The sequence below is a fragment of the Piliocolobus tephrosceles genome, chromosome 19 (genome assembly GCF_002776525.5).
Source record: "Piliocolobus tephrosceles isolate RC106 chromosome 19, ASM277652v3, whole genome shotgun sequence".
Lineage (NCBI taxonomy): Eukaryota > Metazoa > Chordata > Mammalia > Primates > Cercopithecidae > Piliocolobus > Piliocolobus tephrosceles.
Window position 1 is genome coordinate 36,795,739 of NC_045452.1, and position 69,744 is coordinate 36,865,482.

The following is a 69,744-nucleotide window of genomic DNA, read 5'->3' on the forward strand; positions in this document are numbered from 1 at the left end:
TCCTTACCTCACATTATATACAAAAATTAACTCAAAATGTGAACGCTAAAACTATAAAACTCCTTAAGAAAATGTAGAAAAAAAAATGTTTGCTATGTTGGAGTTTGCAAAGTTTTCTTAGGACATAAAATGAATAAACCAACAAAAGAAAAAATTGATGAACTGGACTTCGCCAAAGTTGAAAACTTCTGCTCTTTGAAAGACACCATAAAGAATATAATAAGGTCAACCACAGACTGGGAGAAAGTATCACTCTACATATACCTGACAAAGGACTTGTATCTAGAATATACAGAATATTTTATAGATACTTAAATAATAAGAAAACAAGCATCTAGTTTAAGAATGGGCAAAATATCGGAAAAGATACTTGCATAAAGAAGATATACACATAGACATGAAAAGATGCCCAACATCATTAGTCATCAGGGAAATGCAAATTAAAACCACAACGTGATTCCACAGCACACCCACCAGAAGACCTAAAATGGAAACTACCAGGTTTACACAGGCTGGGGAATAACAGGAGCTCTCACACAGTGCTGGTGGGAATGTGTAACTGTCTAACCACTTTGGAGGGTTTCTTATAAAGGTAAATATACATGAAAATGTGTGTCCACACAAAGACTGGTTTATGAATGTTCATGGCAGCTCTACGCATAATAGTTCCTTCTATTATTTTTTTGGCTTTATTGCACTGGCTTGGACCCCAAGTCAAATGGTGAACAGATGTGGTACTAGTGCACCTTCTTGTATAACTCTCCATCTCAGAGGACAAGGTCTCAATATTTCACCATTAAATGTGAGCGTATTATGATATTTATTTATTTGTATATTTTTATTTATTTATTTATTTTTGAGGTAGAGTCTCCCTCTGTCACCCAGGCTGGAGTGCAGTGGCATGATCTAGGCTCACTGCAACCTCTGCCTCCTGGGTTCAAGCAATTCTCCTGCCTCAGCCTCCCAAGTAGCTGGGACTACAGGTGTGCACCACCATGCCTGGCTAATTTTTATATATTTAGTAGAGATGGGGTTTCACTATGTTGGCCAGGCTGGAACTCCAGAACTCAGGTGATGCACCTGCCTCAGCCTCCCAAAGTGCTGGAATTACAGGTGTGAGCCACTGCACTCCACTTGATTTTTAAATAATATTCCTTTGGGGCTGGGCGTGGTGGCTCATACCTGTAATCCCAGCACTTTGGGAGGCCGAGGCAGGTGAATCATGAGGTCAGGAGATCGAGACCATCCTGGCTAACATGGTGAAACCCTGCCTCTACTAAAATTACAAAAAAATTAGCTGGGCGTGGTGGCAGGCACCTGTAGTCCCAGCTACTTGGGAGGCTGAGATAGGAGAATGGCATGAACCCAGGAGGCAGAGCTTGCAGTGAGCCGAGATTGTGCCACTGCACTCCACCCGGGTCAACAGAGCAAGACTGTGTCAAAATAAATAAATAAATAAATAAATAAATAAATAATATTCTTTCTACTGTACGTATTTAAGTGGTACAATGGGATATTTTGCTATATTCATAATAGTGAAATGAGCGCTGTCATCAAGCAAATTAACATATCTACCATCTTGCACTGTTACTTTTTTTACTTTTTTTTTTTTTTTCATTGTAACTGAAACCAAAATCTCCTCTGGGCAAATTTTCAGTATTCAATAAGATATTATATCTCTGGCTGTCAGCTGTACCTTCTGTCTCTGGACTTCTTCATCCTACACATCTGCAACTTTGCATCCTTTGGCCCACACCTCTCCATTTCCTGCCCCCACGCCCTCCCCTGAGAACCCCCACTTTATTCTGTACGTATTCAAGTTGTTTTTTTTTTTTTTTTTTTTTTAAAGATTCCACATATTAGTGAGATCATGCAGTATTTGTCTTTCTCTGGCTGGCTTGTTTCACTCAGCATCATGTCCTCACAGTTCATTATCCTTTTTCTATGAGGAATTCAAAAGATGAAATAATTCCACAATCAAATGATTTATCTTAAATTTGAAAGTCTGCAAATAGAGAAAGCTTGTGATCCAGAGGGAAAAAGCAGATTTGGGGGTGAAATATAGTCTCTGCTCAATTGTATTTTTCTCTTCTAAATAATAAACCCTGTTTTGAGCAATTGTGTTATGTTTATAACATATTAAAATGAAAAATGCTTCTACGCATTTCTCTTTAAAAAATCTTATTTGTGTAAGCCAGGAGATGCCCTATCTAGCTTAATGCTTCCGTCATAACTTGGAAAGTTCTCTTCCAAGAACATCGGGGAACAGTCTACCCGTTTCCTCCCTCACTTAACTGAAAAGAACGTGCCTGTAACTCAAGCCGTTTGCAAATCGTTACTAAAGCTTTGCAGGGCTCCCAGGAGACATCAGCGTAGGATAAGGCGCTCATGCCCTGAGACCAAGTCTGTTCATGGCTCTGGCTGCGTAACTATCACGTGCTGGGCCCCAAATAAGCTTATTTGTTTGCTTCCTCAAAATTTTAGTTTGAGCTCAATGGAATTGATTTGCAAGTAAACTTTCTGAGAAGATATTTTATAGCAAGGAAGACCAGCCACCCCTGTGAGGCAGCTCCCTGCTACCCCCTGGTGGGGAGCTGGCTTGACCTTGGACCGACATCTGAAGCACGTGTTAACACGCCCTCATCGTTGGTTATTGCATGTCTATTTGGTGTTATTTGTCCCCCCAGGGTTTATGATCAGCTCATCCACGCATACAGATCCTTTCATACACAGGAGTGAAAGTGCATTCCAGACTCTGTCCCCCCAGAGCTGTACTCCAGCGGGGAGCATCTCCTGTAACACGCAGGTAAAAGCAAGGAAAGAATGACATGTTAAATTTCCTGTCCTTGCCTTTGAGGGCAAACATTCGTTGTGGGACTGGAGAGAGTAGTCAGGAAAGAGTTCATGAAGGAGAAATGTGTGAGCTTGAAGGAGACCGCACATCACAGCCAAAAGGCACTGACATGTATGTGGGCAGGTCCTACTGGGAGGGAGAAAGGAAGACTGACTGAATCAAGGACTGCCTGGATGCATCTCTCAGGCCTTTGCCGTCAGCACATCCCGCCCTTTCTGCCTTCGAAATTAACCTCAGGCAGCCAGTCCTCAGTGTCGGCACCACTAGTGCCTGGTCCATGTCGTGGCCCTTGTGGCCCATGAGGTTCAGCCTCCTTGTGGCTGTCCTTATATCCCCCATCCTTACCCCACTCTATGCCCTGTCAATCAGGATTTGCCCCATCCAGATCCCCCAAGGGCTTTCCACATACCAAAGGCAAACCAGAGCCCTTCCCGTGCCCCTGGGCCCCGGGATCTGCCATCCGTCCCGCCGGTCTCACCTCCTGCTACTCCCTGTTCCCTGCTCTCTAGCTCACAGCCCCTCCTGGGGTTCCTCAAACACTCCAGTGTGGCCCCTTTTCCAGGCTTTGAAGTTGGTGGTCACTCTCCCTGGAGGAATTTCACGAGACTCACTTCGCTGGTCACCAAGGTCTCTACTAAAACATCTTCAAGGTCCCTGCTGAAACCTCGCTCTCCCTAGAGGCCGTCCTGTACCACTCTGCCTTCATCTCTCTCAGACCCTCCCCGGCTAATCTCTTCCTAGCACTTATCATCTGGGGCCACATGGGAGCGCTTTTTCTTGCTGGCTGCGCTGTGTCTAGAGTCTGGCTCATGGCAGATGCTTGCTAAATATTGGCTGAATAAATGCAAGGATTCGCGATTTGCCATCCACAATGGTAAATTCAGCCCTTTGAAGATGCTCTGAGCTCCCGTCCCCACAGCAGCAGTTAAACCCCTTTAAGCACTGCTGTGTGCAGAAGCCTCTCGGGATGCAGAGGCCCCTGAGGAAGGAAACATGACCAGTCTTTTGTGGAGCGCTGGCTGCGATGAGCATCTTCGGGCTCCCTGTCTTTTGTCTGCAGGGGCAGCTGCAGAATTGAACTTGGGGACTCAGTTACAGGGAGGGACAGAAACCCCCACCAAAGAGCGTGCCTGCCCTCTCGATGGCCGCACTGTCAGCACTGGGCAGAGCCCACCCCTTCTTTCAAGTAAAAGGAGCGTCTGTGTTCCAATCACCCTGTGATGCAAAGTTTCTGAAAAGGTTTACTCACCTTACTGACTAATTAAAAGGAAGCCACATTTTTCCCTCCCTGGTCTCTGCAGCCATACCACCAAGGGCTACTTGATAGGCGCTTGCAGCTTGGGTTACACAGATGCCCATGATAATGCCATTTGCTGTGATGATTGAGTCGACAAGGCTGAGTGACTTAGGGAAAACATTCCCCGATTGGACTAACCTGTTGGCGGCCTGCTTACCATCACACTTGTTTTTATAATGAAAAAGGAAATTATTTCTGCTTTTAATGATGGCAGCTCCAGAAATGGTGAGTAAAATGGATGTGGGGAGAGAAGATGTTTCTCAACGTTTCTCAATGTTGTAGAGCCTGCCAACCACAGCCTGTTTGGGAGGGGACGTTCTCACCCAGGTTCCATCTTTCAGAAGCCATTTTCCCACTTATTCTTACTCTGTTTATATGGATAAACTATGTAATTTGCTATATGCTGACAGTAAACAGAGGTATCAGCAAGAATGAAAGCCAAACAAATGGCCCAATATGAACTTCTTGTTTTTCTAAGATGGTCTTCCATGCTCTTCTTGCACTAGAAATGAAATAAACATTTTTGGCACAAAACTCTTGTTTAGATTTTACTATGACCTTGGGAAACACGGTTTGTTTCAAATGACTTTACTAGTTTCCTTTGGAATTTCAAACATTACAACAGGTAGTCACAAAGGGAATGAAAGCGTATGATCTGAGTATCTGTGTTGATGTGCCTGCTGGAGCCCCTGTGGATTTTAGCACTTGAAGGAAGCAGGTTCCCAGAGCAGCCATGCCTGATACCTGGGAGAGGGAACTGGAGTTTAATTGGGAACCATCTGCTATTTTTCTTCTTCCTCTGCCCTCTCAGAGTTACTGGGAATGACTTGGAAGTTACTGGGAAATTCCCAGAGTTACTGGGAATGACTTGGGAGAGACAAGACCAGACTCTCTGGTCTTTGGCGTTGTGATAGGTGGAATTCTTTCATAGGAAACACAGCCCCAGGGTTGTCTGGATGCAAGCCGTTGGTCCAAAGCCACTCCCCACTTTGCTATGTGGGGGAAGGACCGAACACTGGATGGCTTGGATACTTTCATTCTTAATTAGGTCATGCCCGTGTGAGCCAGGAAAGGTCTGTGTTTATGCGAAGCTAGTAATACTGTTGCCTACTATCTCTTCTGTGGTGCCATCTACATTTTTGGGACTCGGGAATTATGTGAGTACCGAAACTACTTATGCTTATGGTAGGTGTACACATGCACAGGGAAAGAATTGCGTTTATGTGGGACAGGTGAAAACAATTGCAGAAAAGCGATGGAAAGGGCTTTGAGAGTAATGTTTCTTCTGAAGAATAACGATATGGTAATTTCTGAATGGTGAGAGGGAATCTCTCTAAAGCAATCGATTTGAAGACTGCTTGGACAAACAGCGGGAAAGTCGTTGTTTTTGCAGAATTAAGTTCATACTTTTTTTTTTTTTTTTTTTGCTAATTCTAGAAGGTTTTCTGTTATCTGCTGTAGCTCAGACAAAAATGCATTCTCACCAGACGAGTGTTTTCGGTTAATCGATACTGAACGCGCTTCGTGTAGACTGTCGAATTTCAAAGATTTATCGTTTGACCAAGATGCGCCTGATGCTACAATTATAAATAGGGGAACAAATGCTTTCTGTTCCTCCTCGGCTAAGGAGATAGAGGTGGAGGTGGAGCCGGAGGTCAGAGGTCCTGAAATAGTCACCATGGGGGAAAATGATCCACCTGCCGCTGAAGCCCCCTTCTCATTCCGATCGCTTTTTGGCCTTGATGATTTGAAAATAAGTCCTGTTGCACCAGGTAAGTAGACCCAGGTGAGGACCCTGTGATTTCTGACCACACCCCCATGTAGATGACCAATGTGGCTGACTGTCCCTGTCGGGGAAATATCTCCCCAGCCATTCTGACACCCGTAGGCTGGACTTCCCTAGACCTGCGGAATCTCAGGGACAAGGGGTATTGGAGAGGGGATCTTTTGGTTAAGCCCCTTGCTCTCTCCCTGGAGATGGGTGTTTTCTTCCCTTGTTGGAGGTTTTCAGAGACTGGGGCTCCACAATTGCCCTGTCAATCTTGAAGGAGGTCAGATCCTGGCCAGGAAATCTCTGAGCCCTCCAGGAAGTCCTGAGAAGCAGGGGCCACCAGTCCTTCCGAAAACTCAGGATAAACTGGATGTCGCCAAAGATATTAGAGGCCTAGATTAAAATCCAGCAGCAGATGACAGAGTGACTCCTAAGAACTGAAGGAAAAAAGTTGGTTTTGTAAATAAGTCACAAATGCCTGGTAAAACAGTGGACTCTCTAGCAACCTATATGGCTAGGATCTTTTTGACCAGAGATGGTCAGGACTGGTCAAAGGGAGCTGTGGGGTTGCTGGTTCTGGAAGTTGGGGCTTGGACGCAGGCAGATTCCTGACCCATTGGTTCTGGGGAGGAACCACAGGAGCTCTGCCTGAAGTTCCAGAAAGCAGGAGTGGGGATGACCCTAATGATTTCTTTTAAACCACCTGGAAAATTGGTTTGGAGGAGGTTTGGAAAGGATGGGAAGTGGGAGAAGGGGTTTCAAGTAACTGAAAAGACACACTATTTAAAAATATGGCTCAAAATTAGCATAAGTGTCAATGAAAGAAAAAAGAATCCTGCAACCACCTGACCCCCAAAACTTACCTGGTTTTCACATCTGCAAAGTCTCTTCCTGCTTTTGCTCATATATGTGGTTTCATGCACAGTACAGATATAGGCAGGTGGGTTTTTTTCCATAAAAGGTTTTTATAAATTTTTTCTTATGGAATCACAATATTCCATCAAGTAGATATGCAATTTACATAGCCATTTGGTCATAGTTTGACCTATAGTTGTTCCTAATATTTTATAACATAAATAATATAAATATTAATAGCATTATAATATTCCTTTCTCTTATTTTTGATTATTTTGCTATGACTAAGTAGTGGGGAGGAACAAAAACTTTTCCTTGTAAATAGAACAATTTACACTAGAAGAACAATTGTAGAAAATTCTACAATTTTCATTAGAAGAACAATTTAGAAAATACAGTTCATCAAAAAGATTTTTAAAAATTACCCACAATGGCACCATTACTCAGAGATAATCCTATCAGCAATGTATTATTGAATTTCTTGCCTTTTTCTATCTATATATCTATATTTCCTCTTGGAAGTAACATGTACTATTTGTATGATTTTGAAGCTTTTTAAAAATTTTAACAATATCACCTTCACCTTTCTATGGCATTAAATAATTAAATATTTTCTAGATGTTGACAAACTATGGCTGATGGGTCAAATCTGGCCCACCCCTTGCTTTTGTAAATAAAGTTTTATTGGAACACAGACATACTCATTTGTTCACATACTGTCTGTGGCTGCTTTCATGCCATAACAACAGAGTGGGGTTGTTAGGACAGACCACATGGTCCATAAAGTTTAAGTACTATATTTAGTATCTGGTCCTTTACAGAAAAAGCTCACCACCCCTTTTCTCTATCATCTTGTCCTCTTATAGGTATTCCATTACATATGTACCTCATTTGTTATTTCATCCGTTCTTTTTTGTGACTAATTTGTTCTATTTCCTGTGCATCAATATTATAAGTGCCATTCTTCTAAGTGTCCTTGGGGGTCGATATTTGTGTATATCTATGGTGACATTTTGGGATAAATTCCTAGAAGTGGAACTGCTAGGTCAAAACTTTCATCTGTTTTTGAGCTTTCTGGTGTCTAAGTTTACACAGTTGGGAAGTTTACACGATTTCTACCCCTGTGACTGTAGGTGGGGGGCCATTTCCTTTCACTCCATGTGAATCATTGCGATGTTGGTACGTAGTTATGTCTAATTTACATTGTTCGTCGTTTTCATTTCTCAAGAAGTCGAAAGCTTTTTTTTTTTTTTTCTTGAGACGGAGTCTTGCTCTGTTGCCCAGGCTGGAGTGCAATGGCGTGATCTTGGCTCACTGCAACCTCCACCTCCCGGGTTCAAGCGATTCTCCTGCTTCAGCCTCCTGAGTAGCTGGGATTACAGGCACGTGCCACTGCACCCCGCTAATTTTTGTGTTTTTAGTAGAGGCAGGTTTCACCATGTTGGGCAGGCTGGTCAAGAAGTTGTTTTTCACACTTGTGTGCCACTTGCATTCCTTCTTTGGAGAAATACTGTGCATTTCGTTGTTTATTCCAGGCAATGCCCTCAAGGACCAAGTACAGAGGAGACGTGGGGCACCTGCAGTGCCCTCAGGGCAGCCTGGCAGAGAAGCAGAACAAACGGGAACTGATACAATGTTTCTATTAAATGTCCATCTTTGATTTGACAATTTGGGGTCATTTTCTAAATCTGACTTAGATACAGAGGAGGTGGAAGGCGAAGAGGTCATTCCTGGGGTTCCTGCAGATTTCTAAGTGTAAGACGACGGAGGGTAGGCATCCTCATAGAGGAGAATCGTTAGTGTGCAGGGGATTGAGGTGTGAGGGTGGAAGAGAGGATCCTTTCTGCCCGCTCACCACCACAGATGGGCTGTCCTGGAAGGACTTGGTCTCAGACCCTGAGTTAAAACCACCTTCATTATCATGATGTCATTCACTCATTCATCTAGCACATTTTTGTCAAGGACTGTGGTGTGTTCCCTGCTGTTCTAGGTATGGAGAATGCAGACTCAACAAACCACTGAGCTTGTCCAGGCCTGAAACACAGAGCTTGCCACGGTCTCTCGTCCTCCCTCACTCTGTGTTCCTCGCAGCCTCCGCATCTGCAACGTGCAGCTCCTATTTCCCTGCTCTTCCTCCATCTCCCGCTCACCCTCCCCTCTGCACACTCTTTTCTCCTCACATTCCATGTCTTTTCATCATTTTTGTCTTCAAATTCCCTTCTTTCTTAGGCAACCTCAGCTGATACTGATCATTTTATAATCACACTCCTTATTGCCAAAGGGTGAAGTTGTGAGTCTCCACGGACAGGCAGGGAAAGATCTTTTTAGCTCTTCCATGAGAGAGTTCTTGGCTCAACATGTCCAAGACTAGGAGAAGAGAGGCAGGTGCTAGTCTCATTCTGGACAATTGTATGCCTTGGGCAGGCTTCTCTCCCCTTTCTGGATTTCAATCTTCCTAATTTATAACAAAGACAACTTGGGCATTCACGTATTTTCAGGATTGATGAAGTAATTTATGTGTAGTGGCCTGCTCTCCCTAGGAGGGAAGAGTGCTAGTGGGAATTCTGCTGCTGCCCAGAGAGGCTTATACTTCTGTCCGGGCATCTGGACGCTCCTTAGATACTGTTTCCACCAGATTTCCCTGGTTCTGGAGGCAAGAATTGTAAAGGGTCTGAGATGTCACCCTACTTGCAAGCCAAAATTTAGCCTGCTACAGTTTCATGGGTGCTTTGGAAGACATGAGAGTCCTGGGTCAGAGACAAAGGACTCTGTTCCTCACAGTGCAGCAAGGGGCACAAGCATCCTGTTTGTGCTGACTGCCTTTGCCTTCTCAGTCCCACAGAGGCATGTGGAGCAGCCTACGTGTATGCTGCACGTGCAAGTGGTTTGCATTGCTGCTGCATATCCCAGAGTCAAGAGAATGCTCATCTTTATAATGGTCTGAAAGCAGACCTGTGGAAACTTTGCTCTGGAAGAAGACATTATATTTGTTAAACTGGACAGTAAATAAACCTGCCTCTTGCCCTGGTGGGAGACACTATCTGTTTCTTCCAAGGCTGTTTGCGCTACACACATCCTTGAAGAGATGATCTGGAATGAAAGCTGTCAGTGTCTGTGCACAGCAACTGTGGAGAATGGTGTATCAACAGCCTGTCCTCAGCTGGACATGGTGGCTCACGCCTGTAATCCCAGTACTTTGGAAGGCCGAGAGGGGAGAATCACCTGAGCCCAGGAGTTTGATATCAGTGTGGGCAACATAGTGAGATCCCCATCTCTATAAGAAAAAATTTAAACAAACAAACAAAAATCAACATCTTGTCCTTGCATCCCCTCTGGGAGATCCCAGCCCTACCTCTGCCTGCAAGCCCCCTGTGTCCTGATTTCCCCCTTTTTGTTTTTGTTTTTTGGAGATGGAGTTTCACTCTTGTTGCCCAGGCTGGAGTGCATTGGCGTGATCTCGGCTTACTGCAACCTCTGCCTCCTGGGTTCAAGCGATTCTCACGCCTCAGCCTCCTGAGTAGTTGGGATTACAGGTGCCCACCATCATGCCCAGCTAATTTTTGTATTTTTAGTAGAGATGGGGTTTCACCATGTTAGCCAGGCTGGTCTAAACTCACCTCAGGTGAACCACCTGCTTCAGCCTCCCAGACTGCTGGGATTACAGGAGTGAGCCACTGCACCCAGCTGTTTTCCCCCTTTTATAAGGACAACAGTCACTTTGGATTAGGGCCCACCCTAATGACCTCATTTTAACTAGATGACTTTGTAAAGACTCTCCAGTCCATCTCCAAATAAGATGCCATTCTGAGGTACTAAGAGTTAAGACCTCAACGTGTCTTTCTGGGGGATACTGTTCAACCCGTAGCACCATCCCCTCATCCCCCATGGAAGAACCGGGTCAGAGGTGGAGCAGGGAGGACTGAACTTCTAAAGAATGTGCCCCATGACTGGTGGCCCTTTCCCTAATTAAGGCACCTTTCTTTGGGCTCAGACTTCTCTGCAAAGAGGGGAGGGGGAAAGGATAGCTAATGTGTGAGTTCCATGCCACTCCAAGTCAAGCTCTGTGACTTTCTGTTCTTCCTCTTTCTGGTTTTCAGATGCAGATGCTGTTGCTGCACAGATCCTGTCACTGCTGCCATTGAAGTTTTTTCCAGTCATTGTCATTGGGATAATTGCATTGATATTAGCACTGGCCATTGGTCTGGGAAGTGAGTACAATTCATTATTTAATAGGATCTCAACTACCTAGCCAAGTAGTTAAACTTTCATGAGCACCCCCTCTCACCCCAGCATTTGCTGCTGCCCAGCCTTAATTACTGGAGGCAAACATCCTTTTGGTTTGCTGACTTGAAGTTTTATTTGCCCACATGAATGTAAAGCCAGTCTGGGGTGCAGCAAGGGCTGCTGGCCATGCTCATGCCTTTGTCACCAAGGAACCTGCCCGGTTAGGAGTGGCCAAAGGCAGCTGATGAAATAGAATCCCGCAGGTGGAAAGGAGGCACTGACCGGGGCAGCGGGGAGAAGACAAAGCGGCCCATTCAAGCAATGCAGGCACACCAGCTGCTTTTACAATAAGGTGCATGTGACTTTTGAGAAAGTGGGTCATTTGGACAGAGGGTCTCTAATAGGGAACAATTTTCCTTTCAAATACCTGAATCACAGGTCAGTTTAATTCGCCACCTGCCCCACTGTGTGGTCCACAGTTCATTCACTTTTTGCCCTCGGTAAGAGAAACCAGGAAGGCTCGAGCAGTTCTCAGTCAGGACTCCTTGCTCGGCCGGCTCAGCAGGTCGGCCCCCAGCCGTGCAGTTTCTCTCTTGACTTTGAGCCCTCCAGAGTCTCAATTCACCTCGCGTTGTGGTTCCCGGGCCAGGCCACTTAGCGAGACAAAGTGGGGCACAGCAGCCCCACCCCTTGGAATTCAAAACAGAAACTGGGCTGCAGGAAACAGGCTGCTGACAGGGATGCAGTTTCCACACAAGTTGCGTTATTCAAGGGCAGCTCCGTGGCGTGTGGCAGGTGGACAGTTGTTCGGGAGGCACGCTGAAAGAGCTGTTGGTGACTTCCTGCCTTCCTCCCTTTCCCAGTCCACTTCGACTGCTCGGGGAAGTACAGGTGTCGCTCATCCTTTAAGTGTATTGAGCTGACAGCTCGATGTGACGGAGTCTCAGATTGCAAAGACGGGGAGGACGAGTACCGCTGTGGTAAGGTCATGGCTTTTCCCCGGGGAAGTAGAAGAAGCAGGTGAAGCCAACCCTGACCCTTCCCATCTGTAAAATGGGTCCAAGTCATTGCCATTTTTAGGCCATGTCCTCAGATGGGATTGAACTGGCATTTGCCCAAAGACATGTTGGACTGGGGGCACGGAGGGCCTTCCATGGAGCTCTGCCTCACTTGGGGAGACCACAGAAGCAATGAGATGAGACCACTGAGAAGTCTCAGGGGTCCAGAGTCACTGCTCTGTGATGGGGAGGCTGCTGTGGACAAGAAGTGGGTCAGATTTCTCAGAGGAGGGGTTTGAGCTGACTGTGGAGAAACCCCTGCCTGCGGTCTCAGGGTTCCACCTGCCACTAATGAGCCTTTCTCTCTGCCCATCGGCCAGTCCGGGTGAGCGGTCAGAATGCCGTGCTCCAGGTGTTCACAGCTGCTTCGTGGAAGACCATGTGCTCCGATGACTGGAGGGGTCACTATGCAAATGTTGCCTGTGCCCAGCTGGGTTTCCCAAGGTAAGTTAAAGAGCATTTCCAACCCATGGGCAAAACACAGAGAGGATAACAATGAAGAAAGACAACTACTGTTTAGTTGGGCACTATTGGGTGCTTTCACGCCTCAGATTCCATCCTCGCAGCCACCTTAGGATGCCCGACATCATCCTCACTTCACAGGCAAGCAAACCAGGGCCAGAGAGGCTATGTGACTTGCTCAAGGCACATGGGAAATGGCATGTTTGGGGGTTCTCAGGGCCAGGCCAGGATCGGAGATGCACACATGCAATAAAAAGCTTCAAAGTGAAAAACAAAAAAAACAAAAACAAAACCAAAAAACCCTCCAGCTCATCAGCTTGCAGCTCCTAGAGTAGCTTCCTGGACACTTTCCTGCTTGGTCTTGGTGGTCACATCAGTGTCCTTGCATGCTTCCCTAAGAACCCCACAGAACCAACTGTTGAGTCAGAAATTTAGTGAAGACAAAATCATCCAAAACAGTTGTTTAGCAACATGTAGAACAAAGAACTGTAACAGCTGACTGTTCACTTTTTAGTGTTTGTGTTGTCTACATGATATTTTGCATTGGGGTGACACATTTTTGGCCCAAGCATGGGCCTCCTTCTCTTCCCTGGCCCCTTCCTTCTGACTTCCTGCAGCCGCTGTACTGCCACGGGTTCCCCTAGCAGCCTCCTTACTCCTCTTTGCTGTCAAGTCTCAGCGCTCAAAGCAAGCAGGCTGCATTCTGCTTTGCCCTCAAGTAGATGGGGTCATTAAAGCCACACTGCCCTGAGTTCTCCACAGTCTCAGTTTTCAAATTCCATGCATCATATTCTCAGCTCTCTTTCCCCAAAGCCGGTGGAAGCCAAAATGCTCTCCAGCCTCCAGCCCTGAGGTCTGCCTCCTTCTCCCTCCACATCAACTGAGATTCAGAAATGAGCTGCAATTCAAGTTCAATGAGAACAGCAAAAATCATCCACACTAACACCTTCAGGAATTATGTATTCCTCCTCAGAGACAAGGAGGAAGAGGTACACACACACACACACAGCACACAGCTGAGAGCTTCCTCATTGGGCATTTCTCTTCCCTGCAAAGGTCACGCCTGCTGCCTTGATTACATTTTCCTCAAAACTCAAAGTTGACTGAACTTTGTATTCTACGTACACATCCCATAGCATTTACAGTAAGCTGAAGAAATCCTGCTGATAAGCTGGTGCTTTCATCATGACAACACGCTACTGCACTATGTTTTGTTTATTTCACAAAGCAAGGAGAACATGGCTGTTTATTCACCATCTTCCATCTTGTGACTCTCCAAACATTTGATTCTTTTTTAAAAAGTTGCACCACTTTCTCCACCGTTCTCCAGAAGACCTGTGTCCTGGCACTGTAAACATGAGCTGGGCTCTGGTGTTCGTGGAATCACTTTCTTGTGTGTGTTCATCTCTTTCCAGTGGGGCCCCACGCTGGTCCTGGGCAGAGAAGAAGTGTCTCTCCTGTTCCTCCAACTCATTGTTCTTGGGGAACAACTCAGTGTCCCTGCTTGGGTGCCCCCCGACAATACTGCGCCTATTTCTGTGCTCACCTCCCCTCTGGACTTGCTTCAGGCCAAGCCAAGGGCACTTCCCTGGAATGTGCAAAGAGTGACCCATCCAGGGACATCAGGAGGTGGTCACTCACTGTGTGGCTGCAGCCCGGGGTGGGTGGACAGGGCCGTCAGGTGCAGGCCAGAAGCGGGGGTCATCCCAGAACACAGCAGGCCTGGAATGAATGCCTTGCCAGGGTAAGTGAACTCCATTCTCTTGGCAAAAGGAAGCCTTTGATGGGTCTGGGGGGACAAAATGACATCCCCCAGGTACAATCCCTGTAATACTGTGACTCGTACATAGGCTGAATGCTTCAAAGGGTAAATTTACCACATTGGGTCTGTGTTTCCGATGTGCTTGCAGCTATGTAAGTTCAGATAACCTCAGAGTGAGCTCACTGGAGGGGCAGTTCCAGGAGGAGTTTGTGTCCATCAATCACCTCTTGCCAGATGACAAGGTGACTGCGTTACACCACTCGGTGTATGTGAGGTAGGTGGTCAGGCGATGCTGTTGTCTGCATGGGTGTCGAGTCACCTGCTGGATTTGTGACACTGTTCTCAACTCCACAAGGACGTAAGAGGCATACGTGTGTTATCTCAGATGGAAGGTGGGAGTTGGCCACCTTGGTGAGACTGGTGGATTCACCAGACTGGGGATGTGAGAACCTGGCCCCAACTGGGCAAGTATGGCCCAACAAAGAAAGGGAAAGAAATAGAGTAGAAGGGAAACAGTGCTATGTGTGTGACCAAGGTACTGTCACATGACAGGTACTCTGGGTGTGTCTGGGGAATGAAAGCAGGCAAGAAAGAAGGGGGGTGGGGAGGAAAAGAGGAAGGGAGGGAGGGAGGGAAGAAGGAAGGAGGAATGAAGGAAGAAAGGGAGGAAGAGATGGAAGAAGGAAGGAAGGGAGGAAGGAAAGGAAGGAAGGAAGACAGGAAGGAAGGAAGGGAGGGAGGAAGGAAGGAAGGAGGGAGGGAGGGAAGAAAGGAAGGAAGGAAGGAAGGAAGGAAGGAAGGAAGGAAGGAAAAGAGGGAGGGTAAAAGGAAGAAAAACAGAAATTAAGATAGAAATTTATCCTTCTTTGTTTACTAAATATTTTAGCATTCATTCTTTAATCTACATGTTTTCCCCAACAACTCATGGGGAAGGTAAAACCAGGTGTCCTTAAATAACCATCAGGTAGCTGAAACCTACAGAGACCACCTGCCTTGCCCCAGGTTAGACGGTACACAGCAGATACAGCCAAGAGTTCCGAATCCAATTCCGTATTATCTTCCTGACACCTTGGCCCAAACCCTAAGATGCGCATTTTCTCCTCTGGGAATGACAGGCTTGTTGGTCTGTCCATCGGGGATGAATAAGGACCTGGGACCCACATGCAGTATGGAGGGACAGCTCATGTCTTGGGTGCTAAATCCACAGTCTGGTGACACTAGCTTTCTCTTGCATGATGAGCTGGGGCTCAAAAGGCAGAAAACATTACAAAGATTTTGGGATCCTTTTCCCTTCACTATAAGAAAAAGCACACACCCTGGTCTCCACCTGTGTGTGGGGTTGGGGGTAGGACTGTCAGTTTTGGGGCAATCATACTTTGTTGCTCTAGGGAAGGAGTCCTCTGCCAGGTGTGTGAACCCAGGCTACAAGGAGTCCTGGAGAGCTTGCCACGCTGTCCCCTGGGCACTCTTGTGTCCCCAGGGGTCAGGAGGTGGAGAACATTGAGCTGAATCACCACGCAATGACAGCGTGATATGTTGATAGAATATATCTCCTTATACATCCTTTATCGCTAGCTATCTAAAGCTTAGAAATACAGAACAGCCCGTTGCAGACACAATACTTCACTGTCAGTCAAGTGTTTTAGAATGAATTATGTGACCTCATCCTCATTTTTTTTTAACATAGACTAAAACTGTAATCTATATTCAAGAGAGGGGGAAATAGAATTTATTTTTCTGTTACCCTAAGATTAAGTTTTAAAGAGTGTTCCTTTCACAGACCTGGGGCATTTTTCATGGAGCCTACTTTTCCTCCACTTTAGGGAAGGATGTGCCTCTGGCCACGTGGTTACCTTGCAGTGCACAGGTAAGAGTTCTAGAAAGGCAGGGGTCCTGGGGAAGCAAGCATATGCTGAGTCCTATCTCCTTGCCCTCTGAGTCCTCTCTCCCATGGGGCTCTGTGTCCCTTCCTCCTGGGTGCCAGGTGGGAACTCTGTGTACCCCTACCTGCCAGACGAGGGGAGCAGTGTCATCCTCACCTGTTGGTCTCACCTGTCAGGTGGGGGAGGCAGCCAGAGCAACTCATTAGCAGCAGCCAGGACCAAGGCCCATGATGTCCCATTGCTCTGTAGAGCCTTGAGTCCCTGACTTAGTACCCACTTCCTCCTTACACGTGAACAGTGCTCACTCCAGGCCTCGGGCAGTATCCCTCATTCCTGGCAGAGGGGAGTGTTCACACCACAAGGGTGGGGTCTGGAGCAGTCAGGGAGGTACGTGCACCTGTGGCCTTGAGGAGAGGGCTGCAGAAGGTTCCTGCCTGCTCCTGACATTCCAGGGTGTTGTCATCACTGGGGGAACAGGATGGGGAGTGGCACTGCCAACGCTGGGCACTGACCAAGTAGGGCAGGTGCTTTTCCCACCACATCCCCCACAGCACCCAACATCCTCAGGTCTCCCCAAGAGCCTGACCACCTCCCCTGCTGAGCTTCCCCTTGCAGCACTTTTCTTACAGCTGCTGTGAGCTCTGGGAGGGTGGGGGGCAGTGAGGGTGGGGAGAGAGGAGCAGGTGCATGGTGGTGACACCATGTCCCCCAAAGAAGTCTGCAGGGTAGACCCACAAGCCTTTGTTCCCTTCCATAGCCTGTGGTCATAGAAGGGGCTACAGCTCACGCATCGTGGGTGGAAACATGTCCTCGCCTTCGCAGTGGCCCTGGCAGGCCAGCCTTCAGTTCCAGGGCTACCACCTGTGCGGGGGCTCTGTCATCACGCCCCTGTGGATCGTCACCGCTGCACACTGTGTTTACGAGTGAGTGCTACTGACCTTCTTCTCAGACCCCTGTTCACTTCTGGGTCATGTCGAGGCGGGGCTGCTTTGGGTGGTGAGAAGCAGGTCCAGAGGGAAGACAGAGAGACCAACCGCCAAGTAATGTCCAGTTGGAGAGGTGAGAGGTGCCTCCAGCCTCACTGTGAACCGTCGTCATCGGCTGGTGGTGACTGGTGACCTTGAGCTTGTTTTCAGGATTGTAGCTCCTATAGAAAGGACAGACAGGAGGAAGGAAGCTCTTGTGCTGGAGGAAACCCACAAAAATGAAAGGACCTAGACCTTCCTGTAGCTAATTCCAGTGGACCATGTTATGACAGAGACAGGGTGACATGGTGGTGAGGGAGGCTAGAGGGAATATGTTGGGGGCCAGGTATTGAGTCTCTTCTTCTTAAAATCTCAGGAGCTTAGAGTACAAGAAAACTGCAGAAAAGACTTCCAAACACAATGATTCTCCCTGATATTTTTACCCCCAATTTTGTTGCTGTTTGATGAAGAATGGGCCCTGATAGACTCCTTGCAGTGAGCAACGTTGAGTTCAGCCCCCAAATGCCAAGAAGACCTCAGAGGTGCTGAGAGTGAGGCCTGTCTGGGAAACACATGGGGTGTGGGTCTGTGTTTCTGCAGGGCATGAGAGTGCAGTTACATATACAGCATAAACAAGCAGGGTGATGGGACCACCTCTTGTCTGATAACCTCTCCCACCATCTTCCTAGGTTTTCAAGACACCTGAGGTCAATGAGTTCAGTGGTTGGACTTTTCCTGTGCTTCACCTCTTGCTCTTCTCATTTCAGCTTGTACCTCCCCAAGTCATGGACCATCCAGGTGGGTCTAGTTTCCCTGCTGGACAATCCAGCCCCATCCTACTTGGTGGAGAAGATTGTCTACCACAGCAAGTATAAGCCAAAGAGGCTGGGGAATGACATCGCCCTCATGAAGCTGACTGGGCCACTCACGTTCAATGGTATATCTGGGTCTCTATGTGGTTCTGTGACTCTTCCTTTGTTTCAAGAGGATTTGCAATTGCTCAATGAAGCAGTCTTATGATGGCTGCTTTATAATCCTTGTTAGATATTAATAATTCCAACTCCTGATTCATGTTGGTGTTGGCATCAGTTGATTATCTTTTCTCATTTAAAGTTGTGATGTTCCTAGTTCTTGCTATTTCATGTGATTTTCAGTTGTATCCTGGACAATGTGGCTATCACGTTTGCAGACTTGAGTCCTACATACCTTTTCAATGTTACCCTGTTTAAATGTAGTTTGTAGATCCTGGCCTACAGAATGAATGCACTGATGTCTCTGCCAGGTAGATTGGTGGGTTGTGGTTCCAACCATAACTTAATTTTAGAGCCTTCATGGGCTGTGTGCTTTGTCTGGTGCCACCTTCTCCCTGTTGTTGCTACCTGGAGGCAGGAAGACTTTCTTGAGGCCACACCACCTGGGGCCTCTAGGTGACGGAAGAGAGTCATCCATCTGTAGGGACAAAGAGCCCTTCCCTGTCCAGATGCCTACTGGGGATGCGTCGCCTCAGCCTGTGTCACCCACCTGCCTGTTTTCTCCAGGTAGAGGGGCCATCTCGGTTGAGAAACAGAACCTCCCAGGCTGGCCAGGTAGTGTGGTGGCATCCTCTCATTTCTTTACAGGCTGAAAGATGCTGGGCACCCTCAGCTCCCTGGAAGTACAGAAAAGTTCTCTCCCTACCAGCAGCTCCTAAATACCCTGTTTCTTTAAAAAGTCAAGCCCTGCCCTCTGGACATTATGAAAATGCCAGAAGAGACACACCTGATAAAACTTGCAAACATCTCGTAGATGCAAACAAAGTACTAGGAGACTACTCCCAAATAAATTAAAGCCCTTTCTCCTTCTCAAGAAAACAGGGAGAGCATAATAAATAGGTGAATTCCCTCTTATTGGAGCAGAATCCTGGCCTGAGACCAGCTGCAGGCTCTACTTGGCAGAGTCACTACTGCGTCCATCTCATGGATACGTAAACCCGAAAACAAATATTTCCAGAGAGGCAGGAAAATGGTTATGGTGGTGCCAGTTTGCCAACTATTATTAATGACACTGGTTATAGGAAATGAGGTGCCAGCACTTGTACTTTGACAAAAATTCGAGTGAGTTCTTTTATTCCTTCTCTACCTCTCCATTACTATGCTGCACAGAAAAGCTTGGGGGAACCTTAGGGTGTGTTCACGTGAAAGCCTGAGGTATGTGCAGAGCACTCTGGCTTTCGGGAAGGCCCACAGGACCCAGCTCTACACACAGGCAAACTTGTCGCCTCCAGATGTCCCAGGAACCGTAGCAATATTCATGGAGCCGTGTTCTATGAGCAACACATGTACTGTGATCTAGACCAGGAGTGGGCACATGCTGGCCTGAGGGCCAGGTCTGCCCCATCGTGTTTTGGTAAATAGACATTTTACTGGACACAGTCACACCTGTGTGGGTACCTATCGCCTGGGGCTGTCTTCATGCTCCAATGGCAGCCATAGAGACCGCACAGCCCACGAAGTCTAAAATACTGACACTTCAGCCCTTTCCACAAGAGGTGTGCTGACCCTGGTCTAGGCTTCCTCACCCTGCCACGGTGGAGGGCTGTTCTACAGTTTTAAGTGCTGTGGGAGTGGTGGATGGGGTAAGGGGCTCCTGCTGTGAGCTGATCGTTTTCAAGGAACCAAGGGCTTGACCTTCCCTTGTGAGATAGTTTGTGCTTCTCTGAGGCAGAAGCACAGATGAGATGGTTTTCTTGGATTCCTGCTTCAATTGAGTTGAGAACTACTGTTTCCTTTCAAACAGAGATGATCCAGCCTGTGTGCCTGCCCAACTCTGAAGAGAACTTCCCTGATGGAAAAGTGTGCTGGACATCAGGATGGGGGGCCACAGAGGATGGAGGTCAGTGGGCTGAAGCCAAGATTCTGAGCCCGGGAACCCAGAACCCAGAGGGCTGCGGAGGGGGCTCCCCCAATGTTCCAATGTGATGTTCCCATGGGCCGCCCAGATATGCCGGCCAGGGAGTGTATGTCAACTGCTCAGGACACAGTCAGCCGAGGAGCTGTGGGTCAGGAGTCACGGTTCCATTGTTATGGGGACAACATGACACTGCAGACCTTCTCAGGAGAGAGTTAGACCTTCTCAAACAGAGCAGATGTTTCCCTTCCCCTGCCCAGACCCCCCGCCTTGTTAACTGAGGACATACAGAGCCCACCTAGACAACACTCCCAGGCTTCATTCGGAACTCAAAGATTTGTGTTTGTGAAGACTCTTTGCCTTGTAGGACTTTGGAAGATGTGTTCTTTCATCCTACAAAGAGCAAGTGGAAGCAGCAGCAGATGAGACTGCTGTAATAATAAGGGAAGCAGGCGTGGCAGTAACCATAGTCCATGCAAGTGAAGCCTGGGCGCCTTTCCTTAGTGTGGGCACAGAGCTGGTCACAAGTCTTAAGTTTTTCCATCAATCACTTTCTTTGTTAGTAGGAAGAGGATTCATTTTCTGTGGCTGCTGTAACAAATTCTCACATTCTGGGTGGCTCAAAACGATGGAAATTGGCCAGGTGTGTTCGCTCACACCTGTAGTCCCAGCACTTTGGGAGGCCAAGTCTATAGGATCCCTTGAGGCCATTAGTTTGAGACCAGCCTGGGCAACATAGAGAGACGTCGTCTCTACAAAAAATACAGAAATTAGCCAGGCATGGTGGCATGCGCCTATAATCCCAGGACTTTGGGAGGCCAAGGCAGGAGGATTGCTTGAGCCCAGGAGTTTGAGACCAACCTGGGCAACATGGCAAGACCTATAAAAAATGGCAAGTCTCTATAAAAAATTAGCCTGGGCTGGGTGCAGTGGCTCATGCCTATAATCCCAGCACTTTGGGAGGCTGAGGCAAGTGGATCACTTGAGGTCAGGAGTTTGAGACCAGCCTGGCCAACATAGTGAAACCCTGTCTCTACTAAAAATACAAAAATTAGCCAGGCATGATGGCACATACCTGTAATCCCAGCTATTCATGAGACTGAGGCTGTAGAATCACTTGAACCCAGGAGGCAGAGGTTGCAGTGAGCCAAGATCACGCCATTCCATTCCAGTCTGGGTGATAGAGCAAGACTCCACCTCAAAACAAACAAACAAACAAACATTAGCCTGACACAGTGGTCCCAGCTACTCAGGAGGCTGGGATGGGATTGCTTGAGTCCAGGAATTCTAAGCTACAGTGAGCTGTGATCATGCCACCATACTCCATCCTGAGTGACAGAGTTAGACTTTGTGTTTAAAAAAACAAAAATTAAAAAACAACAACAGCAAATAAGGAAAATGTGGAGATTTATTTCCACACCCAATTGTGGTGTCTGTAGGGTGGTTTTCCTGGAGGCTCTGACCCGTTTCCTTGGGTTCTGGTGGCTGCAGCTACACTGGCGTTCCTATGCTTGTAGCTGGATCTCCAGCCTCAGAGTCCGTCCTCCTGTGGCTTTGCCCGCTGTGTCTCTGTATCTCAAACTTCCCTCTCCTGTGTCTTACAAGAACACCAAGTAGTTGGATTTAGGGTCCACCCTAAACGCAGGGAGATCTCATGTTGAGATTCTTACGTTAGTTACATCTGATTTGCTTTAATGCGACCCCCAGAGCAAATGCCAGAGAAAAGGCAAGTAGGCAAGGCAAAAAAAAACTTTATTTACAAGCCAATGTGAAGGAGGGAGCGAGGTTCACCACTCTCCGGCGGTGGAGGCCGACGAAGTCGCTCCGGCGCTCTCAGGCGAGGTTCCTAGGTCCGCACAGGAGCAGGGGGCCAAGGAAGTTCCCTCCAGCACTCTCGGACGAGGTTCCTAGGCCCCACGTACAAGCAGGAGCCCACGAAGTTCGCACTGCGCCCAGCCGGGAGGGGCTTTTATGTCCTGGGCCCGGGAGTGGGCGGGCAGTGGGCGGGACATAGCGGGTGGGGGGCGGGGGCGGTAGGCGTGGCTAGGCGGGTTCCGGGTTTTTCTCCGTCGGAGGTCGGGTTGCGCCTGCGCAGTCGACCCGTGTCTTTCCAGGGCGCGGGAAAGTTGACGGTGAAGAACCCGGAACTGCGCCATCTTGCCTCCGTTTGTCCAAACAACATCTGCAAAGACTCTATTCCAAATAAGGCTGGGCTCCATAGTGGCAGGCACGCATATTTTGGAGGGGCCCACAGTTCAGCCCAACACAGGAAGTTCAGTGTTTTCCTCTCAACACCGATTACTTGAGCCCCTCGCCCCACTGAAGGCACGCAGGGGCTGACCCGGATGCTTCGAGTCTGCGGGGCCTACCTATCCCCCCCGCCCGCGGGCAGTGCTGCTCAGCTGGCCAAGGGCACTCAGAGCTCTCTGTAGTTTCCAGCCCACCCATGTGGCCCAGGCCCAGCTCTGAGCCAGTGTGGCTGGTCCAGGGCCTTCCAGCTTCATCAGAACCAGCACCCCTGCTGTGTGGTGGGAGCTGGGAGACCAATCTTTGCTTCCCTTCCTCTCCTGGTGGGCTCTCATTCAGGACCACCCCGCCCACCAGAGTCATTCTAATGACACTGGGCTCTGAAGAGGAGGCTGTGCAACAGCTTCATCCTCCCAGGAGATTCTCCATCCCGCTGCAGATTTGCTTCTCGCTGTCAATCTGCTCTGTCCAGCACAAAAGGTCCAGCGAGCCCCTGTCCTGATGCGGCTTCAGCCCCAGTCTGGGCTGGAATCTTCTCCCATAATGCGTTGAGCGGTTTCACCAGGTTCCGGGCAGGAAGCTGAGTGTCTTGTGATACCATGTGTTCCTCAGAGCAGCCCCTCAGGGTCCTGTCATTGTGTGATTTTGTTGTCTCCATGAAATCTATGGAGTCTTTAAAACATCAAGATGACTGGGTCACATAAACCAGCTAGGCTGGAGGGGTCCATCGCTCGGTGTTGGGGGTGTGATTGGCCCACTGCAGGTGGATGGAGTCTCCTGTGACTGTTGCAACAAACGACCCCAAATTTGTGGCTTAAAATGACACAAAGGTATCATCTCATAGTTAGGAAGGTCACAGGTCCAAACTCAGTCTCAGGGCGCTGGTGATAAGTGTGGGCTGGACTGGCTTCTCCTGGAGGCCCTTGGGGAACCTGTCTCCTGCCTTTCCCAGCGTCTGTGCTGTGCCCGCACTGCTTGGCTCGTGCCCCTACTTGGTCTTCCAGGTCAGCAGTGCCGCATCTTCTAATCTCTCTCTGACTCTCTGACTCTGGTCCCTGCTCTGTCGTTACGGCTTCTCCTCCGGCTCCTCCAAAGACCCCTGTGACTTCGTTGGGTCCACCCTATTACTCACGATCATCTCCCCGCTCAAGGCCTGTCCCTCAATGCACCTGCGATGTCCCATTTGCCCTGTAAGGTGACACAGTCACAGCTTCTGGGGATTGGGGTGAGAATGTCTTTGGGGGTCATTTTTCTGCTGACCATCCCAGAGTTCACAAAGATGCTGAGTGACCTTCCTGAGCCTCAGTTTCCCTCCCATAACTTGGGGTGTTCTGATGGCTGATTGGGCTGGTGCCCTGGGGAGGTGCCTTGGCCACTGTTGCCCCCCGTCCTCCTCCACTTTGGACGTTTTAGGAGAGTCGGTGCCCCTGCCTTGAAGCAGAGTGACCCCTTGCAGCCACCTAACAGGTGGGCAAGCTCTGGGTGTGACACGCTTCAAGACAGTGGGAGTCTACTCGTCCCACCGACAGGGCCCTGTCCTTTTCTGCTGTTGCATCACACCAGGGAGCACCCCCCTCGTCCCTCGTTCCCTCGTCCCCCTGTCCCAGCACGCGCCCTCTGTGTTTGGAGCCAGACTTCCTTCTCACACGCCTCCCCTCACTTGCTTTGAAGCAGGTGATGCCTCCCCTGTACTGAACCACGCGGCCGTCCCTTTGATTTCCAACAAGATCTGCAACCACAGGGATGTGTACGGTGGCATCATCTCCCCCTCCATGCTCTGCGCGGGCTACCTGAAGGGCGGCGTGGACAGCTGCCAGGTACGGGGCCACAGCAGTGGGTGGTGCCGTGGCAGGGTGACCCAGCCCTTGGGACAGGCCGTTGCCAGCATTTCCCTGTGACAGAACAAAAAGTAAATTTACAGGGCGTGGAGAAGAAATTTGCTCAAGATATCACTCCTTTTCCTGGCTGCCAGGCCTATGTTTACCCAGTGATCTGGCTCTGCGTGGGTGCTGGGTGGTGGGAGGGGTGTCGTGCTGCTCCCCTCCAATTCTGACTTTGTGGGAGGCCACAGGGGAGGTAGGTGGCAGGGAACCAGTGAATCTGGCCCTCCAAAAGCTGCAGTGGGTGGGACTCCAGTTCTACCAGGTGGATCTCAGGTCACCTGAGGGCCCTGGCCAGGCGGACCCTCCCTCTCACCAGCTGCCCTTGAGCTTCAAAGGGTCAGGGTCTGCATTCTGGAAGGAACACACAGCTGGAGGCAGCACCCCAAAGGGGTCCAGGGACACCCTCTCTTGGGGATGCTGTGTCTGGAAGGGCTGGTGGGTTTTCTTCTGTAACCTGGGTGGTCCATTGTGACATCATGTAGGGGATCCCAACTCCACAGCAAACAGCCTCGCATGGCAGTCTGTCCCCAGAAAGCAACCTCGCATGGCAGTGCCTGTCCCCCAACCTTTGCTTCTCTCCTGTCACCCAGGGGGACAGCGGGGGACCCCTGGTGTGTCAAGAGAGGAGGCTGTGGAAGTTAGTGGGAGCGACCAGCTTTGGCATCGGCTGCGCTGAGGCGAACAAGCCCGGGGTGTACACCCGCGTCACCTCCTTCCTGGACTGGATCCATGAGCAGATGGAGGTGGGTGCAGCGCCCCCAGGCTCATATTGTCCCTGGTTTTTGACCCCTAGGGTTCATTAAATGCAACCCTGGCCTTGCCATAAAGAACCAGGGAGTGACCAAGTGGTTGTCAATTCAGCAGCAGTGATTTGGTGGCTCCAGGGTGTCAGACGCTTGTGCTGAAAACAGAGATCACAGCTAGTCCTGGGCAGCTCTGGGTGGGTACAGCCTGGCAGGCAGAGGATCTGGGGCTGGGAGGAAGATGGAGCCTCACGACATGGGAAAGGAGGAGGCAGTGAGGAGGAGCCCCTGCTGGGATAGGGATGGGTCAGGTGGGCCCCTGTGTGCCAGGAGCAGGGAGAAAATGGGAGGGGCGAGGGGCTGAGACAGTTGGAGAGAGGACCCTGCCCGACCCCTGAGGGGCTGAAACCTCGCTGGGAGCCAGGGATGTGAGGCAGCGTCTGCAGTCAGGAGGGGCTTGGAGAGCTCTGCATTGGTGGTGTAGGGGTGGGGGGTCCTGGAGGGTGAGGGGTGGAAGTGGGAGGGGCCTACAGGGGGGGCACCGAACAGCGAGGCTGGCTTGGCAGGACCCGGGCATGGAGGGGAACCCTGAGACGGTGGAGGAGGAAGAAGGCTTAGGGCTTCGCTGGGATCCTGGCAGGTGAACGCAGAGCCTGTCTCATGTGGGCGATGGGGAGACATTTGCTGACTTGATCTCAAAGTCTCTCACCCCACTCCTTGGGATGGTTTTAAACACAAGAGGTCCTCACTCAATACGGTTGATGGGATCTTGGAAACTGCAGCTTTAGGAGAAACAGCGTACACAGGCCCTCCAGCAACGTCCTTGCTTGCAACATAATTTTGTTATAAAGTTGATGAGAAAAAAATTGGTTTCATTATATATCATTTTGCTTAAAGTCGTAGTTTCCAATAACTAACAATGATGTCAAAGTGAGTATGGTTTTTTTTCCTAATTCAGGTGAAATTTATATAACATACAATTCACCATTTTAAAGTGAACAACCCTGTAGCATCAGCACATTCCCAGGGCTGTGCAGCCACCACCTCTGCCAGTTCCCAGCATTCTCATCTCCCAAAAGACACGTGGCACCCTAGAAGCACGCAGTTACTCCCCACCCCACTCTTCTCCCCAGCCTCTGGCACCCACCAGTCAGCTTTCTGTCTCCAAGGCTCAAGGACCTTTTTAAAAACCTTTCATTTGAAACAATTGACCAAGAAAGGATATCAAATGCTGAATGTGCCTCAGGCATTAATTCCCATTTTGCTCTCATTGATTTTGTGCTTTAAATGAGAAACTACAGAACAGTGCCCAAGGCAGAGGGCGAGGCCTGGGACTGAGACCTGGGCTGGTTTCACCTTCAGCACTGCTGCCCTGCAGCCCTGAGCACAGTCACAACCCTTGGGGCGTGGTGAGGGCTGTGCTCTGGCTTGGTAGAAAGTGCTTGCTCCTGTTCACCTTGCTGGGAGAGGCAGCCTGGCCTCGTGCTGGGCACTGAGTGGCCTGCAGTGCTCTTCAGTACAAAGCTCAGCTCAGCCTGCCTGCACTGTAGAAAGGACCAGGATGGACAGCTGAATGGGAGACCTCCTCACTGTTCAGGGTTCTGTGGGAGCCTGGCGCACAGGAGGGTCGTGTGTGCAGAGGGCAAAGGGCAGGAAAGGAGAAGCTGGTCCTCCGCACGGGTCTGCGGAGGCATTCACGGGACACGGATCCCCAGGGGCTGAGCACTGAGCTGGTGAGCCTAAAAGTCCCCCTTAAGACACTGAAGGCACAAGGCAGAGAAGCCCACTCCCAGGTCTTCCAACTGTCGTGGGCGAGCTGGAGAAAAACGTTCAAAATCAGCTTGGGGAGCCCGCTCACAACGGTGCCACGACGGGGCCGCCTCAGCCCCTCCCCAGTCAGCACCATCTTGGGCCACAGAGCCTGTGACCCTCCCTGTACTACAGTGGAGGCGACCTGCATGAGACCCCCAGCTAACAAGGGGCAGAGTGAGAGTCCCATCAGATTCCCGACGTGGCCCCAGCGCGACTGCACAGCGGAATCAACAGATCTCAAACTTAGGGGTGCAGCAGCCTCTCTCAGGCTGTTTGTTAAATGTGAAGATTGCAGGGCATTTCTCCAGAGTCTGATTGGGAAGTCTGGGGTGAAGACCCTGGTGGATTTGTTGCACGGGGGCTTCAGGGCACACTGAGAAGCCCTGGGAGGGTCTTGGAGGCAGTTTCCCCTATTGTGGTGAAGCTGTGGGAAGCTGTGGTGGAGGAGCTCGTCTGTGACGCTGGCTCCGGTGGTGCCTGGAGCCCCTGCTCCTTGCACAACGCCTTAGTCATCTGCTGCCTTCAACCCACCAGGGCATGTGTGAGATGCACGGCCTCAGACACACCCTTTCCCAAGTCCCTCTTCAGACATCCTAGGGGAGACTCAGAAGAGATTTCCTTTCCTGGGAGGCTTTCCAGCAGGCCCGCTGTGCGTTTCAGTTGTTCCGTCGTGAGGAATGTCAACGGGAGGGCCTTCCGAGGACTCAGTCTTTTGCGGGGAAGTGTCCCGTGTGCTAGTTGGTGGCATGCCCACGGCCTCATCTTCATTTTCATCCAGCACTTTTCTCCATCTAGTTGAGGGCTTAAAATAAAATTGTTCTGACTCAAACCAGAACTTAGGAACACAGTGCCGAGACCTAGAAGTTTCCTATGGAAGTGACGGGACGGTCACAGGGCGGAGATGGGACCTGCAGATGTTTTGCTGGTCGGAGCTTTTCCTGCCTGCCTCAGATCCGCTCAGAGCTGGCAGCCCCTGGGGGAGGCCAACCTTGTCTTCATCGTGGAGAACAGCCTCACAATTCCTGTAGGGCAAAATGCAGGTGCCTGTTCCGTCACCATGTTGGACGGATGGCTGGCAGTGCTAAAAACAATAACACCTTTGTTTTCATTTACAGAGAGACCTAAAAACCTGAAGAGGGAGGGGACAAACCTGAGTTCCTGCGGTGATGAAGACAGCCCAATCCTCCCCTGGCCTCCCGTGTGGGAACCTGCACATAAGCAAACACCCTCAGAGCTCTGCGTTCCGGCACCAGCAGCAGGCCCGAGAGAGGCGCCCTTCCATCGGATTCCAGCACAACCTTCCAGCTCCTTTTTTTTTTTTTTTTTTTTTTTTTTTTTGTGAGATGGAGTCTCGCTCTGTCGCCCAGGCTGGAGCGCAGTGGCGAAATCTCTGCTCACTGCAGCCTCTGCCTCCCGTGTTCGAGTGATTCTCTTGCCTCAGCTTTCCCAGTAGCTGGGACCACAGGCACCTGCCACCATGCCCAGTTAATTTTTGTATTTTTAGTAGAGATGGGGTTTCACCATGTTGGCCAGGCTGCTCTCGAACTCCTGACCTCAAATGATGTGCCTGCTTTAGCCTCCCACAGTGCGGGGATTACAGGCATGGGCCACCATGCCCAGCCTCGTGCTCCTTTCTGATCTTCACTAAGAACAAAAGAAGGAGCAACTCACAAGTGCGGCCTTTCCCACTGGTCCACTTGGTTTTCTCTCCAGGGGTCTTGCAAAATTCCTGATAAGATAAGCAGTTATGTGACCTCATGTGCAAAGCCACTAACAGCCGCTCAGTAAAGACGCACCGGCCCAGAACTGCACAGTTGCGGTCATTGCACGTTTTTATCCCTAGGGACCAGAACCAAACCCACCCTTTCACTTCCAAGACTTGTTTTCACACGCGGGGAAGTTAATCTATAAATGACTCGTTTAAGGCATATTTTCATGATTTCTTTGTAGCATTTGGTGCTTGATGTATTGTTGTCCTTTGATTCCAAATAATATGTTTTCTTCCCTCATTGTGTGGCGTGTCTGAGTGGACACTGACTGGTCATGTGAATCAAAGTCATCCACTGAATTCCAGAGGCTCCATTACCGTCATCTCTCCTGCGTGCACTGCGCATTTGGCATGCTTCTGTCGGAGCAGGTTGCTCAGCAGATTAGCATCAGCTCATGTCATACACAAAACTCAAAAGCAGAGCAAGGTCAGGCAAAGTAGTGGGTGTGAGCAGTGGCCGGAGGGAGTGAGTGGTGGCCAGAGGGTGCGAGGCCTGGATGGAGGGTCTGAGTGGTGGCAGTAGTGTGTGAGCAGTGGCCGGAAAATGTGAGCGGTGGCCAGAGGGAGTCCACGGTGGCCAGAGAGCGTAAGCGGTGACTGGATAGTATAAGCGGTGGCCCGACATGTGAGCCATGGCCGGAGGTTTTGAGTGGTGGCCAAAGGGTGTAAGCGGTGGCCGGAGGGAATGAGCTCTGGTTGGAAGGAGTGGGCAGTGGCAGGAGGGCGTGAGCCACAGACAGATGGTGTGAGGGGTGACAGGAGGGACTAACAGTAGTTTGAGGGAGTGAGCAGTGGCCAAAGGGTGTTAGCGGTGGCCAGAGGGTGTGAGTGGTGGCTGAAGGGTGTGGACTGTGGCCAGAGGGAGTGAGCACTGATCAGAAGATGTGGGACCTGGCCAGAGGGTTTGAGTGGTGGCCGGAGGGTGTGAGTGGTCGTTGGAGGGAGTGGGCCCTGACTGGAGGGAGTGAGCGGTGACCAGAGGGTGTGATCGGAGGCCGGAAGGAGTTGGCGGTGGCTGGAGGGTGTGAGCAGTGTCTGGAGGGAGTGGATGGTGTCCAGAGGGTGTGCGCAGTGGCTACAGGGAGTCGGCCTTAGTCACAGGGAGTGAGTGGTGGCTGGAGGGTGTGAGCAGTGACCCAAGGGTCACAGGAGTTGCTGAGGTCTGCTGTTCCCTTCACATGTGTCACGGCCATTTACCAATCACTCTCTTCACCAGGAGCTGCTGGTGCAAGGACGCAGCCCCCCACCTTCAACCCTCCTGCTCCTAATCCTCCCTCTTTAGCACCTGGGACTGGTCCAGCAGAGGCCAGGGCACCTCTAGGCAGGGATGTTGTGTAGGAGCTGGCCAAGCCTTTAAGTTATATTTTCTACAGTATTATTGGTTCCCAATGCAGTATTAAAGTTGTGTACTCAGTTCCTGGAGGCCACAGAGGAAGAGGCGGGGAAAGGGAAGGGACAGGAGTGGGGGACGGAGCCCAGGACCAGAGTGCTGCTGGCCTATCGAGCTCACTCTCGGAGGAAACCCAAGAACGTCCTAGACCTGGCTGCCAGGAAGGGCTCCGGGGAGGGCAGCCAGTCCCACTCCTCCACAGACCTGGAAACTTCCAGATCAGGTGCTATTTCCAGACCCCTAGGCAGCTGTCTCCTAGGCCTGTGGCCTGGGTGCCTCATCTCACCTCCCTCCTGCTGTCAGAGCTCCCTGGAGGAAGAAGGACTGGGGAACTTGGGGGTCTACTTCCTGCCAGACCAGAGCTACTCACAGCAGCCATACCTGGGGGTTCTGTAGTGAGAGTTGGCCTGAAAGCTAAAGCAGGAAATAGGCTCGATGGCTAGGCGGGCCTCAGGGACCACGGTCAAGTGTTTAGAGTCTGCAACCCACTCCAGCCCCAGCAGACAGGTCTTTTATCTCACTAGGAGTCAACCCTTCAGCTGGGCGATGCTAAGAACAGTTCTGCAGCCCAGGGGCTTCCGGAAGGCTCAGGCAAGAACTCCTGAGTCCTTTGGATCCGGGAGAGGCTGTGACACCCCAGGGACAGGAGACTTAGGGCTGAGTATTCGGTTTAATCACCTCCGAGTAGCGTTCCCACGTCCCCAGCAGAGGAGACCATCACTAGCCACAGAAAAACTACCCAGGAAAAGGATTTTTTAAGTTATTTTTGGTTTGTGAAGTCATGAGAACTATGATTTCACAAACATTCTTACTGGACTAATAATACCTTTTGTAACTGAAAATTTTGTGGAGATAATAGCAGAGTCACACACAGTCGTAACACAGAGGGGGCCCTTGTAAACGGTGCCCCACTTCCCTAATGATAATATTTTGCAAAACCATAGTTCAAGGTCACAAGTGGGATATTGACATTGATGTAGGCAATTCAACTTACTCAAATTTCTCCAGTTACCTGTGTGTGTGTGTGTGTCTGTGTGTGTGTATCTAGCTCTAAGATATTATGACCTGTACAGGTTCAAGTATCCACCGCCACAGGGAAGATACAGAGTAATTCCATCATCAAAAGGACCCTTCCTATTGTTCTTTATAAAACTACACCCAATTCCCTCGTGAGTGTTCCACCCCTGTCTCTAACCCCAGGCAACCACTAATCAGTTCTCCATTTCTACAATGTTGTCATTTCAAAAGTGTTACGGAAATGGAATCATCCAGTATGGAACCGTTTGGAATTGACTTTTTGGCTCAGACTAATTCCCTAGACAGTCATCCAAGTTGTTTGGAGTATCAGTACTTTGTTCTTTTTTTTATTACTGAGTAGTATTCCATAGTGTGGCTATGCTATGGTTAGATAACCATTCACCTATTGAAAAACAGCTGCACAGATCCCAGTTATTGGCTGTTACAATTAAGACTGTTACGAAGGTTTGTGTTCAGGTTTTTGCATTTGTGTACAAGTCTTCACTTCTGTTGAGTAAAAGCTCAGGTGCAATTACTGGGGGATTTAATAGCTGCATACTTCGATTTTTAAGAAACTGGGTCAGGGACGGTGGCTCACGCCTGTAATCCCAGCACTTTGGGAGGCTGAGGTGGCAGGCAGATCACAAGGTCCAGAGATCGAGACCATCCTGGCCAACATGGTGAAATCCCATCTCTACTCAAAATACCAAAAAAATTAGCCAGCACGGTGGTGCGCACCTGTAGCCCCCGCTACTTGGGAGGCTGAAGCAGGAGGATTGCTTGAACCCAGGAGGCGGAGGTTGTAGTGAGCCAAGATAGTGCCACTGCACTCCAGCCTGGTGACAAAGCAAGATTCCGTCTAAAAAGAAGAAAAGAAAAGAAAGAAGGAAGGAAGGAAGGAAGGAAGGGAGAGAGAGAAAGAGAGAGAGAGAGAAAGAAAGAAACTGCCACACTCTTTTCCAGAGTGGCGCCACCATTTTACATTTCCACCAGCAACACAGGAGGGATATGGTTTTCCAAACCCTCACCAGCATCTGGTGTTGCCACTGTGTTTATTTACCACTCTGATCAGTATCTCATTATGCTTTTAATTTGGATTCCCTGATGGCAAATGATGTTTTCTGCCAGCTGTATATCCTCTTTGGTAAGATGTCTGCTCATGTCTTTGGCCCATATTTTCATTGGATTGCAAAGGTCCTGAGTTTTGAAAGTTTTTATACGTTCTAGATACAACTCCTTTGCCAAATATGTAGTTTGTAAATATTTTCTCCCAGTCATCTGTGGCTTAACTCTTTATCCTCTTCTCATGGGCTTTCACAGAGCAAGAGTTTTGCTTTCAATGAGATCTAATTTATCAATTTTTCCTTTTAAGTATCATGTTCATGGTGTCAAGTGGAAGAAGCTTTTGCTCAGTTTGAGGTCCCAAAGATGTTTTTCTGAAAGTTTTATGGTTTTATGCTTTACACTTTATGATGTATTTTGAGTTTTGTACAAGGTTTATTTAGATCAAGTTTCATTCCCCCCATTGCCCCCATGGAGGTCCAATTGCTCTTGCACCGTTTGTTGAAAAGCCTCTATTTCTTCCATTGAATCACTTTTACACCGTTGCCAAAATCTGCTGGGCATATCTGTGTGGGGCTATTTCAGCATTCTCTGGTCTGTTCTATTGATCTCTGTGTCTATCCTGCTGCTACTACCACACTACTTTGGTTTCTACAGCTCTATAGTAAACTTTCATATCATGTAGAGTGATCCCTTCCGTTTGCTTCTTACTGTTTTAGCTATTACAAGGAGTGTGTCTTTCCTTGAAAATTCTAAAATAAGCTTATCTATGTTCGCCAAAAAGCCTATTGGGGTTTTGATAGGAATTGCATTAAACCTATAAATCAATCTGGGGAGAAATGACGTCTTTGCTACATTGTCTTCCAATCCATAAACATGGTATGCCTCTCCATTTGTCATTTAGTTTCCTTTGTCAGAATGTTGTCATTTCCAGCATATAGATCCTGTACATGTTTTGTGAAGTGTATACCTACATATTCAATTTTTTGAGTGACTGTAAATGGCATTTGTGATTTTAATGTCAGTGTCTTCACATTCACTGATAGTATATAAAAATGTGGTTGGTTTTTATGTGCTGACATTGTGTGCCATGATCTTGCTGAGCTCTCCTATTTCTGAAAGTTTTGTTTTCATTTTGTTCCACAGACTCCTTGAGATTTTGTGCATAGGGGATTATGCCATTTGCAAAGAGCTAATTTTATTTCTTCCCTTTCCATCTGTATCATTTTTGTCTTTTGTTTTTCTTGCCTTATTCCAGTGACTAGAACATCTAGGACTATGTTAAATACAAATGAACATCCTTCCCTCATTCCCAATCTTAGGGGCAACTCCTTCTGTGGAAAAATGAAAAGAGATGAAGGGTGGACTTGCAAAGGAGTTTTCTAAACATTTCATCCCCTTGATAAAGTAGGAATTTAAAAACAGAAAGTAATGGACAGAGGAGTGCACTTCACACATTCTCTGCCATGTGCATTAAAGACGAGTCTGTCACAGGGAGCCTGGCTACGTTCAGCTCTGAGCTTGAGAGAACACAGTCACCCCTTCCTCTCATGCTGAAGCAAGTATGTGAGGATACAAAAGAGGGAGAGCAGCTTGATAGAGAGATGCTTGGATCTCCCCCAACATATACTTAAAAATGAAGTCACGTATTTAACACGCCTGGTGACATCCTGGAGGACTGCTGAGCAGCGCTGACTGCGGCCACACAATGCGTGGGCCCTTGTTACCAAGGGCAACAGCCTGTGTGTTGCAGAGTGCCTCAGTGGTTCTCTAGTGGTGAGGATGGTCCAAGAGTGAGGCAGTGCCACCCTAGAACATGAGCAGTGAACCCGGGGTGGGAACAGGAACCCCAGGAGTCCAGGCCTTGCCCCCTGGGTGATCATGCAGCTCAGGCATTTTCCTTAAGCCCCCTCTTTTCCAGAGTCCTCCCTCGTAACTTCTCTTAGCTAAATCTTAGGGTTGTTAGGATGATGAAACAAGATTGTTGTTGGGAGGGACCATTGCGGCCCTATGCTTTTGCATTAACTTCCAGCAGCAAGTCGAATGATAAAAGTGGTATGAATGTCTTCGGTGTCTCCTGCAGATGTGAAGTTTGTACAGAGGCGGAAGACTGGTGGCCCCCTCAGACAGGCAGCCCGGGCCACACCTGTTGTCAGGGCCTCTGTCCTCCAAAGGCACAGCACAGCAGGGACACAGAGACTCGGATAAGGACACAACCGACGAGATACGATATGCCCAGACGGCACAATCCCCCATGCATCTCCCACCGATGGATGATGGACATTCGGTCAGGGTGCCTGGGCTTCAGAGCAAGTAATTGATAAAGGGAAGACATGGTTACAAGGTATAAAAATAGAAATAAAGTGTAATGAGTGTCTTTAGAGGTGATCAAATCCTGGGCCTTTGTCCAGCAAACGGAAGTCTTCCTCTTGGTCAATCTTGATGGATCACTAAACCAATGGACACTCTGGCCTCTTCTTCATCGGGTCTTTATCTCTGGGACTCATGGAGTATCATGGTGGGAACAGGCCTTGGAAGCAGTACCAGGGACGAGCCACCACCATCCTTGGGACCTTCTCCGTACAGATCATTTGTAGTTCTTGACCTTTCCTCAGTAGAAGCAGGAACTGTTCATCATCAGTCCAAACCAGACAGAAAATCCTCACACCTGGACTAAAAACTTCACCACATGTCTATGTCTTGGCTAGGTAGGGGTTGACCACCACCAGGGGCCATATTCACAGGGTTGAGGCCAGGGTGGTGGGCAGATGGCCAGAGGGAATACTTGGGTCATGGGAGGAGGAGTTAATCTGTCTTAATCTGTCACTCAGGCTGGAGTGCAGTGGTGTGATCTTGATTTGCTGCAACCTCCGCCTCCCAGGTTCAACTGATTCTCCTGACTTAACCTCGGGAGTAGCTGGGATTACAGGCACCTGCCACCATGCCAGCTAATTTTTGTATTTTTTGTAGAGACGGGATTTCACCATGTTGGCCAGGCTGGTCTTGAACTCCTGACCTTAAGTGATCTGCCTGCCTCGGCCTGCAAAAGTGTTGGGATTACAGGCGTCAGCCACTGCGCCAGGCCTACAATTTCATTACTAAAACAATTCCACTGTAAAAGGGAAAGGAACAGAAAAGAAAGAATTAGCTTAGATACATAAGTAAAAATGTGCATGCAGTTCCTTGGCTTAGGATGCTGAATGGTTGCCAGTTACTGCCGTCTGTGCGAACCCAAGCAGGAGCCCCTTTAGATGGGGCCCATTTCCCCCATGAAGGACCTCGGGTGCTTTGCTCACATGCAAATTTGCCGCGGACATGTCTAACCGGATGAAATTCATGAGAAAAGATGCAGTTTGAAGGCCCAGATCCCTTGGGGGCAGAAGGAAAGAGGGATGAAGTGGCCTCGTATTTCCCTGCTCGTCTTGTTCAGACACAGACTTGGAGACTTGGATTCCAAAATAGTTGAAAACTGCTCACAGGCCCATTTCAATCTGAGACCAGAGCAGATGGAATGGACTTCATGAGCTCCTTCCCTTCCCCCTGCAAGGTCACGGTGGCCACCCTGTGAGCCACTCTTGTCACGGCCGAGCCTTTCCCGGCCATCTCTCACTATGAATCACTTCTGCAGTGAGTGCAGTATTTACTCTGGTGGGAGGGCCTCTCAGATATGGGTAGGACCTGGATCAAGGTCAGGTTGGAGGAGACTCCCACAGGATAAGAGGGACTTTCTGAATCTCGGATCCCTCAGCCAAGATAACCTTACCACATGCCCTCTCTTCTATCAGCAAATCCTTCCATGTGGCTTGACCGTGCCTGGAAACACCTTTGCTACAAATCAGTGGAGATTATTGTCTCAGAGGATCCCAGAACCTCCTTAGGCAAACGTTACCTAACGTTCTTTAAGCAAACAGAGCCTGCCCTATAAAATCCGGGGCTCAGACGGCACCCCATCCCTGACTCGGGGTCGCCTTTGGAGCAGAGAGAAGGCAATGGCCCCCATGCAGAACAAGGTGATCTGCGTCCTGGTCCTGGTGTCCATGCTGGCCCTTGGCACCCTGGCCCAGACCCAGACAGGTAAGGCGTGCTTCTCCCTGCTCTGTGGGGCCATAGCCAGCTCGGGCAGCCTCTGCCGGGAGCCACTGTTTTACATACATATTTTTGAGCACCTGTTTTGTACCAGGTGCTGTTCTAGGTCCTTAAAAGTATATCCAATGTTACAGGATCGGCAAAAGCAGAGGGAGAATAACTAACATAGGGTGGCAGGGCCCCAGGAGGCCTTTGAGATGTGCGATGAGGAGGGTGCTGCCCTTGGTCGGGGCTGTTTTCCCATGTTGGGAAGACTTTACAATCCTCCCAAGTGTCATGTTTCAAAGAGGAAGTGTTGGTGCGGAGTCTCAGAATAGTGCTTCCAAGTGTTCATGCCAACATTTCCCCCGGGGCAGACCCTCCCAAGGCCCATCCAGATAGGCCCAAATGCCCGTCTCAGTGGTGGCCAACTGGGAGACCCTCTCCCACAGGCCCAAATGCCCATCCCAGTGATGGCCAACTGGGAGACCCTCTCCCACAGGCCCAAATGCCCATCTCAGTGGTGGGCAACTGGGAGACCCTCTCCCACAGGTTCCTGGGCTCCCCTGGGATCCATGCTCTGGGAGTCAAAGCCATCTATCCCGTGAATGCGTGGCTGGCAACCCCTGTTCCCTGGTGTTGTCAAGTGGATCGGTTGCCCTGGCTCCTTCTAGGGAGTGGAGGAAGAGCCCACTCTTGCTTCCTCGGGAAGTGTTTGCATCTCAACTCCTTTACCTGCAGAATGGATCAATGGTCTGCCCTAGGGCTGTCAGGAAATGTGGCGTGGCAGTGTCTGGGACTTGCACTTTGCCAGCTGCAGGGAGATGAGTAAGTTATTTGCTGTTGTTAGGTACAGTTTCAAGGTGGGGGCAGGAGAAAGGGTTTTCCACGTTTCCAAAGCAAGGCTTTCCAGAGAGGCCTGAAGAGGGGGGCGCCTAGTGGTGCTATCCATGCCTCTACTGCCCTCCAGCCACCTCTTGATCGCTGCTGTGGGGTACAGGGCCTGAGGGGTGGGCTTGAGCAGCATAGAAGAGAAGCCAGCAGTGGGCGGGAGTGGGAAGCCCCCAAGCCCATGGCAGGGAGCGGGGGAGCTTTGGAACCCGAGAGAGGAGGTGGCCTCGGTGTACAGAATGAACTGGGTGGATCCCCATGCTGGCCACCCCCAGGCCCATCTGCCTCCGCCCTTGCTCCCACCCAGCCCCCAGCCCTGCCCCCTGTGCTGTGGGATCACAGAGGCCGCGGCTAACTCCCCTCCCCCCGCCTCACACACCCTCCGGCTCAAGGCTCAGAGCTTCCTTGTGGGTCACTCAGGTCCATGATCCTGTTACAACAGAAATCTAGAAAATTGTGATTACAATTCAGCGCATTCGGGTGTGGAAACCATTTCCATTTATTTCCGTCATCCGACAAAGCGGGTGGAGCATCCGACAGCATCTGCTGGAGGCAGAGCGCAGGGGCTGGAAATCCTTCCTGCGGAGGAAACTCCCCCACCCCCCAGGATGATGATCCTCCCTCACCACAGGGCCTCTCTTGACCCCCACAATACCCTGGGGGTGGGCGATGGTCACCTTCACTTCGTGATGGATCCAGACCCCAGGAGGGCAACGTTCCCATGGAAGCTGCTGGGCAGTGGGAGGTGAACCCGGATCCTTCCCAGCAAGCCAGGAACACTTTCTCCAAAGAGAGCTCGAGGCCGTCCCCGGTAGCAAAGCAGACAAGAGAGCAGCCCCTCCTGGCCTCCCCTGGGGCACCCTCACCTGAGCCAGTGTGGCCAGCGGAGCTCCTCCCCTGTTATGCCCCAAGACAGGGACAGGGACACAGACAGGGACAGGGTCAGGGAGGGTCCTCTAGGCTCCTCTTTCCCCCCCTGCTGCAGGCTGTCAACCGCCAGATCCTAATAGGTTGCCTTCTTAGACCTTTGATTCTGCGGAGCTCTGAGTCTGAAGCTCTTGTGTTAGAACGTCTTGTATAAGATCCTGTGGCAGCCCCCAGCCAGCTCCATCTGTCCACGTGTCTTCCCCCTCTAGCCCCTTTCCTCACTGCCCTGCTTCAAGCTGTTTCACAGCTCACAGCCCTCTGTCGGCTCCTCCTAGACCACCCCACCCCGTCGTCGTCTCACCTTACCTGCAATGGCCTTCCACCTCCCGAGCACATCTGGGTCTCTGGAATGGCCTTTGCCCGTGTGACTCCATCTTCCCCTGGTGAATCTCCTCCGGCAGGGAGCCCCCCTGCTTTGTTCAGCCTGCTTGTCATCGGCCCCTCCTCGGAGCGCCCCCTACCCCCGTGGTTACCCTGGGCACCCTGGGATGACAGCCTTGCGTTGTCTCACACATTTTCTTGCCTTTCTCCTCCATCAGATCCTCAGACTGTTTTGTTTTGTTTTGTTTTGTTTTTGAGACGGAGTCTTGGTCTGTCACTCAGGCTGGAGTGCAATGGCGCGATCTTGGCTCACTACAACCTCTGCCCCCTGGGTTCAAGTGATTCTCCTGCCTCAGCCTCCCAAGTAGCTGGGATTACAGATGTGTGCCATGACGCCCGGGTAATTTTTTGTATTTTTAGTAGAGATGGGGCTTCATCATGTTGGTCAGGCTGGTCTTGAACTCTTGACCTCAAGTGATCCACCTCCCTCGGCCTCCCAAAGTGCTGGGATTACAGGCGTGAGCCTGGCCCAGATCCTTAGACTCTTAATGACGACTTCTCTGGTTTTAATTTCTGGGTCCCTCTCACCTGGCACAGTGCCTGGCTTTTGCCATGCTTGCTCCCAATTCTCATGCACACAGATGGTGCTCAGTAAATATTTATATATTGAGTAAAATTTAATAATTTGTTGAAATTCAAAAGTGAATAAATAAGTTACCTAGAAAGATGCGAAGTCCACAAACCCGGGGCACCTTGCATTTTCCTTGAGCGTAATGTTTGCACGTCAGGATGTGAGGACCACATCTCCCTCTCGTGTCCAGAGGGTTTTATATCTGCCTCACCGGATGGTCGCTGATGTCATTGGAGAAGGAAGCTGGATGGGTGTGTGCACAATAACATCAAGGAATTCAGCCCACAACTTACTTTGCTTCTCACTTGTGCACTTCTAGAGGAATGTGAAGTGGCCCCTGAAGAAAGAGAGAACTGTGGTTTTCCTGGCATCACGGCCACCGAGTGTACAAGTAGGGACTGCTGTTTCAATGACAGCGTTCGTGGGTTCCCCTGGTGCTTCCATCCTAAAGCCATTGAAGTTCCTCCAGAAGGTACGACCTTTTTATACCATGGGATCTGAAGATTTAGAATTAGTTAGAAAAGCCACATAAGACTGCAGAGGCTCTTATCGGCATCACCAGCTGTGCCTTTCCCCAGAGTCATGGCCGCAGGTGGTGGTGCAATGCGGTAGCCTGAGTCAGGCTGCATTCAGGTCTGGGAATAGAAAGGCAGGGCTGAGGGGCTTGGAAAGAAACCTGATTTTTCCCCGGCTTCTCTTCACATCTCCAACCAAAAGCCTGTGAAGAGCCACTGTTGGTAATGGTTTCCAGCTTGCCTAGGATAGAGGGGGAAGGCATGACAAAATTTGAAGACAGTTCATGTATTCTTTTCTTCTTTTTTTTTTTTTTTTTTTGAGATGGAGTCTCGCTCTGTTGCCCTTGAGCTGGAGTGCAATGGCGGGATCTCGGCTCACTACAGCCTCCGCCTCCTGAGTTCAACCTCAGCTTTCTTTCTTTCTTTCTTTTTTTTTTTTTTTTTTGAGACGGAGTCTTGCTCTGTCGCCCAGGCTAGAGTGCAGTGGCCGGATCTCAGCTCACTGCAAGCTGCGCTTCCCGAGTTTACGCCATTCTCCTGCCTCAGCCTCCCAAGTAGCTGGGACTACAGGCGCCCGCCACCTCGCCCAGCTAGTTTTTTGTATTTTTTAGTAGAGACGGGGTTTCGCCAGGTTAGCCAGGACAACCTCAGCTTTCTAGTAGCTGAGATTACAGGCATATGCCACTGTGCCCAGCTAACTTTTTTTGTATCTTTAGTAGAGACGGGGTTTCACCATTTTGGCCAGGCTGGTCTTGAACTCTTGACCTCAGGTGATCTACCTGCCTCAGCCTCCCAAAGAGCTGGGGTTACAGGCGTGAGCCACCGTGCCCAGCTGACAGTTCATGTTTTCTAATGAATGTGCCTGTTAATAGTTTAAAGTAAAAACTCTGTAATTGCTTAAATGTGAAAGAAAATATTTATCCTCACTAAAGCATCTCTTCCCCCCTCTCCCTCACCCCTGTAGAGGAGTGTTAATTTTAGACACTTCTGCGCGGCTCTGCCTGCATCCTGACACGGTACCATCCCCAGCATGCTGGTTAGTCCCAGAGCTTGGCCGCCACCTCCACCGGACACCTCAGACACACTTCTGCAGCTGTCGGCTCACAACACAGATTGACTGCTCTGACTTTGACTACTCAAAATTGGCCTAAAAATTAAAAGAGATCAATGTTAATCTGTGCTTTTCATTCTTGTAAAGAATATGAATGATTTTCCTTTCTTGAAAGTGAAGCACAGCCTTTCACCCTGGGCTTTCTCTGTGGGTTCTGAGTCTTCTGGGCTTCCTGAACTGGGATATGAGTGGGCAGCTGACTGCAGAAAGCAGGGACAGTGGGGTGTGCAGCAGGTGCCCGGCTCAGCGCTCAGTGCTGATGCCCAAGGACCAGACCTCAGGCTCCTTCTACGAAACCACAGAGTCCCCCAGAAGCAAGTCCAAGCCGCACTCTTGTCCAGTCGTAAAACTGGACACCAACTCCCCTCGCATTTCTTAACTACTCACCGTGGATACCCCCGCGACCAAGTGATACAAGTTACCTTTCCATGTATTTGCTTTCCCAAATAGAAACTGGCGTAGGAGATGAAACCCATAGCAGAGTGTCTGAAAGCACGTGTAATAAAAATTGCAGAGGGTGGCATGGGCTGACCCCTCCAGGAAAACCCCTCCCCAACCTGACATCTGAATGAACTAGAAAATAGAACAGCAGGGGAGGGATACAGAAGCCAAAATGTCACTTTCTTCCCACTGGCCCCTCTGTACCTTGGCAAGGATTGGGAGAGGGTGTCCCCCCGACCTAGTCATCCTTGCTCCAGGGGCCTCGACTCAGCAAGCCCCAAGCCAACTGCACCCTGGGTTCCTACTCCTCCCACCTGTCCCTCCATCTGGTGCTCTTGTGCTGGGCATACGTTGCACAATTATACTGGGGATGGGGTCCCAGGAGCTCTGGGAAACTCCTGCTCTCTGCAGCCAGCTGGTTCCAGGGAGGAAGAGGGAGGTGCAGAATTGAGTGGGGCCAGCTCTTTCCACATTAACCAGTCTGGTAAATCATTCCCAAACCCTTGGCCACTAGGATCAGCAGGTAAAGAGGCCCAAGAGGCCAGGAGACACCCACCATGAAGAAGCATCAGGAACGGGAAGGCCTGTGCCCCCGGCACACAGCAGCACACACATGAGCCGTAACAATACATGTTGTCACATATGTGTCAGGGGGCCACAGACACCTTCTCTTACCTCTCAGATGTGCAAGGAAGTTTTAGCTTCTCTTTTCCATCTATGGTATGTCTGATCTTACACTTTGTCTGCTAATTACAGGCAAAAACAAGCTAACTATTTAGTCCAATTCCTCTTAAAATTCAGTTTGTCATAATAATTTGCACAGCTTCTGTCAGTCACAGTCTTTGGGGATGCATTGCTCATTCTCTTACCTCGCTCCACCCCATCTTGCTCTCTCTACCCCTGGGTGGGGTGAAGGAGCCCCTGGGTCTGCCCATGCCCCTTGGATTCCTGCTGGCCCACTGTGGAGCAGCGGCTGGGGGTTCTCAGAGCGCAGCTGGTGTGTGGCCTGTCCCTTCTCCCCACGGTTCCCCAGTGCCCGAAAGGTGGGCTTTCCCCACGACACCTCGTAGCCGACAGTTTCCTGGCTGTCCACCATCCATTCCTTCCCTTCTTTCTTACCCGATTTGTACTCTACAAAGGAAAGGGGAAAAACAGTTCACTTTTCTAGCCCCTCTTTTAGCCAGAAATGGCCATGCAATTCTATGTGGCCCATGAGACGTAGGGGGCATCTACTTGAATGTGGGACAGGCTTCTCCCTTGATGATTGAAGAGCGCCCTCTGGCTTCCTGGGCCAGCCCCTGCAACCTGCCTTTGGGTATTGCGGAAGGTAGGTGTGATGTAGTGTTGCAGTCAGCCATTCTGTGATAATGAGGTAAGGCCCAAGCGCTAGAGCCTTAATAACCCTGAGTTGCTGATTTGAGCCCCTCAACCACCTCCAGACATCATGTTAAATAAACCTAAGTGTGCTTATAGGTTAAATCACTGCCAGTTTGGTTTCCTGTTACATTTCAGTATATTACCAAGGCCCATATCTTCCCTCTACCATAGAGCAGCGAGCCTATGGCCCAGCCACGATGACCAGGAACAACTGCTCTCACCAAGGACTGCAGGTAGAGCCAGTTAACAAGGTGAGTCACTGCCTTCCTGTGGTTTCCCTGGGCATCCACCCAGTGGAGCCTGGGCAACAGGGCAAAACTCTGTTTCTACTAAAAATAAAAAAACTGGCTGAGTATGTGGTGCACGCCTGTAGTCCCAGTTACTAGGGAGGCTGAAGTGGAAGGATTTCTTGAGCCCAGGAGGTGCAGGCTGCAGTGAGCTGAGATTGTGCTACTGCACACCAGCCTGGGTGACAGAGTGAGACACTGTCTCAAAAAAAAAGAAAAAAGAAAAAGAAAAAGAAAAAGGAAAGAGGCGCCCTTCCACTCAGATCTGCTCAATGGAGTTACATGTCAGTTTACACTTCTCTTGTAAGCTGCTCCTTGGCTTGCAAGCAGCATCCTTGTGCTGCGTCTTCCCATGCTTGTCTTTCTGTGTGTCTAGAGTCTGCGTGTCCAAATGTCCCCTTCCCATAAGGACACCAGTCAGGTTGGATTAGGGCCCACCCTAACAACCCCATTGTAATTTGATAAAAGAAAACCTTGACCAGACATGGTGGCTCACTCATGTAATCCCAGCACTTTGGGAGTCTGAGGCGGGCAGATCACCCGAGGTCAGGAGTTCGAGACCAGCCTGTCCAACGTGGAAAAACCCCGTCTACTAAAAATACAAAATTACCCGGGCGTGGTGGCACATTCCTGTAATCCCAGCTACTCCAGAGACTGAGGCAGAAGAATTGCTGGAACCCGGGAGGCAGAGGTTGCCATGAGCCAAGATTGTGCCACTGCACTCCAGCCTGGGCAACAAGCATGAAACTCCGTCTCAAAAAAAAAAAAAAAAAAAAGAAAAGAAGAAAAAAAAAGAAAAACTTCAGCTGAATTAAATTTAAAGAAGTTTAACTAAGCAACGAACCATTCACGAATCGGGCAGTAGGCTCAGACTCCAGCACGGTCACGTGGTGGAAGCAGATTTATGGACAGAGACAGGAAAGTGACACACAGAAAACGGATGTGAGGCAAGGAAACAGCCGGACTGCTTACAGCTCCGCCTTTGCCTCACTTGAACTAAGTACGGACAGTTGGCTACATTTGATTGGTCAGAACTCGATGACTGGCACAAGTGTAGGCTACGGTCATTTTATGCCTCCACCCGTTACAGTCCACTATGTACAGAGAAACCTTTAGGTCAAAGTTAAAATATGTAAGGGGGCAACTTTAGGCTAAACTTGATTTCACAATTTTAATCACCTCTTTAAAGGTGATTAAAGACCCCTTCTCCAGATATGATCCCATTCTGAGGTGCTGGGGGTTCTGGCTTCCACATAGAAGAACACAGTTGGGCCGTAACAGTGGTATTTGTTACCTGCAACCAAGGAGCCCTGGCCAATGCACATAATTAGAGTGCCGTCACCATTGTTCACCACTGTTCACCACTGTGTGAGGCGAGGCAATTCTGCTGTGGGTGACAAGAAAACAAAGTGGATTTTGGGAAACTGGAGGTGTGTCAGACGCATATGGAGGCACACACTCGTAAGGAAAGTTCAAGGTGGATAGTGAGGGAGTGGTCCCCCATGAGAAATGCTATGTGATGAGAAGGATGGAACCAACAAGAACGTCATTAGGGAGAGAAAAGGACAAGAAGGCCTCATCACAGGGAACCGATGGTGCACTCCAGGCTGACAACTCCTACAGCCCTGAACCAGCATCTCACGGTGACGACCCTGTGCACTTGGCCCTGGAAATACGCAGTAAACATGGGCTGCTCTGAGGATCATGCGGGGCTGCAGCCGGGCTCAGGAACCCTCACCCAGAACCTCTTAGACGAAGCAAGAGCATGTGTTAGCCCCAGGCTCCCTCCACCTCCTGGTCCCCAGCTGAGATCTCCATTACCATGACCCTGGTGGGGAAGGTGGAGAGAGGGAGAGGACGCACGACTGCCTCGTGGCCAGAATTCAGGCGTGCGGTCCTTCTACCCTCCCACACCTCTATGAGGTGTTCACCTCCTCTTTCCCTCATTTTCCACTACGTGCTGTCAATTGATTTAATAAACAGCAGGTTTCACACCTTAATTTGGTCTGCGCACCCCTTTGTTCTGCCACTGGCCATGTACTCGGAGACCACAATTGCTTCTAGATAATTTCCCACACAACAGGGTTCTGTTCAGGGCATGTATTGAACTAAAGGTCAGACCAGGAACTAATTCTCGAAGCCAAGCTGTAGCTTAAGTTCATATTTGTAGGGTCATCAGGAAAGACATTGTTAAGAAAACTCCCTCACCTTTCTTTGCAAGTAGAGGGAGGGGTGGTTTGTTGCAATATTTTATTTTTATGAGTCTGATAAGAAACATCAGCTCATAAGAAAGAAACACATGCCTGGCAAATCCCAGTCCTAATAACGTACCAGAAGGAAGGGATGCCCATTAGGCTCCCTGACTTAAAGGTCCAAGCAGACAGAAGACACCAGTTGGTAACACAAGAATAAATAGTATTATTTTTAAAGGATTTCTCACTTGTTCTTTTCAGCTCTTAACAGTGCCCTGAGCTGGACATTTTTGAGGTAGCAAACAGACTAACTTAGACCAAACCACTCATGCCCACACATGCCCACACATGCACATGCTACAAGGGGACTCAGTGAAGCTAAAGGCAAGTATTGGAAGGATTTTCTACATTTCATCTGATCTAGTCTATCAGTGTTGAGAAGTGGGAAGGGCTGAGCTTATTTATTTATTATATCTTATGGGCAAGCTAACAGGTGAGTCTGCCACAGTTTCCTGTTTGCAGAAGACAGGAAATTTCTGGTTCAAAGATAAATGACTTTATTACTCATGCTACAGCAAGCAGTATGAAGAAAGGTTACTTGTGTTGGTTCTGTTTGCCTCCAAGTCCCCCAAGGGACTGGGACCGGGAATGCGCTCAGATGGGTGCCTGCACACACAGTGGGTTGCCTTGTGGGAGAGAAGCCTTGGATTTAGGGATCCAAGTGTTTTATAAGGGACAGTGAGCTCGCCTGCTCTTTGCTCCAGAGGGAGACACCTTATCCACTTTCCAAGATTGTTTGTGACCCAAACATCCTTGGAGAGATAGTCTGGAAGAAAGAACTGTTTTCATTGCCTCCTATGCATTTCGTTGGTGAGGGGGGATTTCACCCTAGGACGACGGGATGGCTGAACACGCCACCCCAACACCGCATAGGTGAGAACAATGGCAGTTTGTGAGTCCCATATCCTTACAGCCCAGGGGCTGAGGACATTGTGCCATGTGGGACCATACAGTGGTGGCATTCAGGAGCAGAGAGAATAAGCAAAGGCTGTGGGAAGCAGGCTTTGTAGTATCAAGAGGGTGTGGTGGCCAGTGGCTCCCACAGGAGGATGCAATTGGCTTGTTTAAATAATTCTGTGGGCTGGCAGAAAACTGAACTCTGCTGCTCACAGATAAGCAAGCACAGTGCCTAATCCCTTGATAGGGAGGGCTGTTTGGCTAGGGGACCTTACCCATGGGAGTAGAGATGGGAGGGGTACTTCCGGTGAGGCTGCTTGAGGCCCTCTCTGTTTCACCAAATGTCAAGGCAGCACTTAATGTTGTGACTTAAGTTTAGGTCTTACGCCATAAGGTTAGTTAGTTTCTTACTCACAGGATGTGCAGAAATGCGAGAAATTTATAGAGAATTGTCTCCCAACAACCAGTATACTAAATATCTTATTTTCAGGACAAGATTATAGAGGGAGGAGAAAGGATTAAGACTCATTTCTGTAACATTTCATTAAGAAAAATAGAATGCAAATATTTCCCTCCATTATTATTTTAAAATTTGATTTTTAGACAGCTTAAGACTACAATATAGGGGTATGTGGATATTTGTTTTCTTTTTTGGGAGTCTTGGTCCATCACCCAGGCTGGAGTGCAGTGATACTATCTCGGCTCACTGCAACCTCTCTGCCTCCTGAGTTCAAGTGATTCTTCTGCTTCAGCCTCCTAAGTAGCTGGGATTGCAAGCATGAGCTACGATGCCTGGCTAATTATTGTATTTTTAGTAGACACAAAATTTCACCATGTTGGCCAGGCTGTTCCTGACCTCAGGTGATCTGCCTACCTAGGCCTCTCTAAGTGCTGGGATTATAAGTGTGAGCTACCGCACCCGGCCTGGATTTTTTAAAGGACTACACAGTAAATATTGTAGGTTTTGGGGGCCTTACAGTCTTTGTCACAATGAATCAACTCTGCATTGTAGCTAGAGTAGCCATAGATAATACGTAAATGAATGGACTTAGCTATATTTCAATAGAGCTGTATTTAAAAAACAGGCAATTAGACCAAGAGCCATCATTGTCCAACCCCTACTGTCATCTACCATTTTATTTTGACATGTGATAACCTAAATGGTTAGAATACTTTTCAGGTTTAAGGCTGGTCAGATCATGTCTTGTCTGAGCATGGTCTTAACTAAACAACCCATTCAGATACTAAAGAGACATTTACAAGTAATTTACATCTCAGTAAAGTCTTCTCAAAAAAGTGCAAAGAGGGCGGGGTGCGGTGGCTCATGCCTATAATTCCAGCACTTTGGGAGGCCGAGACAGGCAGATCACGAGGTCAGATTGAGACCATCCTGGCTAACATGGTGAAACCCCGTCTCTACTAAAAAATACAAAAAAATTAGCCGGGCGAGGTGGTGGGTGCCTGCAGTCCCAGCTACTCCGGAGGCTGAGGCAGGAGAATGGCGTGAACCCGGGAGGTGGAGCTTGCAGTGAGCCGAGATTGCGCCACCGCACTCCAGCCTGGGCGACAGAGAAAGAAACCCCCCCCCAAAAAAAAAAAAAAAAAAAAAAGTGCAAAGAGTAATTACCTTGCACAGCACATTAAAAATGTGCTAAAATTTATGTCCCTCCAATTGTATCTCCCAAATATAATAAGACATTTCTAATTTCATTCTTCCCCAGACTCAGTATTAACACTCTCATCAGTACTGGTTTATCTGTTTATGTCTTCTATTAGCTTTGGTCAAGTTCTTTATGATGTAGATAAATTTAGTCCTGGGCTCTAAAAAATTCTACTCTTCACCCACTATATTCATCAGCACAACACAACTCTGGAATCCTGGGATGCTGGGAAGAGAAATTGAATGTGTAAGTCACTCAGCCTTGCCCTTCGACACTCAGAAACATTCAGCATGTAAATATTAGTAATAAAATACTCTCCCCCCATAATAGTATAAAGATGAGATATTAGCACACTTGGATTTTAGGAGATGCGTTGGAGAGCGTATGATAAGTTTTCACTGCACCTCCCCTTTACAGACAAGGAAACTGATTAAGAGAAGAGGCTTGCCTCATTTACTTGCATACATTCATGTTGTCCATGCCCAGATATTATTTTATGAATTTCAAAAGGTAATTTGAGTGACGGGCAACGCTAGGTGGCAAATTTCTATCTCCCAGACTCCTGGGATGTCAGTTACCTGTTTCTCCACTGACTCCCTCTCATTCAGTCTACCATGTGCCACAGCTAGGATGGCTTCGGACATGCACAGGAATGAGGCATGGGCTTGACTCTGGATCTTTCCTCCATTTGCTTGCTGTGTTGTTTGGGCAAACGATTTTGCCTATGTGATGATAAAATGGGGGTGATCATTTTAACCCTGCTTTGGATTGATGTAAGGATTAAAAAGATATAGCAACAAGTAAAATTCTTAGAATAATGCCTGGCACATGTAAACCTGTAGTAAGCATTAGTTTTTCTCTTTGGTGCAATTAGTAAAGGACCCAGAGAAGCAAAAAATTCACTTACAGTATGGGTGTGGCTAAGTGTTATGATTCACATAGATAAAGGGCGCTGTGGAGAACTGGGTGAAGAGTACCTGTCTTTACTCTGGAGGAAATAAAGGGAGGCTTCAAGGAGGAAGTGACTCCTGAGTTAAGAGCTGAGGGAAAGATGAGTGTTAGCAAGGCAAAGGGCAGGGGAAGGGTGCTGTGGAGGTGGAGAGCACACATGAGCCAAGGCTCCAAGATAAGAGTGTGTTTAGAGAAATGCAGACTCGTGTGTGATGACGCAGGGCTTAGCAATAAAAGGAGGTGGCGGCACATGTGGAGTCCAGTTCGTTCATGAAGGGTCTTGCTTTTCATACTCAGGAGTTTGGTCTTTACCCTACAGGCCGTGAGGAGCCAGAGAGTGACAGAGAAGTGACACAGATTTTTATTATATAAAAATTAAGCAGGGCCGGGCATGGTGGCTCACGCCTGTAATCCCAGCACTTTGGGAGGCTGAGACGGGCAGATCACGAGGTCAGGAGATCGAGACCACCCTGGCTAACACGGTGAAACTCCATCTCTACTTAAAAAAAAAATACAAAAAATTAGCCGGGTGCAGTGGTGGGCGCCTGTAGTCCCAGCTACTCGGGAGGCTGAGGCAGGAGAATGGTGTGGACCCGGGAGGCGGAGCTTGCAGTGAGCCGAGATTGCACCACTGCACTCCAGCCTGGGCGACAAAGCGAGACTCTGTCTCAAAAAAAAAAAATTAAGCAAGATTTTTTTTTTCCTGGACAGGGACACCACCATTTTCATTTTAGAGTCTAGTTAGGAGACAGTTGTAGTGAACCAAGTGAGAAATCCTGCAGACTGGACAGGATTGTAAACTCGAATGCTGACAGAGGCCAAGCAGGGGCCATAGCTGAACAAATTCAGCCAGGTGGGAACTGGCTGGAGCAACCTGGAGAATTCATGTCCTGTGTTAAGGGATGCCTGTAACTTCAGCCTAAAGCACTTCTTAATTTTCTTTAAAGTTCCTTGAAGAGCAGATTTGCAAGTGAGAGCTTCTCTAAACTTTTGTTCACCCGAAAAATTGTTTTGAAAGCATATATTCAGAGTGTAGAACTTTTCCCTAGCACTTACACATGTTATCCCACTGTCTTCTGGTTTGCATTATCAGATAAAAAGAAATACTTGATCAAGAATGCGTATTGAGTAAATAGTACTGTGTTATCAAGTCATTATTGTTATTACGTTCTCCTCCATGCCGTATGTCTTTGTCTTAGCCCATTTTCTGTTGCTAAGTTGAAACTGGTGATTTATAAGAAATGAACTTCATCTCTTACAGTTCTGGAGACTGGGATGTCCAAGGTTGAGGGGCTGCGTCTCTTGAGCGCCTTCTTGCTGGTGGGGACTCTCAGACGTGTCCCAAGGCAGCCTAGGGCATTCCATGGAGAGGGCAAGGGTGTGTCAACGTGCTAGCTCAGGTCTCTCTTCTTACAAAGCCACCAGGTCCCCTTCCACGATAACCCATGAGCCCATCATCCCATGAATCCATTCATTCATGAGTGGATTAATTCATTCATGAGAGCAGAGGTCTCAGGATTCAATCACCTCTTAAAAGCCCCACCTCTCAATACAGCCACACTGGGGATTAAGTTTTGACATTAGTTTGGAGGGACATTCAAACCCTAGAAGTCTTTTTCTCCAGCTGCTTTAAGAATTTTTTAAATCACGGGATTTTCAACAGTCGAATCATGCTGTGCCTTGATGTAATTTTTTTTTTTTTGTATTTATTTTCCTTGAAATTCTTTGAGCCTCTAAGATTTGTAGGTTTATATTTTTCAACTTCAGAAAAATCTAATGAATATTTACTCAATACTCATTCTTGATCAAGTATTTCTTTAAAATATTTTTTTTCTCTCCTCTCCTACTGGTACATCAATTACATGTATGTCAGACTGCTTGACACTGTCTCATGGTCATTGGAATCCTGTTTATTTGTTTAGTCCTTTTTCACTTTATGCTCTAGTTTGCATAGTTTATCTTGCACTGGCTTCATTCAAGTAAACTGACCATTCCTCTGCAGTATCTAAGAGTATCTAATCTAAAACCCACACAGTGTATTTTTCATTTCAGATGTTGTATTTTTTATTTCTAAAATTTGTACCTGCTTAATTTTTAGTTTCCATCTATCGAGATTTCTTTTCGTTCCTTTATTATATTACGTTCTTCTTTCAATCTGAACATTTTATGCCATGTCTAAGTCTGTTTTTGTTCACAGATTTTTCTAATGGGTGTGGGCCATGTTTCCCAGTTCTCTCCACACATCTAGTAAACTTCTGATTTTCTGTTAGACATTAGGGATGTTACGTTGTGTATTTAGGTTTCACTGTCTTCATTAGTAAAGTGTTGGGAGCTTTGCTCTCTCAGGTAGTGTCATCAGTTGAATTATTCCTCCCAAATTCATATATGAAGCCTTAAATTCCATTACCTAAGAATGTGACTACATTTGGAGACAGTGTCTTAAAAGGGATAATCAAGTTAAAATGAGGCTCTTAGGGTGGGCCCTGGTTCAATCTGACTGGTGTCCTTATAAGATGAGAGACACCAGGGATGTGCGTGCACAGAGGAAAGACCATGTGAGATATGGGAAAACACAGCCATCTGCAAGCAGAAAGAGGCCTCAGTAGAAACCAGATGTGCTGACACCCTATCTTGGACTTCTGGGCACCCGAATTGTGAGAAAGTACATTTCTGTTGGTTAAGTCACGCAATCTGTAGTATTTTGTTATAGCAACCTGAGTGAACCAACACAAGCAGTGAATTTAGTTGGAGGTTAACTTGATTCTTGCAAGACTCGTTTTAAAGTTTTGTTCAAATGGGTTTAGAGTAGCTTTCCTCTAGAAAGATCAGGCTTCCTTTTACGGCATGGCCTTTACTGAATGTTTGAAGTGGTCAACACCTCTGGCTGCTCAGAGTTCAGATGCTTTCTGGCCCCAGGAACCCTGCACTAGTCATTCAGTTCAGCCTCCCCAGTGACTGTTCTGTCCCCAGGAGCTGTTTAGCCTGGCCTTGTGGGCATGAACAGCACAGTATTTGAAGAAAAGCTTAAAGGACCCCCATTTATATTTCTGGAGCTCCCTTCTCTTACCCTGATAACCCGCCTGCCTCAGAAGCTTCTAGTTCCGGCCTCTGTGTCCTCAGCCCAGTGGAACTGCGGTACTATTCGGGTTCCCCTCCCTGTGATGTAGTCTGGAGAGTGTCTCCAGGAAACCAAGGCAGCCGTGGGACTCCCCCTATTGTTTCCCTTCTCTCAGGGATCGCTGTCTGGCCCTGCCTGCTGCTCAGCAACTGCAGTTGAGCAGTTACTCATGTAGTTTTAGAGTTCAGCCTCATGGTGGGAGGCTAGCCTCGTAGCCATGACTCCATAGTCAAAAGCGGAGGTCCACATGGGTGATATTTGAGGTGGTTCCCATTTGTTGACTTTCTATGTGAAATGATGGACAGTATCATCCCCAAAGTGTGCAGAATGGAAGTGAGCAGGGGTGGAGAAGGATAGACAGAAAGGAGGGTGCCAGCCCTGAGTGCCTGGATGGTGCTGAGATCGTGCATTGAGAGTGACAACAATCCAAGGCAAGTGTCGGCCATGCTGGGCAGATAGCGTAGGCACAGAGACAGTGCGACACAGCAGTGAGGAAGACGGTGGGTGAAGACAGCACCATGGAAATCAGGCTGGAGAAGCAAGAAGGAAGGACAGACAGGAGGGGGCTCACGCGGAGGTAGGGGATTGGAGGGCTTCAGGATTGAGACAAAGGTGTGGTGGCAGGGAGAATGTTAGGAGATTAGGACATCCTGGGCAGAAAGGACATTTGCATACCGTCTTTCAGAGGTAGAGCTCAAGTTCTGAGTGTGGTCACAGGAGGGCGGCAGGAGTGGCAGAAGTGGAGTAGAGATGGAAGTTCCTAGAGGTGAGGAAAAATAAAATCTGAGCGACTGAATTTGGATGAAACGTCCACCGCCATGTTGAAGATGTCTGGGATGTGACCAAGTCTTAGCGTGACAAGGAACACGATGAACTCACTGCTGAATTTCTTAACAAAAGGGACAGGCTGCACCAAGGTTGGTAGATGACAGCAAGGCAGGGACTCCGGACATGGTGCCCTTCCCAGCCTGCATCTCCAAGGAGGATGGTTTTTGCATGAGGGTGAAGACTTGGGGCTCAAAGTCAATGTCCAGCCCCCCCGTCTGAGCCCATGTGATGGGGAGGTGGCCAAGTACAGTTGTGCAGGTTGTGAGCAGCTCCACTTTCAACCAGCAATGCCACTCTATTGCAGACGTCCCATCTCATGTAATGGTTTCGCAATTCTGTGGGCATTCAGTGTCCCTGCGTGGGGGCCTGAGCAGAATTCAGGGGAAGCATCCCTAGGACAACACGGGCTTCCGCCAGGGCCAAGAGAGTGCGAGAGGCTGAGAAGCGGTCTCTCTTGCATGGGTCAGGCGGTTGCAGCAGCAGGAATCCTGAAGGGGCTGCAGTGAGTAGTTGGAAGTCGGGTCGATGGGGAGGAAGCAGAGAGGAGAGGTGGGTGGGAATATGAGTGAAAACAATGACTCAGGCAACGACTCAGGCACTTATGTCATGATGGTGACTAAATGGACCTGCCAGAGTTTTCACGGATTGAGTCCCCGTGGCTGCCCAGTGGTAAACAGGCAGCGGCAAGTCTGGAGGCACTTGACCTGGATCCAGAGGAGACCTGGAGGATGGAGCCTGGAGGACGGGGGCCTGGAGGATGAGGTCCTGGAGGACAGGGGCCTGGAGGATGGAGTCTGGAGGATGGGGGCCTGGAGGATGGAGTCTGGAGGACTGCAGCATAGAGGGCGGGGCCTGGAGGACGGGGGCCTGGAGGATGAGGTCCTGGAGGACGGGGGCCTGGAGGATGGGGGCCTGGAGGATGGAGTCTGGAGGATGGGGGTCTGGAGGACGGGGGGCTGGAGGAGGGCAGCATGGAGGGCGGGGCCTGGAGGACAGGGGCCTAGAGAATGGGGGCCTGGAGGATGGAGCCTGGGGAACAAGGGCCTGGAGGACGAAGCCTGGAGGATGGGGACCTGGAGGACGGGGCCTGCTCTCCAGACCCTGAGGACAGCCCTGTGGTGGACCAAGAATTTTGGGTTTCCTGCGTCTCTGGGCCCCTGACCGCTCAGCCATCAGAAAGAGACTGGCAACCCCCTGCCACTTCCCGGGGTGCCGAACTTCGGGTCCCCTCTGTCCTTCCCACCACACCTTCCCCTCTTTCTTTCCAGGTGTCTCCCCTCTGGCTGCTGTCCTCTCTGTCCAGTCCACAGACTCCTCCTCCAGCACATCTTACCCCGGGGAGGCCATGGACGGGGTCCCAGGTGCCATCTTTTAGGAGATGCAGAGCGTTCCCATGGAACAAAAATAACCCATTTCAGGGGTTGGCTGAAAATGAACTTATTAAAACCTGCCTGTCACAGGCTGCTCCGCTGACCCTGTTAGTCTCATCTCCGCGGAGAGCAGCTCCTCCTGCTGAAGATGAGACAAAGCACATGGTGCAGTGGCTGGGGAGGCTCTAACCACAACACCGGGAGCAGTCTCTTCCCTCCTCTGAGATGCTTCCCTTCCTCGGGGAGGGTCTTTTCCTTGCTACCTGCTGGCCTGTTCATTTCCCCTAGTGAACTGGGCCCTAATATTTTCTAAATCCCTATGGTGCTGCCCACTCTATCAGTAGAAATGCATGGCTTATCCCTTCCCGGGTGTGACCCTGTGTATGCCCGGCCCCAGACCTGCACATGGCTGGTTTTTCACGTTGGCAGCCTGGCACAACCCAAGTCCCTGGCCAGGGCAGGAGGCCTCACCAAGCAGGGAGTCACCCTCTCCCGGAAGCCTCGCCTGCACAGAGCACGGCTGCCACTTGCCTCCTGTTCGCCTCCACGGTGGCAGGGCTGGGCCACAGGAAAGAGAAGGAAGGTTATCAAAGGGCTGGGGCCATGGTGCAGAGAAGAAAGGTTATCTGTGCTTGTTGGACAAACAGAGAAGAGATTATAAAACATACCCGGCAGTGGGCGCCATGCATTCTGCAAGCCCTCCTGGGGTGCAGCTGAGCTGGACATGGGACCACGAGACGCCCAGCTCCTGGCAGTGCTCCTCATCCTGGGGCTGTGTGCCCTGGTGGGGGGTGAGAAACCCTGTAAGTGAAGGACAGGGTCTCCTTATGTGCTTTCTTTATTTCTCTTAAAGAAATACATTTACTTGAGAGGGGAAGTAGCCATAAAGGCATCTGGCCATGTGTGTTGTTCACATGGGATTTCCCGCTGCTCAGGAGGGTGGCTCCGAGAAGAGCCTCCCTCCTAGGGAAAGGCTGAGTGACGGCAGGTGTCAGTGGACCCCGTGTCAGGCTAGGAGGGCATTCCCACCAAGGGTCCTTGGAGTTCCAGAGCACTCACCTGTCACCTCGATCTTAGCCTTGGGTCCATCTGTTCATCTTCCTCTAAAAAGGATTTTTTTTTTTTTTTTTTTTTTTGCTTTTTCACACAGGATCTGGTTTGCCGCCCAGGCTGGAGTGCAGTGGTGTGATCTTGGCTCACTGCAACCTCTGCCTCCCGGGCTCAAGTGATCCTCCCACCTCAGCCTCCTGAGTAGCTGAGACCACAGGTGTGGACCACCATGCCTGGCCCATTTTTGTTTTTGTTTTTTTTGTATTCTTTGTAGAAATGGGGTTTTGACATATTGCCCAGGATGGTCTTGAACTCCTGAGCTCAAGCAATCTGCCCGTCTCGGCTTCCTAAAGTGCTGGGATTATAGGTATGAGCCACCATGCTTGGCTTTTTTTTTTTTTCTTTTAAACTAATATAACAATTTCAGCAAAGCCCTATCAGTTTCTCAAGAGGAAACAGCATTGCTTAAATATGGGCAAGATAAGACTTTGTGTTTCTCTATGTGGCAGCAAGACAGTAGAGGCATCCCCTAAAATTCCTGAGAAGGAGCACTGTGGTCTGGGGTACCAGGGCGGGGCTGACCGAGGGTCTTTCCACAGCCGCCTGCCAGTGCTCGAGGCTGAGCCCCCAAAAAAGGACGGACTGTGGCTTCTCTGGCATCACCAGCGACCAGTGCTTTGACAAAGGATGCTGCTTCGACTCCAGTGTCGCTGGGGTCCCCTGGTGTTTCGAACCCCTCCCGAAGCAAGGTAATCTTCCAGGGAAGCCACACCCTCTTCCTGGGCTGCCATAGCTTCACAGGCAGAGATCAGAGCAGGGGCTGGAGGAGGCCCAGTTGCTAGTGTAGGGTTAGCGTGGGTGGGTTAGTCTGGGGCTAGCCCTGGTTGGTTAGTCTGGGGTTAGCCCAGGTTGGTTAATCTGGGGCTAGTCCAGGTTGCTTAGTCTGGGGCTAGCGTAGGCCGCTTAGTCTAGCGGTAGCCCAGGTTTGTTAGTCTACAGCTAGCCTGGACTGTCAGTCTCGAGGTAGCCCAGGTTGGTTAGTCTGGGACTAGCCTGGACTGTTAGTCTAGAGGGTAGCTCAGGTCAGCCAACAGTGAGATGAAAATGTTCCACCTATCCCGTTTCTACACCGTTATTTCCTTCAGCAGACATGTATGTGTGGAGCCATCCATTTTATTTTAGTTGAGAAAAAGAAAAAAAACCAATAATAGTTCTCCTCTAGCTTTTGAAGGGTGACTTCTGAGGAAGCTTCCATGGGGAAATGAAGGTTATTTAATAGGACAGTAGTAACATAAGGGCTGACAGACCTCAGATGTTAGGGAAGGAAGTGAAGCCTTCTAGAGTTCTTTGGGAGTGAGTTTTAGGTCAGCGCAAGGGATCAGGACTCAAGTCGTAACCGCCGAGGAGTGCTCAAAGGAAGATTGCATGTGTGCCGTGCACCTGTGTGCGTGGAACCGGGCACGTCCTCTGGAGAAGGGCGATTCTTCCCCCAGATTGTTGCTGGGAGGCTTGCTGGGCCCGGCGGGTAAACCAGGCCGATGGTGGATTGTTCACAAGTGCCCACTGAATGGCAGTGTCTTTGGGTACCAATACCGTGTCCAAACGCTTTCCGTCATTCCAAGGTGCCCACAAACCTTTTCTCATCTTGGTCAGGGGAACCACCCCATTTAAAGAGGATAACACTGAGTTCTGAGAGGCAAAATGATTTCCCCAAGGTGGGGGACTCCAGAGCTTCCGACTGTGACCACCCCACATGGGCCCCACCTTTGGGGAGGACAGGCCAACCAAGTGTCGCTGGGGCGGACACTTCCACAGTCCCAGGGGGAGATGGTCCCAGGGGATGCTGACCCCGGCAGCACCTCTCGATCCACGGAGGCTGCAAACCAGTGCTGCTCTCGGAGGAGGAAGGGGTGGAGCTCTCCAGGACACAGCAGGCCTGACTGGGTCTCGGTGTCGTCCCTGTCCCATGGCAGAGTCAGAGCAGTGCGTCATGGAGGTCACAGACCGAAAAGACTGTGGCTACCCAGGCATCAGCCCCGAGGAATGCGCCTCTCGGAACTGCTGCTTCTCCAACCTCATCTTTGAAGTGCCCTGGTGCTTCTACCCGAAGTCTGTGGAAGGTAACGTGTCTGTGGGACGCGCCCTCTGGTTCCTGGACACCATGATTCCTCCTCCGTCCCTAGAGGTGGGGTGCAGGGAGGGCAGCTGCCTCGCTTCCTCAACGCCATCGAGGCCAGGGCCCCTGCCTCCTATGGGATTCTGAAGGCAATTCCAGAATGTTCTTGGCAAAGACAGCGTCTTTTCAATAAGTTTATAACCTCCGGCATTGCCACTGCGTCATCTGTGATGGTTCTAGAAACAGCAGCTCATCCCTGTCGCCTCCCCAGGTGTTGCAATCTTCAGGGGCATTGCCTCTTTTATTGCAATCTGATCTGTGTTTGGAGGCTACAGAGTGTCTTGCGCTGTGCTGGGTACCAGAAAGGGCCCAATTCAAGCAGACCTGGCCCCTCCTCCCGTGGCCTCCCCGTTCTCCCCCACATGTTCCCGAGTGACAAACGTCCCCCACAACGTCCTGCTCCCGGCAGTCCTGGGAGGGTCCCGCCCACAGAAGGGAACGGGTCCACTTCTCCCAGCCACTTAGTGACAGCGTATTCTTAACACAGAGTATAACAAGATAAAAAAAAAAAAGACCAAGCAGATCCAGGAAAATGGGGAAACAGCGTGCTGGTCCTTGAAGGATGCCTTTTCTTAGGATATCAAAGTATTCCAAAGAGCAAAATAGTTCATGTTCAGGATTTTCTGAGTGATTTTCTTATGTGACCTAAAGGTCATAAGAAAGGTCTGGGGAGAACGCGCCCCACAGAGGAAACTCTAGCCTGGGGTGGGGGGATTTGGTCCCTTTACATCTCCTCCCCGGCAAAGGGGCTCCTCTTCAGTAGGAAGCTCCTGGGCAAAGTGAGGTGGGCCCACCCCAGCTTCGCAGCCTAGGCGCCCCCATTTCTGGGGTTCCCTTACCAACCTTCTTGCATTTAAATTTCTAGACTGCCATTACTAAGAGAGGCTGGTTCCAGAGGATGCATCTGGCTCACTGGGTGTTCCAAAACCAAAGAAGAAACTTCAGCTCCTTGTCAGCTTCGTGTTTCATGAAATCCTGGGTTTTCTTAATCATCTTTTTATCATTTTCAATGGTTTAACATACCATTTCTTTAAATAAAACCCTTAAAATCTGCTAAATTTCATTCTGGTTTCATTAACGCAGAGGTGGTGATGGTGGTGTGCGTGTGTACACATGTATGAGTGTGTGTATACATGTGAATGTGTACATGTGTGAGTGTATGTGCAGGGGTTTTTTGTTTGTTTTGAGACATAGTCTTGCTCTGTCGCCCAGGCTAGAGTGCAATGGTGCGATCTTGGCTCGCTACAATCTCCCCTTCCCAGGTTCAAGCTATCCTCCTGCCTCAGCCTCCCGAGTAGCCAGGATTACAGGCACACATCATCACACTGCCTAATTTTTGTATTTTTAGTAGAGATGGGGTTTCACTATGTTGGCCAGGCTGGTCTTGAACTCCTGACCTCAAGTGATCCACCTGCCTCGGCCTCCCAAAGTGCTGGGATTATAGGTGTGAGCCACCACGCCTGGCAGTTTTAATGTCTCTTCAATTTTTCTAAGAGAAAAAATTCATCAAATACATTTAGGTTTCTCTAAAAGCAATAAAAAAGTATTGCACGTAAGTACATTTCAGAATTCACAAGTACTTTGTACCTCCCATTCTCTGTCCTTTTTATGAAAACTCAAATGACTAGCCCTAAAACCCTCTTGGAGTGATACATGACTTCAGACTGCAATTGTAAAACCCTTTCTCTTTGCCCAAATGCATCTCAGACCCCTTGCTTCCGAGATGGGTGTGCGGCAGCCGGTTGTCTCCTATTTCTAAAGCAAGCGGTGGGGGCCTTGGACCAGGTAAGCCAAAAGATTCTCTCTCAACTCTTTGCTTCTGTGTTTTCTGGCCTCTGCCTGAGGGTAGCTTTGGTAATGTGCTAACATTTGAGGATATTCAAGGGAGGACGTTCACAGCATTTCATTAAGGCAATGCCGACCGTGGGGAGATCACCATGTGAAAGACTCTTATTTACTAATTATTATTATTATCATACCAATTTACAGGGTACATGTACAGTTTTGTCACATGTGTGGTTTGCATAATAATCAAGTCAGAGCTTTTAGGGTGTCCACCAACTGAATCATGTACACTGTACCCGTTAACTAACTTCTCATCATCCACCCCCCACCCCCATCAACTATCCACATGTCCACTGTCCACCATTCCTGTGTGCATGTGGACACATTTTTAGCATCCACTTACAAATGAGAACAGGTGATATTTGACTTTCTGTGTCTAGTTTGTTTCACTTAAGATAATGACCTCCAGTTCCATCCATGTTACTGCAAAAGACATGATTTACTTCTTTTTATGGCTGAATATGATTTCATTGTGTGTATATACCACTTTTAAAATCCATTTACCTGTTGATGGACGCTTAGGTTGATTCCATACCTTTGCTATTGTGAATAGTGCTGCAATAAATGTACAAGAACAGGTGTATTTTTGATAGAATGATTTCATTTCCTTTGGATAGATACTCAGTAGGTACTGCTGCATTGAATAGTGGCTCTATGTTTAGTGGAAAGATTCTTTCGCGTCTCCTTTAAGGAGTCCTGGTGTCATTTAGCTTGGTGGTGGGAGTGCAGAGTGGATGATGCTAGGCCAGCCTTTCTGTTGCTTCCCCTGACACCCCTCTCCCACCCCAAGCCGACTGGCTTAGCAAACGTGTCACCCAATAGCCCACTCCTGTTGCCCTAAAAAATCCAAGACCTTGGCCCTCCAGGGTGGAGTGGGGCCAGTGCCACTAGCTTCCTATTGGAAGATGGGAGTATTAGGAGATAGGATTATAGGAGAGGGGTTGGTCAGCTTGCTGGGGGTGGGAACACCAGGAGTTGTTACCATGTGTGCGGGATGATGGCCCAGGTGGGTCACCGTGGGGAGGTTTTTAAAAATCTCTCAGATTCTCAGGCTTTCTGTTTGTAAAATATGAGTAATGATTACTTCCCTAGCAGGATTCTGGTGAGAATTAAAAATAATGTTTGTGGCTGGGCATGCTGGCTCAGGCCTGTAATCCCAGCACTTTGGGAAGCCAAGGGAGGAGGATTGCTTGAGCCCAGGAGTTCGAGACCAGCCTGGGCAACATGGTGAGACCCCATCTCTAAAAAAAATACAAAAAGTAGCCGGGCACACCTTTAGTCCCAGCTACTCAGGAGGCTGAGGTGGGAGGATTGCTTGAACCCAGGGAAGTCAAGGCTGCAGTGAGCTGTGATCACAGTACTGCACTCTAGCCTGGGCCACAGAGCGAGACTCTGTCTCAAAAAAAAAAAAAAGAAAAGAAAAGAAAAAGGGTCAGAATTTTTAAAAATTAAAAAAATATATAAAGTAAAAATGTTACAGTAAGTTGAGGATAATTTTATTATTGAAGAAAGAACAGTATTTTTTATAAAGGTCGTGTGTTTATAAAGTCTGTGGCATGACAGTCGTGTCCTGGGCCTTCGAATTCACTCCCCACTCCCTCCCTGACTCGCCAGGTCCTGCAAGCTCCCTTCGTGGTAAGTGCCTACTCACCGTCCCATTCTTTATCTTTCACACCATGTTTTGACTGTATCTTTTCTTTTTTCTTTTGTTTTGGAAAGGAGTCTCACTCTGTTGCCCAGGCTGGAGTGCAATGGTACCATCTTGGCTCACTGCAACCTCTGCCTCCCGGGTTCAAGTGATTCTCCTGCCTCAACTTCCCAAGTAGCTGGGATTACAGCCACTCGCCACCACACCCGGTTAATTTTTGTACTTTTACTAGAGATGGGGTTTCACCGTGTTGGTCAGGCTGGTCTCAAACTCCTGACCTCATGATCTGCTCATCTTGGCCTCCCAAAGTGCTGGGATTACAGGCGTGAGTCACCATACCCGGCCTTGGCTGTACCTTTCTATGTTTAGATACACAAACGCTTACCACTGCATTACAGTAGTTCCAGTGTTCAGATCCACGTTCAGTCCAGTCACTCTCTGCACAGGTTTGCAGCCTGGGAGCCAACCGTGCAGCCTGGGTATGCAGCAGGCGCTGCCCTCCAGCTGTGCATTAAGCACACTCTACCGTGTTCACATGACAAAACCCTTCATGACATGTTTCTCGTAACATTTCCCTGTCATTCAGTGCTGCATCGCTGTGTGTGTACAGGCACTTTAGTGCTGATTTATGGTGGGTATCTGTACAGTCTGCTCTGGCATTCATGTAGTTAAGCTCTATTAAGTCGCTGCCAGTACTGACCTAGTGAATCTGGAACCCTTGCTCCTGAGGAAGTACAGGGTCAGGCTTCTGCGAGCTTCTGGAAGCATTTCATCAACCAGCCATACGTAGCCAGGCTCGAGTGTGTTTCCTGTAGACACCTGACAGAGTGCACACGGTGGTTGCATTAACACTGAATTCCAGGCCGACATCCTGTCACCCAGTCCCACATCCTGTCACCCAGTCCCAGGGAGGCTGCCCTGACCCTGGTGTTTTCCCCGTATCCATATCGCCTCACGCTCAGGACACCAGACAGTTCCTCACCACGGCACATGGGGGCATTTTAAATGGGAAATCACCAATAACAGGGATAAAAACGTGGCACTACATAGACCAAGAAAAGGACACTTGTTCACAGTATGGATTGAGGCAAGAAGGCCATGTGTGGCTGGGTGCAGTGGCTCATGCCGGTAATCCCAGCACTTTGGGAGGCTGAGGCGGACAGATCACCTGAGGTCAGGAGTTCAAGACCAGCCTGGCCAACATGATGAAACCCTGTCTCTACTAAAAATACAAAAATTAGCCAGGTGTGGTGGCAGGTGCCTGTAATCCCAGCTACTCAGGAGGCTGAGGCAGGAGAATCACTTGAACCTGGGAGGTAGACGTTGCGGCGAGCTGAGATCGCGCATTGCACTCACCTGGATGACAAGAGCGAGACTCTGTCTCCAAAAAAAAAAAAAAAAAGAAAGAAAGAAAGAAAGAAAAAGGCCTTCTGTGACCTCAGTTGGGAATGTGCATGCCTGCAACCCAAATTTGTCACCACTTTGTACATTTCTACAAATGACCTTGAAAGCACCCCAAGTATTGATTTAAGGGTTACAAATAAATTTTAGTGAGTAGGTAAATTTGCAAATAGAGAATATGTAATGAGAATAGACTGCATATTCATTACATGCATTTTATATTCATTATCTTTAGTTTGGAGTTGTGGTACACGCGTAAATTTCTCTAGCTATTGCTTCAGGGGGCCAGCCCTGGTGTGAAGTCCCCCTCAACCCACCCAGCCTTAGAAGCCCAATCTGATCCCCCTGTGGGATGCTGGGCAGTTAATTGGAGTCAGGAGACTGCAATGAGGGCATGTGAATCAGATCTCAAAAATACCTATTGCACTTCTGCTCTACAGCAATTTCTCTCTCAGGCTCACTGTGTGGCCTTGGACAAGTTACTTAGACTTTTTGACCCTAGTTTTACTCACGTGCCAAACAGATATTCATAACATCTTCCCTTCCGGGCTTGTGATGAGGGCTCATGAGTTGAATCAGGATGTGCTTGGAACTGTTCTTGCTGTGATTGTTCATACACGCACATCCCGACATCCCAGGCCCATTCATCCGGGTAGACGCACATGGTCCTGGTTGTCTCACAGTGACTGTCCCAGTGGAGGGCACCCGGCTATCAGACCCTCAGCACTCCACCTGCTCACACAGGAGGCCAGCGCCTACCAAGCCCCCTCCATGAGCACATGGGGGCACCTTTCCCAGGGGCTCTGCCTCGCTTCCCTGTGACCCTGGCTAATGCTGTGATCCTGACACAGCCTCCCCACCCCAAGCTGGAACTCTGCTATTGCACCTCTCCCGGAAAGCCCTGGGGGTCTGCCCTCGCCAGTGAAATAGGTAGGGGTGGTGCCTTCTCTCTTGCTGCACTTGGCTGGGTGCGCCACGGCAAGGATGCCTGAGCCTTGGGGCCTCTGGGTGTGGAGCAAGCAGCTGTCTCTTCCTTGTGGAAGCAGCATGCACTCTGCAACCCACAAGGCCACCGTTTCAGGGGCATGCATGCAGGAATATACAGCGTGTGGCTTCTGGGTATGGTATGCAGTCACTCAGTACTGGCTGGGAGGGAGCAGCCCCCTCCTTCCTCCAGCTTGTGGAGGACCCAGGCCACAGGGAGGTGCAGCCTGGGCACAGTGGTGCCCTCTCAGTAACTAGCAGAGGCCCAGCGACCTCCAGGAAGGCTGGGCCAGGGCTGGTTCCCATGTGCAGGACCGCAGCTCCCTGACAGCCTGTCTCCTCTGACGCCGCATCTGTCCCCCCCCCCCCACCCGCCATCTGTCCCTCCCCCATCTGTCCCTCCCCCCTCTGTCCCTCCCTGCTGGCCCATTCCCCGAGTCAGCCCGTCTCTGCAACAGAGCTTCCCCTACCTCAGCCGCCTACCAGGTCTGTGTAAAGAGTGGTGAGAGGTTTTCGGCACCTTCCTGGGAACTTCCTCAGCTTCCAGGGAAACCAGGGGAGGGAGGAGTCGCCCCACTTCCGCTGAAGGGCTCTGATCTCAGCTCCGGCCAGGCCTCCAGCAGCGCGGACACCATCGCAGGACGGCAGCCAGCTTTCCACAGGGCCCAGTGGCTGCAGCCTCTGTGTTTGTTTTCTGTGATCCAAAGACTGCTCAGCACTTAATAATTGTGTGACTGAATGTGGCGCAACCAGAAATGCGGCTTAGAGGAAGGAAGGGCCCTCTATTCAACCTTCTGAGCGCACAGGGCGCATTAATTTAAGGTGTTTCCGCGTGAAGAATCTTACAGGTCAATGGTGCCCCGCAGCGCCCTCTGCTGTCCATGCTGGGGACAGACTCGCAGGCTTCCTGCAGCCTAATGGGCAAGTGGGTTCAGCTTTGGCATCTGATAACCCGCAGCTTCCTAATGTCTGGAGAAAGACCAGTGCCTATCACACGTTGCAAATTGCCCCGTCATTTCATCAATTCACTGTCTTCACATTAGTAATGCTGATGATGGCAATGCTCACGCCTTGAGATTTTTTAAAAATTCGTTTCTCGGAGGTATAATTCACATACAATAAAACTCACCCATTTTAAGTGAATCAGTTCGTTGAGTTTTGACATATGTATACAATTGTGTAAACACTACCACAATCAAGATGTAGAACATTCATTCCCTCCAAGAAAATCCCCTCGTGCCCTTTGCTGTCAATAGCCTCTCCCTAGCGCCAGAAAACCAAGAATCTACATTATTTCACTTTAGTTTAATTTCTTCTAGAATTTCGAATAAGTTTAATCACACAGGGCACATAGTGCACAGTGTTTGGAGTCTGTTTTCTTTCCCTCAGCACACAACTTTCTTTGAGATTCTTCCAGGTTGTTGCACGGAAGGGTAGTTTGTTCCTTTTTCATCGCTGAGTAGTATTCCACAGCAGGACACACTGCAATTCACTTACCCATTCACCAGGTGATGACATCTTGATTACTCTCAGCTTTTTACTATTATGGATAAAGTTACTATGAACAATTATGCACATGTATGTGAAGGGATTTGGGTAAATGCTTGCGGAAATGCCTTTTTTCTTGGATGTGTAGCTATGAGCAGATTTCTGGGTAGTACAGTGTTAATGTTTAACTTCCTAAGAATCTGAAAAATTGTTTCCAAAGTATTGAACCATTTTGCCTCCCCAGCAACAATGGAGGAGAATTCCAAATGCTTACTACATCTTTGGTTTCTTAGTCTTTCACATTTTAGCCATTTTGGTGTATGGAATGTGGTATCCTGTTTTCATTTTAATTTACATTTTACTAATAACTAAGGATGTTGAACATCTTTTACGGGCTTTTCACACATCTTCTCAGGTAAAATATCTGTCTAAATCTTTAACACGTTTTAAGTTAGGTGTTTTTTTCTTCTTAGTAATGACTTGTAAAATTCTTTATATATTTTGCATACAAGCCTTTTATTAGATATATTTTGTGCAAATATTTTCTCCTAACCTGTGACTTACCTTTTTGCTCATTTTCTTAAGAATATTTTTCAAAGAGAAAATATTTTTACTTTTGATGAAATCCAATTTTTATTTTATGATTCAAACTTTGTGTGTCCTATCTTAAAGTCTTTGCCTAATTCAAGGCCACGGACATTTTTTATTATATTCTCTTCCAGGAGTTTTATAACTTTAGTGCTTATGCTTTTGTCTATGACACATTTTCAGTTAATACTTTTGTATAAATTTGTGCATTTTCCTTTGTTTTTAAGTCTCTGAAAAATTTTTTGCAGCATTGGGTCTGTTAGGTACTTGACGCTTGGCTAGAATTTCCCTGTGAGATTATCTGGACATGGAGATTCTTACGGCTTTTTTTTCGAACCCCGAAAGAACCAGTCCTTCAAGGTGGATCACGGGGAGCCAACTGGGGCTAAATTCAAAATAGAGCCTAGTGGCCATTTGCTGCCCAGACGTCGCACACGTACTCTGCATTCCTGGAAACCCACACCTTTGCTTCGCTCTGGGACCTTCACAGCTGTCCCTGCTCACGCCTGTATCAAGGGCTGCTGGGAAGCCTCGCCTCGCCAACCCCCCCCCCCTCCCCACCACCCCGAGCTCACCAGGAGCATGTGTCCCACATCGACCAGTCAGAACTAAACAAGCGTCAACCAATCACAGCTAAGCAAGTCTGCACCTCCATTTGCATAGCAGACCAGAGTGGGAACCCAGGGGGAACTTTCTCTTTAAAAGACAGCCCCTCGGCCGGGCGCGGCGGCTCACACCTGTAATCCCAGCACTTTGGGAGGCCGAGGCGGGCGGATCAAGAGGTCAGGAGATCGAGACCATCCTGGCTTAAACGGGGAAACCACAAATCCCGTCTCTATTAAAAAAAATTAGCCCGGCGTGGTGGCGGCACCTGTAGTCCCAGCTACTCCGGAGGCTGAGGCAGGAGAATCGCTTGAACCCGGGAGGTAGAAGTTGCAGTGAACCGAGATCGCACCACCGTACTCCAGCCTGGGCGACAGAGAATCCGTCTCAAAAGAAAAAAAAAAAAAGACAACCCCTCTCTTTATTGTCTCATATCGCACCTTTGTTTTGCCCCGAAATGGGCGTCTTCCTGGTTTGCAAAATGTTTACTGGAATAAAGTCTCTTTCTTTAAAAAAAAAAAAAAAAAAAAAAGCAAAATCCTTTTTAGTGATTTTGTTGACAGCTCCTTGATAACGTTTTTCATTTCTTCTATGGCTTATTTCAGCCCCATCTCTCTATTGGATCCGTTTTGTTAAACTGTTATTTTCCTAGGAACTTACGCGTTTCATCGAGATGTTAAAAATTAGTTGCATAAATTTATTCAGGGTAGCTCTTACCGCTTTGAAAGTCTCTTCTGTTTCAACAGTTATTTCCTTCATTGTCAATTCTTATTTTGGATATTTGCGGATTCTTTTTTCATTTTTTTGGATTGGGTTAGCCAGTGGTTTGCGTATTTTGTTTAATTTTTTGAAAGAAATGGGATTGAATTTGTGACTTAATTCCACTCTTTGTCTCTTCTGGACTTCATTGATTTCTTTCCCTTTGCTTTCTTTCAGCCTTTGTTCAACATGCTATTCTTTTCCTAGTTTTCTGGTTTGGGAATTCAATGTATGGATTAATGGTGCGTGTTTAAAGCTACACACTTTCCTCTAATTACCATTTTAAATATTGCCCACAGACTCAAAAACGTGGTGTTTCTGTTATCATAATTTCTAAAACATTCTATAATTTTGGTTAGTAATTTATCTTTTAGCCACAAGTGTTTAATAGAAGATATTTCAATTTCCATGTGCAATAATGTTGTTAAGATTAGAAGATATTTCCATTTCCATGTGCAATAATGTTGTTAAGATTTTTAGTTTTGTTGCACTTGATCATAGTGATTATAACATTTTTACTTTTCTGTTTCTGAGACAGAGTGTCACTCTGTTACCCATGCTGGAGTGCAGTGGCATGATCTTGGCTCACTGCAGCCTCTGCCTTCCAAGTTCAAATGACTCTCAAGCTTCAGTCTCCCAAGTAGCCGGAATTAAAGGCATGCACCCCCGCACCTGGCTAATTTTTTTGGGTATTTTTAGTAGAGACAGGGTTTTGCCATATTGCCCAGGCTAGTCTTGAACTCCTGGCCTCAAGTTATCCCTCCTTGGCCTCCCAAAGTGCTGGAATTATAGGCATGAGCCACGGCACCCAGCTAATACTTTTCCTTTATAGAACTTATTGCTTTGTTGCATATAAATTTACCATTAAATTTCGTGAATATTTCATGTGCGCTTGAGAAAAAGTTGTATTAATATTGGGAATTAAATTTTGACATATGCATATGTATATATACATACACAGTGTATATGTCTATTCATAAGATCTGCCTTATTAATTATATTCCTTAAGTTCTATTTTTTTACTTTTTTCTTTGTTCACTTGACTTGTCTTATCCACAGAATGATGTTCTCATGACCAGTTATTGGTTTTGCCTATTTCTGCTTGCATCTCACTGTTTCTGGCTTATAAAATAAATATACTTTTCCTATCCCTTTCTTGGTACAAAAGTATTTATAACTGTTATTGCTTCATTGTGAACTGTGACCTGCCAAGCGTCGTCTTCAACGTGTTTGATGCCCGCTGGCCTGAATTCTATTTTGTCTGATGTTGAGATTGCAGCCCCTGCTCATAGCTCAAAGTCCTAGTAGTTACATCAGTTGTGATCATCAAGTGATCAGAACTGTATGGTTTTAGCAATATATTGATTAATTTTTCATCAGAATAGCTGTTGGTTAACAGCAGAAAGGAAAAGAAATACCAGCCAAGAAATGTAAGGGGCTGGGCGTGATAGCTCACACCTGTAATCCTAGCACTTAGGGAGGCTAAAGTGGATGGATCACTTGAGGTCTGGAGTTCGAGACCAGCCTGGCCAACATGTTGAAACCCTGTCTCTACTAAAAATACAAAAATTAGCCAGGCATGGTAGTGCATGCCTGTAATGCCAGCTACTCGGGAGGATGAGGCAGGAGAATCACTTGAACCTGGGAGGCAGAGGTTGCAGGGAGCTGGGACTGTGCCATTGGACTCCAGCCTAGGGGACAAAAGTGAAACTCTGTCAAAAAAAAAGGAAAAAAAGAAAGAAGAAAGAAAGCGAGAGAAGAAAGAAAGAGGAAAGGAAAGGAAAGGAAAGGAAAGAGAAGGAAGGGAGGGAAACAGAAGAGAAGAGAGGTGCTAATGAGGAAGAGGATAAGAGAATAATAAAAATGACAATAGTGTCAATTCATCTTATGTTTTTCAATAGGTAAGTTATCGATAGATTGGTTTAAAAGTCTTATAGAACACATCAAATTTCTCTAGAATTAAAAATAAGGTTAAAAAGGAAAAATATATGACCATAATCTGAATTATTGCATTTTTGATGAAACGCTTCTCTAAAATAAAATAGTTTTATATCAGTTCACCTTATCTTATGCCAGACAAGGTTTACTGCAAATAAGTTTTTGTAAAATTCCAAACAAGATGGGTAAGATGAGTTTCTTTTCCCTGTGAAATGTGTTCACAAGTCAAAATAGGTTGGGGGCTGGGCACGGTGGCTCACGCCTATAATCCCAGCACTTTGGGAGGCTGAGGTGGACGAATCACTTGAGGTCGCGAGTTCAAGACCAGCCTGGCCAACATGGCGAAACCCCGTCTCTACTAAAAACACAAAAATTAGCTGGGTGTGGTGGTGCACACCTGTAATCCCAGCTACTCAGGAGGCTGAGGCAGGAGAATCACTTGAACCCTGGAGGTGGAGGTTGCAGTGAGCCAAGATCATGCCACTGCACTACAGTCTGGGCAACAGAGCGAGACTCTGCCTCAGAAAAAAAGGGATTTTTGGGGGGACTGGGATCCACGACCCCAGTGCTTGCTTCTGCATTCCTTATCACTCACAATAACCCCATGAGCTTTTTATTAGCTCTGGATTTCTCTGAACTCACCTGCTTTATGGCTGTGTTCTTTTGCAAACTGTACCTTGGCACTGAGTATATTGAATTATGACCAAATAACCCTCATTACGGCAAATAAACAATCCCAGGGTCCCTGCTTCTCTTCTTACCTTTGCTTTACCTGGAATCTATAAAAGTCTAATGATCAGCAGGCATTCAGCCTCCTCTGCTGAAGGTTTTAAATCATTCAGCTACCAGAGCCATGCAATTTGCTGGAAAACTGACTTCTGGTCTCAGAGGTCAGCACTGCACTGCAAGGCTCCAAACCTGTGAGCTTCGGGCCAGGTCAAGGTAGTTTATTGTCTTCATTTACCCATCCTACTTTCACACACACCCTACTGCAATCAATGACTTCCATCCTCCTGTAGTTGGGGTAGCAGGGAGCTGAGCTAAGAGCCACTCCCACCCAAGCAGAGGAGCTGGAGAGAAGAGCTGGAAGGGATGGCAAAGGCAAGGATCTGCTCCAGGAATGAACAGTCACTCAGGTCATGAGACTCCAAGGGGGAGACAGCCCAGGAGGCTGGTCAGTGAGTTAGATCAAGTCAAACTGAACAGAATCATGAGGGACTGACTGAATATGTCTTCAGAGTTTGCATCTTGAGACGGTCACAACCACAATAAAGTAGTCATTGTGTGTTGACCTCTTATGAAGCAATGACATCTGCTAATAGCAGGAGGACAGTGCTTCACCCTTCAGGTTGCACTGCCCACCATTGCTTGAGCCTCCCACCTACCTTGGGAGGGTGGGCAAGAAAGGCATCATTATTATCCAGCAGGAAACTATGGCTGGATGTCCAATGACACCCATGAAACTTGAATTCCACTTTTCTGTCTCTAGATCCTGTGGGGCATCACCTGTTCGTCTTCCTGCACCTCAGCAGAGATGAAAGCGAAGGGGATCAGAATTGCTACCCCCAAGATATGCCAGTTTGTAATAAGAATTGTTTTGAGATGAAGGCAATGAAGAAGCGTCAAATGCAGAAAGAGCACTTTGCCCTCCTTAATCTGCCTCGAAGCAGGACATAAATTTT

At 48.7% G+C, this 69,744-nt stretch overlaps 3 protein-coding genes and 1 long non-coding RNA gene across 5 annotated transcripts; 3 read left to right on the forward strand and 1 right to left on the reverse strand.

Annotated features, from left to right (window-relative positions):
* Positions 1-4,344: 4,344 nt before the first annotated feature.
* Positions 4,345-28,712, forward strand: TMPRSS3 (transmembrane serine protease 3). 2 transcript variants are annotated; one of them, XM_023192082.2, is made up of 14 exons: positions 4,345-4,984; positions 5,039-5,308; positions 5,779-5,923; positions 10,875-10,985; positions 11,865-11,981; positions 12,380-12,503; positions 14,432-14,557; positions 16,107-16,150; positions 16,924-17,089; positions 17,899-18,068; positions 19,907-20,002; positions 23,936-24,081; positions 24,738-24,890; positions 27,818-28,711. In XM_023192082.2, exons 2-14 carry the CDS (start codon positions 5,108-5,110, stop codon positions 27,833-27,835), a joined length of 1,617 nt encoding a protein of 538 aa, XP_023047850.1. In that variant the 5' UTR covers positions 4,345-4,984; positions 5,039-5,107; the 3' UTR covers positions 27,836-28,711. The 2 variants fall into 2 exon arrangements, with proteins under 2 accessions (XP_023047850.1, XP_023047856.2); XM_023192088.2 differs by lacking the exon at positions 4,345-4,984 and having other exon boundaries at positions 5,202-5,308; positions 23,939-24,081; positions 27,818-28,712.
* Positions 28,713-35,894: 7,182 nt separating this feature from the next.
* Positions 35,895-41,911, forward strand: TFF1 (trefoil factor 1). The gene is made up of 4 exons (XM_031934601.1): positions 35,895-36,013; positions 39,094-39,246; positions 39,353-39,407; positions 41,812-41,911. Exons 1-4 carry the CDS (start codon positions 35,929-35,931, stop codon positions 41,909-41,911), a joined length of 393 nt encoding a protein of 130 aa, XP_031790461.1. The 5' UTR covers positions 35,895-35,928.
* Positions 41,912-47,405: 5,494 nt separating this feature from the next.
* Positions 47,406-54,709, reverse strand: LOC111526400. Its single transcript, XR_002726354.2, has 3 exons — positions 54,251-54,709; positions 49,526-52,144; positions 47,406-48,037 (listed from the first exon to the last, which is right to left on the reverse strand). It is a non-coding gene; the product is annotated as an uncharacterized LOC111526400 (long non-coding RNA).
* Positions 54,710-55,155: 446 nt separating this feature from the next.
* Positions 55,156-56,895, forward strand: TFF2 (trefoil factor 2; the record flags this gene model as incomplete). The annotated part of the gene is made up of 2 exons (XM_031934602.1): positions 55,156-55,381; positions 56,606-56,895. Coding segments are annotated over 2 exons (516 nt in total), but the record flags the coding sequence as incomplete, so codon positions are not given.
* Positions 56,896-69,744: the final 12,849 nt, after the last annotated feature.

Excerpts from the sequence above, each read along its gene's own strand:
- TMPRSS3 (XM_023192082.2), top strand. The coding sequence starts at position 5,108 with ATGCAAGCCGTTGGTCCAAAGCCACTCCCCACTTTGCTATGTGGGGGA. Across the intron at positions 10,986-11,864 it reads ACTGGCCATTGGTCTGGGAA|TCCACTTCGACTGCTCGGGG; the intron begins GTGAGTACAATT and ends TCCCTTTCCCAG. Across the intron at positions 20,003-23,935 it reads GGGGGCCACAGAGGATGGAG|CAGGTGATGCCTCCCCTGTA; the intron begins GTCAGTGGGCTG and ends CTTGCTTTGAAG.
- TFF1 (XM_031934601.1), top strand. The coding sequence starts at position 35,929 with ATGGCCCCCATGCAGAACAAGGTGATCTGCGTCCTGGTCCTGGTGTCC. Across the intron at positions 39,247-39,352 it reads CATTGAAGTTCCTCCAGAAG|AGTCATGGCCGCAGGTGGTG; the intron begins GTACGACCTTTT and ends GCCTTTCCCCAG. Across the intron at positions 39,408-41,811 it reads CTGAGTCAGGCTGCATTCAG|CGGCTGGGGGTTCTCAGAGC; the intron begins GTCTGGGAATAG and ends ACTGTGGAGCAG.